Below are 72089 nucleotides of genomic sequence, written 5' to 3'. Positions count from 1 at the left end.
ACTGAGGAGTTGGTTCTCATGATATCTCAAAGAAGGGGGAATAACAAACACTTAGAAAGAAAAATCCAAGTCTTCATTATTACCAAGGACAGGCAACCTAGAAAAAATTGATAGCTACTGAGCCATATATCTCATCTCAGATCTCTACAAAATCTTTGTGAGGATAATCAGACATGTATTGGAAGCATCCCTGCTGAATGTTTGAGAAGGGAACACAATTGACTGAAGGGTGTGGAGAGCACAATTTCCCACTGTACTTCTTTATCAAACATATATGTATGTGTATGCATATATGTGTGCATGTGTATAAAATCTGTTGTTTCAGGAGAGGATTAAAGTCTCTCTTAAAATCTTAAAGTCTCTCTTCCAACAATTTGTCTCCCATGAAGAGTTCCAAAATCATACCAAATTTCTTAAATAGTGTAACAAAAGAAATAACATTGTTCAATGACCATTTGTCATTGGGTTAATAATAATCAATCATTGTTTAATTAATACCAATTATTAATAGCAACAATTATTCATTTAAATTTATTGTTATCAATATAAAGTGAAGTATGAAACAGGGAAATTTGTGTTCACCAAAGGTCATCACTGTCATGGAAGATATCCATAATACAAATGCAAGTGGTATTTCCTATAGTAGATGGTTTTTACCGGATATTCCTGTTTGCGAATGGCCTTGTTCTGATTGTGGAACATTGCAGAACTTTCTAGAGTGCATGTATGTGTGTGTATATGTGTGTATATGCATATGTTGATCTATGCATATGTATATGCATGGACATATATATATACGTGTACATGTCTATGTATAGGCATGTATCTGCACATATGCTTGTGTACATGCCTGTGGGTATGTGCATAGGTATGCATATGTGTATATATATGTACACATACACATATGCATATACATATAAACACACATATATGTCTATATAAATAACACATACACCCTTTGTTTTAAGTCACATTCTTTTCTGAATATAACACTCACCTTTCCCCTACTCTTGCCATAAAGATTAAAAAATAATAGAAAAAAAGACATTTCAGCAAAAGCAACTCAACGCACAAACCAGTATATACAACATTTCACACCAATACCTCTCATCCCTCATCTTGACAGTAGAAGGAGGCAGATACATTTTCTCAGCCCTTCTCTGATTCAAAGCTTATTCATAGTAACTGCCTTGGTCACTTTCATTTTATTGTTGTCTCCATTTACATTTTTGTAGTTATTCTCATATTATTTTTCTGGTGCTGTTTACCTAGTGTCATATAATTCCCCCATTTCTCTAAAGTCTTCCAAAAATTTCCTGAAAGACCATCAAACACTTTTTTTCATATAGCAAAACATTATTTCATGAAATTCATAGACCACAATTTGCTTAGCCATTCCCCAATCAATAGGCATTGATTTTGCTGCTAATTCTCTGCTACCATTCAGTGAATAGGCCTCTTTAAAGTGTTACTGTGAATATTTTGGCATATACAGGGGCTTTTTTTCTGACTTCAAGCTCCCTGGGTAGTATGTCTGGCTGTAAGCTCTCTGGACCAAAGACTATGGATATTTTAGTAAAAAAAAACATAATTCTAAATTGCTTTCCAAAATAATTGGAATTCTATCAACCATTGGTTGAGCTACCACAGCTCTACCAACAGGGTATTCATGGGCCTGTTTTCTCCTAGCCCTTTTAATATTTCTGGTTTTGTCATTTTTGTTGTTTGATGAATGTCAAATGAAATGAAACCTTAGAGTCATCTTGACTTACATTTGTATTTTTAGGAATTTGGAACAATCTTTCAAATTTTTTTTTTGGAGGGGAGTGTGTTGACACCAAGAAGACTTTTTTAAACATACATTTTTATTTTCAGCTCTTAATTCTCTTCCTCTCTCCAGCCCAGGGTTAGGCCTTGAGGTCGCATGCGGCCCTCTAGGTCCTCAAGTGTGGCCCTTTGACTGAATCCAAACTTTATAGAACAAATTGGGATCAGGTTCCACAACCTCTGCTCCAGTTCCTTCCCCACGCATTGAGAAGGCGAGCAATAATTCATGCCATTTTTAATAATTTGCCATTCTTTTGACAGCTGTTATCCTTTGACCTTATAGATTGTGGAATGATTCTTATATATTTGTGTCGATACTCCACATATCTTGGTATCAGATCCTTATTAGAGATGTTTGATGCAATCCTCCCCACCCTGCCAATCAACAGTTGTTCTTCTTTTCCTAGGTACATTAATTTCTATTTGCACAAAACTTTTGATTTCAAATAATCAAAATGATCCATTTTTTCTTTTGTCCTTTTTCTCTGTACTTTGCTTAAGAATTCTTCTCCTATCCGTAGTTGTGAAAGATATTCACATCTATTTTATTCCAGCTTTTTAGATAGTTCTTGTAAAATTGGGAGCTCTTCCCCAAATAGTTTATATGCCCAAGTTTATTGGATACTGGGTTATTGAGTTAGATTGCATCTGATTTGTGTTTATCCAGCCTGTTCCACTGATTTACTTTTCTATTATAAAACCAATAACAAATAGTTTAGATGATTACTGCTTTATAATCTAATTTGAGGCCTGGAAATACTATTCCTCTTTCATTGCATTTTTTCTCCTTCATTATTTTTCTTGAGATTCAAGATCTTTTGTTCTTCCAGAAGACTTTTGTAATTATTTTATCTAGTTCTGTGAAGAACTCTCTTGGTATTTTTATCGCTATGGCACTGAATCTGTAATGTAATTTAGGTAATATTAGTGTTTTTCTTTTACTGGTAAAGCCCAACCATGAGCAGTGAATATCTCTAAAATTATTTGTCATTATTTCTTTGAAGAGTGTTTTGTCATTGTATTTATGTCTTGATTGTGTCTTGTCAGGTTGACTCCCAAATATTTTGTGTATTTTGTAGCTATTTTGAATAGTATTTCCCTTTTTACTATTTCTTCTTAGATTTTGTCATTGCTATACAGCATGTTGAGTTTATCCCATTGCTTTAGTGAAGGTATAGTCATAATTTCTTTGTTGATTCTCTGAAATTTTCTAAGTAGACCATAGTGTTGTCTGTAAACAGGGATGATTGTGTATCTTCTCTTCCAATATTTCTGCCTTTAATATCTTTCTCTTTTCTTAGTGCTATGGTTAGTATTTCTGGAACTATATATAACAAATAGTAGTGAGGGAGGGAGAACCTTGCTTCACCCATATATTTAGTGATTTTTATGGGAAAGTGTTAGCATTTCCTTACTGAAAATAAAGCTAATTTTGGGTTTTGTGTGTGAGTGTATGTGTGTGTGTGTATGCATGTGTATATTCCAATGCAAGTCTTATACACACAAATATATTTATACACACACAGAAATGAGGTGTGTGCTGGGGAGAATAGGGATTTTTTTTTTATTAGATGAGCTCATAGATACAGAAACTCTACTAAAGGAGGTCTGTACCTTCTGTGCAATTAATAATCTTAAAGACAGATTAGAGGCAGAAAACAGAACACTAAGATGTTACGTGACTTGTTCAGGGTCACACCACCAGTACGTGTCAGAAGAAGGATTGGAATCCAGATTTTCCTGGCCATAAGACCATCCCTTTGTCCATTGTACCATGCTGCCTCTTGATTTTATTTATCACATTAAAATGGTCTATTTAGGACTATGTTTTTTAGGTTTTTAAAAGTCTTTGTCAAACACATTTTTTCTGGGCTGATCATGTGTTTTTGGTTGTTTTGTTCTTAATATGATTATTTCTGTTGTTTTCATAATGCTGATATAATTATGCAGATTTGGCCATTTTTGTTTTTAATATGATTAATTATGCTAATTGTTCCACAATATTCACCATTCTTGCATCCTTGGTATAAATCCAAGTAAGTCATAGTAAATAATTTGGGGGGGCATTCCACTTTTCTTACTAGAATCTCATTTAAAGTGTTTATATCCCTCTTCATTAGTGATATTGGTCCATTGTTCTCATTCTTTGTTTTATCCTTCTCTGGTTTAGCTATAAGATCCATGTTATAACTCATAAAAGGAGTTTAGAAGGTTGTTTTATTCCTCAGTTTCTGCAACCAATTTTTGTAGCATTGGTATAAATTGTTCTTTAAACATTTAATAGACTTCACCTGTAAATCTGTTGAGACCAGAATTTTTTTTCCATTATGGCTCATTCAATTTCTTTTCCTGAAATTGAATTGGTTAAGATTTCTATTTCATATTCTGTTGTTTTTAATATTTCATATTTTTCTGGGCTGTCATTCATTTCTTTTGCATTTTCAATTTTATTAGAATGTAATTATGGATAGTTTCCTCTGCTTGCTGTGATTTTTTTGTCCTGTTCATGTTTTTAAAAATGTTTTGTTATTTGATTACCTTTAGTCTCTTTTTGGATCAGTTTAATTAAAGAGTTATCTATTTTATTCAAAATTCATAATTATTCAGCTAGAGTTCATCCTAACCCCTGTGGATACACAGGAAAAAACTGGTGAGTGTCAGTCTATGCTATGAAATTGAGTGGTATTTAAAACTGGTACATAAAGATTTCTATCTCAGATGATTACTGAACTTGGAAAAAACAAGAAATTGAGAGGAAGGCTTGTAGCACACTGTGTAGACTCCATGATGGAGCACTCTGGGAGGGCATGAACAAAAATGATTTACGATGAGGAGGTGAGGCTAAACTGAGATCTACTCCACTGGGAAGAATATTTTCACTAAGGAGATCACTGAGTCATCAAAATAAAGAAGTAAACAATGGCAATAATTGATGTTATTTGTAACAAAGTGAGTTACATACATCGTTTCATTTTGTACTGTTTTGTATTATGGTTATCTGTTCATTTAGTTATTGATGCAGCAAGCAAAAACAAAACAAGTGTTTTGTCAAGGAGTTTATGGTTACTGGTGTATCAGCAATATACACACAGGTAAATGGTGGCAGGATAGGGGCACTAACAACTGGGGAAATCAAGAAGAGCCTTGAAGGAAGCCTGAAAGTACATGTTAAGCACAGGAAACAGTAAGTTAGACAGGAATCTAGAGTGTGGTAGGGGAAGTATTGGGAAATAAGTCTGGCTTCAGATTAAAGTCAGGCTTTAAATTCAAAACAAAGGGATTCCTATTTTATTTAGTAGGGAGCCACAGAAGTTTCTTGATGAGTGGAGGAGTTACATGGTCAGATTCTGCTTTAGGAATATAATTTTGTTATCTGTGTGGAAGATGGAATGGAGAACGGAAAGGCTGGATGCAGGGAGATAAATTGAAGAGGCTATTGCAATAGTCCAGGTGATAGGTAATTAGGGCTTGTACTATTGTGTTGGCTTTCTTGGTGGAAAGATGGGGGTGGAAATCAGAGGTGTGGGAGAGACAGATGTGTTGTGGAGGCTTCCTATGCAGGGGATTTGTAAAGAGGGATATGTCTAAAAAAATGATCATAAGTTCTGGTTTGGGCCTATAATATTTGAGAACTCTATGATGCATGTAGTTGGAGATGTACGACCAGAACCCAGGAGAGATTGGAGTTAGGACTGATAGTTATTGGCTTAGAAATATCTGAGCCCATGGAAACACATGAGTGTTCTTAATAGCAAGGCTAGGATTTGAACCCAGGTCCTCTCAATTCAGATGAAGAATGAGCATGTAGAAACAACAGAAGAGTACACAGGACAAAACCTTAGGATATATTCAGGTTTAATGGGGAGGGGTATGGATGAAAATCCTCAATGAGACTGAGAAAGAGTAGTCTGACAGATAGGAGAACCAAGAGTGAGCAGTGTCCCCAAAACTTGGAGTTTGTTGTTATTCAGTCATTTCGGTCGTGTTCATTTCACTGTGATTCCTTTTGGGGTTTACTTGGCAAAGATATTGGAGTGGTTTGCCATTTCCCTCCTCAGCTCTTTTTATAAATGAGGAAACTGAGGCAAACAGGGTGAAGTGATTTGCCTAGGGACACACAGCAAATAAGTGTCTGAGGCTGGATTTGAACTCAGAAAGAGGAGTCTTCTTAACTCCATGCTCAGTGTTCTATCCACAGAAGTGCCATCTAGCTGCCCAAAACGTAGGGTGGATAGAGTATCTGGAAGGAAAGGAGAGACAGCAGTATCAAATGCTGCAGAAAGGTCAGGGAGGACGAAGATTGGAACTCTTTGTATTGAGAGTAAGTGCCATGAGAGTTGGAATCCCATCTTTTCTAATCTGTGTCACTCCTCTGATGCCCAGCATAGTCTTTTGTACAGAGTAAGCCTTAAATCAATATTTACTGAATGAATTTTGTGTGGAGCCAAAGTTCATCACCCTGTCATTTTGCCTTCATGGTCCTCGGTTGCCCTCTGAAAGTGCACAAAGTAAGTCAGTGTCCATCTCCAGCACTTCACACAGGTGCCATCCCTGTATCCAGCCCTGGGAAGGTTTCACAGTGTGCTAGACCTCTTACCAAACTAGAAACCAGCAAACTAATTCTAGTCCTGGATCCACTACTCAGGTCTCCCTGACTCTAGGCCCAAAGCTCTTTGTAATGTATCGCCTAGCTGTCTTAGGACAAATCCTTCTCTGTATAAAGGCATTTGTTTAGGTGCCAGGAGACCTGGGTTCTAGTCTAGCTCTGCCATTGGTTTGCTCTGTGACCTTAGGCAAATTACTTTCCCTCTCTGGGCTTCAGCTTTCCCACTTTTAAATTGAGGCCATAGGACTAGGTGAAATCAAAGGTCCATAAACTCACCTCTCTATAGTTTGCGCCTGAATCCTTCCAATGAGTAGGAGTTTCCTACCTCAAGAGGCCATATACTAGAGTATTCTGAGTCAGTTTGGGCAACACCAATCTCACCTCCTTTCAGTCATTTGAAGCCAGATCTCATCGTCCTCTTGAAACCTGTTCCCTCTGCCTGGGAGATGGCTTCATAAATGCTTGTTGAGAGTAGAGTACATGGCTTGAGGAGAGAAGAGAAGCTGTTCATCCAGACATTTTGTAGGCTGTGATAGAGAATTAGGGAGTGAGACGGTCTGCACGCAGTCATGATGGATTTGTTGAGATAATGTATTATAAATGTAATATAAAAATAAATGTGATGACAGTCAATATGGAGAATTTCTCTAATGTAATTTGGCACATACTTAGTAATGGAGAAAGTGAATGGTTGAGAGAATCCAGGGTTGGTTTTACAAAGCATGAGTAATAATAGGATGAGAGGACAAAGGATTCAAGGTTAGAGAACAGAGAACAATGTAGATTTGATGAAGATTGAGGTTACGAAAGAAGGAAACTGAGGTCAGGGCCGAGCTGATGCCACAGAAAACAAGGCAGGATAAGAGTTACCAGAAGTTATAATGAAGATGAAAAACAAGTTTTGGAGGAGCAAGTCAGTGGGAAAGATGGAAGGACAATAGGTTGTGACCTGAGAGAGGAATTACAGCATTCTGAATCAGGGAGACCACACAGTTATTCTTGATAGGGAGCTAAAAGGTCTGTAACTCTTGGCCTCAGATAGGGGCCCTTTGATCAGATGGCTCAAGTGCTCTTTTGGTCTTGAAATTGTTGATTCAACTGTTGTTCAGTTGTTTTTCATTCGTGTCTGATTCTTCATGACCCCATTTGGTGTTTTCTTGGCAGAGATACTGGGATGGTTTGCCATTTTCTTCTTCAACTCATTTTACAGATGAGGAAACTGAGACCAACAGGGTTAAGTGACTAGTCCAGGGTCACACAGCTAGTCAGTGTCTGAGGCCACACTTGAACTCAGGAAAATGAATTTTCTTGACTCCAGGTCCAGCACTCTATCTACTGCAGTGCCCAAAGGAAAACAAAAAATAGCATGTCACTATGTTAATTATCCAGCAAGGGAGCTAAATTAGAGTAATGTAATATCTGAATTGACCACCAGGTCAGGCCTCCTCCATTGCTCATGATTATGAGAAGTGTTGAACCTGCAAATGCCTAAGCCAAAGCCTGCTTCCCACTCCTCCCGTCAAGCTCACAATGCAACTGAATCAAAGTGCTTTTGATTCTCTCTCACTATTAAGGTATCAATTGAATCTAGGGTGAAGAATGGTCAAAATATGAAAATTTGAAATTTGTTATATATATGCACATGTGACTGTGTATGTATATGTGTAAAAATTTCATCAGATCCCCACCCTCCACTTTGTAGTGAATTCCATTCTCATTTCACTTCTCAAGGCAATCATACATTCATAGACTTAGCGTTCTGTGATCACATAGTTTATCATTCATAGAAATCGATAAAAAGGAAACTACACCAAATACTTCTGTACAGAAATCTTCACTTTCAGATGTCTCTTAGCCTTGCTACTAGTTCAATTTCAGCTGTTCAGGTACAGAGGGGAGGGATATCAATATCGTACACCTACTGCTTACCTATCGTATACCTCCAATGGGGGACATACAAGGGGTTTTCTTATCTCACAAACAGGAATTAGCAGCAACTTCCACCAGCTGAACCAGGCTTAAAGTATCAGGTAGTTTCAAGCAATTTGGGATCTAATTCCTGGTCATCATATCTAAGGAGGATATAAACTGATGTAAGCTGCCATGGCTTTCCCCATTAGTTTCCCTCCTCTTGGTTCCTGAAGGAACCTATGAGCCATGGTTGCTGCTGGATTTCCACTGTTGGTCAAGGTGTCTGCACCTCTACAAATAGTTCCAAGTCACATTGTTTATTCCCCTCTCTCCTACCCTGGAAGTCTAGATCTCAAATTCAGAGGAAGGAAGACAGGAATTAAAAAGAACCCCCAAAATACAGATAGCAGCCCTTTATCCTATCACATGTTCAGTGGTCCCTTCTAGCTCTGGCGTTCTGTGTTCTAAGTTTTCTCCCAGTTCTGACTTTCTATTTTCTAGATTCCCTCTAGATCTGATCCCTTCCAGATCTGATATTCTGTGATGTCCAGAGACCTGTAGTCTTGACCTTCATCTGAACAGGGCCAGAAACCAGGGCACTTGCTTGTAACCTGAGGATACTTGGAAAACCTGTAATGTACAGCCAAGTAATGGTTATTCATGTTAATGATTCACATAGAATGACTCCAGAGGCTTGCTGCACCGAAAGGGAAACATGAACTTGACCCCCCCCCCCAATCTGTACACTACCCCCTTCAAAGGCCTTGACATAGGGACCAGGGCAGTTGGGCGGATAGTACCGAAATCTGACACTACCCTTATAGTTGCTTGGTGAAGGTTAGTTATACCTCAGGAGCAGAGTTGTACATCAGGGACAGAGTGCAAAGTCCCTGAAAAGGAAAACTGGGGGCAAGAAGTCACTGACTCCTCACATGGCCAATCCTCATGATGAGGACAGGATGAAAACTAACTTATAAAGAACAATATTATATTCTCCCCTCTCTGCCTTAACATATGTATACACATTTTCACATATTTACAGATGCATACACACACATACACACACACAGTACAAAGTAATGGAGTGGTTGCATGTCTCCCTGGGTGAGATATAGGGCTCTGGGGAACTCATTTGCCCTTGGTAGTAGCAAGGATACTCCCAGGGCTATAAGCATCAGAGACCTGATGGCTAGCACTGGGATATGGGGGATGTTTTCAGTTGATGATAGAAATATCTTATTTACCTGCCACCTTCTCTCAGACATCAAGGTAACCTTATTTCTAATTGAAATATATGAGCGTTTCCATGGCATGATTAGGTGGAAGAGAATAGATCCTGTGGTACTTTGCTAAGCCCTTGATATCTTCACCTATGGAAAGAGAAAAGAATTTTAGACTTCCATTCTAGATCAAACAGTGTATGTTCAAGGGCCTCTTGTAACTTTAATATTCTATGCTTGAAGGCCCCTCCCAGCTCTAACACACCCTATTCTAAGTTCCCTCCTATCTCTGGCATTGGATGTTCTAAGGTTCACCTCAGCTCTTACAATCTATGTTCTAAGTTCCTTTCCATCTATACCACTCTCTGTTCTGTCTTCCAAGGATCCTTCCATCTCTGACATTCTATGTTCTAAATTTACCTCCCACTTGGCAATTCTATTAGTCTATATGTTGTAACAAAGCTGTATTGTATTGTAGTCTTGGCAGATCTGGGTTGGAATCATGGCTCAGCTACTTATGAATTAATTATGTGACCCTGGATGAGTTATTTCATGTCTCTGGGCCACAGTTTTCCTCATCTGTTAAAGGACGGTATTGTGAGCTCCAAGATTCTAGTTATTTGATTGTATTCTGTTTTTATATCATATTAGATATATTTTTTTCATAAGCGGATCTGTGAATTTACTAATGTAGACACTCACTCTTCCATTAGAGATCCCAGACTCTGTACTTCTCATTTTAGCCTCTACATGGTGTTGATAGTCCGGTTTGACTCTGAAGATCTGGGTTTTGGGGAGTTCTCCAATAACCCTGGTAGTACATGCTTAGTTAGGTGGAAGTTAAGGGCCATGCTCTTTATGATTTTCAAAGAGTTAACAACAGTCTATCCTTCAAGTGATATCAACTCACTTCCAGAGGGTATGTGGATTTAACAAATCAAAATTCAGCTCTGCATTATATTTCACTCAGCCCTAATTATGTGACCCTGGCATAATTGGAGTCAACTTTCTATAGAACCGGATAAACATGCTTGGAAACCATATGCAGTATTTACTTGGCATAGAATTGATAAGCAGATAGAACCAGAAATTCTCAAAGTGGGCAATACCATCCCCTAGGGGGTGCTGGAACATCCAGGGGGGGTGATAGTAGCCTTCAGTGCAATTGGGGACATTGAATAAAAATAAGGGTGTGGTGGAAGTATAAGGAAAGAAGAGAAGAGAAGAAAATTTTGAAAAACTGTATGTTTCCTCTGTTGTACAACAGAGTTAAAGTCATAGTGATTACCTTATTTTCCAAATAAACGCACAAAATGAAAGTTATAACCAATCAGTGGTCAAGTTCGCCAATAAGACTTAACAAGCAAGTGTTGGCAGGTGAGCGTGTCTCACATTGTCAGAAAGTCTAGCTCGTATCAGCAAGAATATGTGAATGTAATGACCTGTTTACAGTATGATACTATATGGGCATATGACATAATATCACATCATCAAAATTGTATTGTGTGGAAAAAACCCCACAAATTTACAGCAAATTATTAAATTTAAAATGTATCATTTTAAAAAATTATATTTTTGAAATGATGCAAATTTCAAAAAAAAAAACATTAAAGGGTTAAAGAAGGTAGATTTCCAGGGGGTCATTGAGTAATTATTTATTTAAAGGGGACAGTAGGCCAAATAAGTCCAGGACCCTCTGATAATAGACAATGCAGACTGCCAATAAAGTAATTAATAAGATATCTTAAGCAGCTGCTAGCAGTCCACTCTTCCAGGCTGAAGAAGTCCTTCAGATTCTATGAAAACAGTTTCAAACACAGAAATTCTAGGAAATCTACAGAATCTGAGTTTGTTTTGTTTCTCCCAGCTGTACCCGCTGCGAGCAGGAAAAGAACGGACATAACTCTGATTCTACAGGCTTGTATAAATCAGGCATCTGATAAACCTGGTCAGCAAATGAGGAGACAGAAACTGTGGTTTCATTATCTCTGCTCAGCCTGCAACATAGAACTGAGGACTGAGGATATGGTGGGAACTGGGACTCTGAAGGCTCATGATTATATCAGTCCTTATTGTCTCATGAGTGGACTTGAGTCCAGACGAGACAAGGACAAACCTCTTACCACCTTTGCCATCCTGTTGAGGTTTGAGGTCCTGGCGTCCCCAAAATACCAACATACTGGGTCCTGCCAAATGAATTCGACTCCAGCCTTCCTTCAGTCAAAGTAAAACAAAGTTTATTAAAAATTCGCCATATTGGGTTGACTCTTAAGGAGCCTAAGCATTTGTAACACTTGTATGAACAAGCGGGCCAGATACAATCTGAGCAAGATTGAGTCTGAGCACCTTCATGGAGGCAAGATAGAACTTAGATAAAGAAAAGACTGAGGGAAGAATCCAACTGTCACCAAGTAGTCTGGGGCTCCAGGTATGGTCTCCTCAAAGCCGCAGTTTCCCCAACCCTGGGCTAGGTATTCATTCTGGGAGGGCAAGTGATTTGTAGAGTGGAGAGTACTTCCCATGGAGCTGGGTATGCACATTCCCACATAATCCTTTAATTACATAGTATTATGTTATATTATTCTCAAGCTTCAACTGTAAGGCAAAAGGTTGTCCATCAACACATTTTTATTAAGCTCTTATTGTATGCCAGGCACTAAGGGATAAGTCCTGGGGCTACAGTGAAAGAAATGAAACATCATCTGCCTTCAAGGAGCTTATATTCTAGAGGGGAAGAAACCATATAAAATATGTAAAATGTGTACAAATTACAGATATGGGGTCACTAAGGAGAAAGCATTGGCAGCTGGAGGATCAGGCGAGGCCTCCCACAATAGGAGAGGACTTGGGAGTTGAGCTTTGGAGGAAACTTACTACTGGGATTCTGGGAAGCAGAAGGGGAACCATTTTTCATTTTGTTTTTGTTATTCCCCCAACATTAGGTTATTAAAATGTGCTTGACCTTTGAAAGTTACCAGGTATGATGGAAAAAAGGTGGATTGTTAAGGACTTAAAATGCAAAAGAGAAGAGTCTTCTTTTGATTTTCTTGAGCCGGGAAGTAGCACTTTAAGAATATCAGTTTGGTAGCTTGAGGAAAAAGAATAGATTCTGCCCATGAAGTGAAAACAGCGCTGAAAAACAATGTAGAAGATAAATGTGTGCTCTCTCTCCCTCTCTCCCTCCCTTCCCTCTCTCCTCTCTTCTCCTCTCTTTGTCTCCCTCCCTGTGTCTCTCTCCTCTCTCTCCTTTTCCTCTCTCCCTTCGTTCTTCCTTCCCCCATCCTCTCTCCTTTTTCTCTCTCCCTCACTTCTGTTTCTATCTCTACTTCCCTATTTCCTTTTCTTCTTCCCCTTCTCACTTAGTCTCTCTCCCCACCTCTTTCTCTCCCTCTCCCTCCCTTCCCCCTCCCTCTCTCTTCTTTCTCCCTTTCTTTGTCTCCTGCTCTTTCTCCTTCTTCCTCACTTTTTGTCTTTGTCTCTCTCCCTCTATCTCTCCCTCTCTCTCTTCCTCTCCCCTCCTCCTCTTCCCCCTTCTCTCCCTCTCTGTCCATCTGTCTGTGTCTCCCTTTTTGTCTCTGTCTCTCCTAAAAATCTTATGTCAACTGCTTACTGCCAGATGGAAAATACCAGGCACTGTAATGGAAGCTTCCCCTTACTAAGGATTTGATACTGAGCAGTAAATCTGCAAACCAAACAAACAGGCCAACATCTGCTAAGCCCAGTTTGGGTTTGCCACTTAGGGATAAGGGGCTAGGAAAACAATTTAGTCATTATTCTGCCTATTAACATACAGCTTTGTAAAAAGACAAAAGCAAGGAGTTTAGATGGGAGGTCATGTTGAGGGGAGAAGCCAAGTGGCTGAACTAATGCCTGGCTTCTTTTTAAGCCCTTTAGATCAAAAAGAGAGACCTCCCTGGTGCCCCTTCCCCCTCCCCACCATAGATGACTGTTTGTATAAAAACCTCAGACTTGAAAGTTTGAAGTCCAACTGGCTAACTAGAAAAGCCACTACATTAACCCAATGATGTCCTCTGAGAGTCAACTACAACATGGCTCTCTAGGACTGTATATTTTATTTTAGACCCTGTCAACTTAAACTCCAATTTTAAAAACCCTGAGGTAGCCCATTTATACTTAAAGAGCAGAGGTTTCTATGAAGTAACATTAATGCTAATAGGCAAGGAATAAATAACTCTCCATTTTTCATTTAGGTCAGCTTAGCCTCTAACACTTTGGAAAGCAGGACCTTAACAATCAAAGGGAATTAGAGAAGGATAATCACATCGTTTGTATCACTGCCTTTATAAAGGTCTTTTCTTTTTTTACAACAGGCATGGATTTTCCAAAGGGGGAGGGGGAAACCAGCCCTGTGATTTCAGTGGTACAATGAATTCTCAAAGAGGAAATTCATAGAATCATAGCTTTAGTGCCAGAAGGGATCAGAGAGGTCGTTGAGTTCAACCACTTCATTGTACAGAAGAGGAAACTGAGGCCAGGGAAGGGAAGTGACTTGCTCAGAGTCATAAAGCTATGAAGTGTGAGGCAAAATTTGAACCTAGGTCTGACTACAAATCCAGTGCCCTATGCACTGTGTTAGGCTACCTGCCCCCTTCCCAATTCCCTCTGGCAATGTAGGTCTTCACCTGCTCTAAAATTATAGTCTCAGAGAGTTGACTGATAGATTGTAGCTTGCCCAGCACTATATACTCAATATGTATCACAAGCAGGACTTGAACTCAGGTCTTCTTGGTTCCAAGTCCAGAAATCTCTCCACTCTACTACATTGCCTCTAATAACATTTTTTTTCTGCCAGATCTATTATTTCACAGATATAAGAATTCCTCTCATGAAGAAACTCCCTTTATTAATCCAGATCTTTATGTGTTTTGCCCCTAAGTTTCAGAGTGGTCTAGGGCCCCAAAAGGCTCAGTTACTTGTCCAGGATTACATAGTCAGGATACATGAGAGATGGAACTTGAACTCAGATCTTTCTGACTACAAGGTCAGCTCTTGACCCACTATGCCCACCTGGACTTTAAGGCATTGAAGTGAATTAGAGAAAATAATTAAATAATAAATGTGCATTTAATAAAAGTCCTTCGTAGCACAAGTATAGCTATAAAAGAACTTCTTCAAATAATTTCCTGGGAGTCATTCAAAAATACTATCATAACTACTCTCTGTTACATGAACACAGAGAATTGACATCTTTCAAATCAAGTTATCCGTCAATTATATGTATATACCTGCTGTGTGTGTGTGAGTGATGCTTTTGCCAGTGTGTTGAATTACTGAGTTTTTCTGTTATAGGATAATAAGTCAAAAGAGGATGCCAAAAGGTCCATAAACATGATAATAGGAACAAAGGAAAATGATTTCGAATGTCAATTTCAATCCTTTCTCATATTTGAAGCAAGTCCATCGGGATGAGGTCTCAGAGATAAGTAGCTGCTAATTTTTGATTCCAACATAAAGAAAGGCAGCGGGGCACCAGAGGTTCTCCTTGTCCCATGGTGCCTAGGAGTTGAGCCATAATATGCATCACACCCATGCAGATGGTTAATAAACTTGGTCTTGACAGGGCATGACCCCAAGCTGAGTCCTTTGTCTCTTGGCCCAGGAGAGTTTTGTCTAGGGTGCCCTGGAAAACCTCCCCTTGAACGCTCCTTGGATTCCCCTTATTTGATCTGGCATTCTCTTGAGGTCCATGGAGATACTCCCCACCCTTGATTCTATTAAAATTCCTTTTCTCCTGGCTACTGGCCACTCCCATCAAGATCCTCCCTCTGACCTCCCCTATCAACACCATCCCTGGAGTCCCAGACTGCTTGGCGACATTTGGATTTTTCTCTCTGTCTTTCTGTATGTAAGATCCTTCTCGTCCCCATGAAGGTGCTCAGCTTCAATCTAGCTCAGATTGTATCTGATCAGCTGGTTAATACAAGCATTACAAATGCTTAGGCTCTTTAAGAGTCAACCCAATATGGCAAATCTTTAACAAAATTTGTTTTACTTTTGGCTGAAAGAAGGCTTGGGTCGAGTTCATTTGGCAGGACCTGGAGTGTTGGTATTTCGGGGTCCCCAGCACCCCAAACCTCAACAATACTACATTCTGTTGGACACAGAGCAGACAGCATCTGCTCTAAAGGGACACTTTCTGCTAAATGTTCCCTTTTTCTTCTCTTCCTTTCTCAGTTTTCTGGCAGATGGAAGAAGGGTAACAAAAATTTCCTTCTATCCTACAGTCTTCCTCTGGCTTTGCTTAGAATCTCAAAGATGGAATTTGTCAATGTCATGGTAGTGAGTGTGCTGAATATCTCTGTGATGAAAGCCAACATTCACACAACAGAGATGGTTTTCTTGCACCTGCTGTGACAACAGTAACGTGCTTATTGGGAGCAGGGTATAAAACTTTCAATATTAAAGCAAACTCATAGGGATTATAGTGTCAGAACCTGCTTGTGTAGAGACTGGTCATCTGTATGAAATCTAAATTCTGTAGGTAACACAAAAACAGCAACATTCCCTCCTAATTTGGATAGTCTTTTTTTCGTTTCTGTATTGGCACTGAATTTCTCTTATCAATATCAAGTCCCTACACTTGTGCTTTTGATCTCATATCACCCCTTTACTGTTGCTTCTCTCAGTCTCAGTTCTATTCTGTATTTCTTTCTTTGATTTGGTTATAAACCCCAAAACAATTTTATGATATTGTAATAGTTGAGTACAAAGTTCCCTGGTCTTCTGTATCGTTATGTTGAGTTCCTTGGTGTCATACTAGAGCCCCTGTTTGAGTGGGCAACCCATGTCTCTTTCTAAGAAACATAAGGCTCAGGAAAGTCCCTCTTTTAGGGTAGAAGGCTCAATCCCCTAACTCACAAATTCAGAATAGTCCCCAATGCAGTGCATGAGGCTAGCATTTCCCAGGAGATCTTAGATTTTTTTCTTTTTGCCAGAAGGCTGGATTCTGGCATCCTGGTGGGTAGGAAGCTGTCCTCTCTTGGCTAGAAAGGCAGATTCCAGGCCTCTCAGATTTAGGATTACCCATGAGGTAATTCCCAAGGTTGACACTGCCAGGGAATTTGCCTTCTCTCGGTAGAATATCAGCATTCAGGACTCAACAGGAACGCCGAATATTAGGCTACATATATAACATATGTAAGCCTAGCCATGTGCTTCTGCAGCCATTAAACCCACCCCTACTGCTGTCCTCTTGGAATCCCCCCAAAGGAAAAGAAAAGTCAAAACTTAAAAAGAAGCCACATCTTGCCTGATTGGAGAGAAGCGATGTTGTGCATTTTAGGAAGAGGTTTATTTTTTTTAATCAAAGTTCATTTATTTTTATGCTTTTTAGTATTTTTAGAATACATGAGCACTGGATTTCATCAAAAGACCTTTCCACATCTATTAACACAGTTATGTTATTTTAATTGTCCTACTTATAAATATCAGTTAACACAGGAGCATTTATCAGAAGCCTTCTCTATACCAAGTATTATTCTAAGTATCCCTGAATACAGAAGCAAAAAATGGGACAGGCCCTGCCTTCCAGGAGCTAACTTTCTCCTACAGGGACAACATGTGTTCCCAGATAAATAAATACAAGATATATGCAAGTTAAAGACACGGTGACTAAAGGATGAAGGAATCAGGAATGACGTCTGACATTTGAAATGAGCTTGGAAGGGACCTAGGGTTCTTCAAGAGGCCAAGGTGAGGGAGAGAGATATCTTGCACAGACAATATCAATGGAGTCCAGTCTGGAAGGTAGGGTACATGAGAGGAAGGGGGAAACAAGCATTATTAACCACCTGCCTACTATGCACCAAGCACTGTGTGAAGCACTTTACAAATAGCTCATTTTATTGTGAGGTTAAAGAATTAGCCTGAAGAGTTAGGCTAAGCTAGAGATGGATTGTAAATTGTTTTAAATAGCAGAAGAGTTTGTAATTTTAACCTAGAGGCAATAGGGAGCCCCTGAGACTTCTTGAGCAGAGGAGTAGTATGGTCAGACCTGGGTTTGAGGAATGTCAATTTGGCAGCTGTGTGGAGGATAGATGAGAGAGAAAACTGAAGGCAGGGAGATGAGTTAGGGAACTATTTCATTAGATCACATAAGAAATGATACACCCTGGGAAGAGAGAAAGAGACAAACAGGAGAGACCTGGAGGATATGGAATCAATAAGAATTGAAAACTGATTCTAGGGTAGGGAGAGAGTCAGAAGATCTGAGGTTATGAAAATGGGTGACTGGAAGGATGGGAGGGAGGCTCATAGGGAGAAATCAAATGAGTTCTGTTTTGGATGGACTGAACTGAAGAGAAATATGGACCAGACGGTTGGAGGTGCAGGACTGGAGCTCAAGGGAGATATGATATATAGATCTGGAAGTCATTTGTATGGTGATAACAGTAGAATCCATGGGAGACAATGAAGTCACTATTGGACAGAATCCAAGGGGAGAAGAAAGGAGAAGGCCTCGGACACAATTCTGGTAGACTTCCACATATCCTGGGGGAGATCTGCATGATAATCCTGGAAGAATGACTAAAAAGGATTGGCCAGAGAGGTAGGAAGAGAATAGGGCAGAGAAGGGTCATGGAAACACAGGGAGAAAAGTGCATACAGAAGGAAGGGGATGTTGGTCAATGTCAAACATCACAGAGGTCAAGAAACATGAGGACTGAGCAAAGGCCTTATATTTAGCAATAAGAATATCATTGATGACTTTGAAATGAACTATTTCTGTCAAATGGTACAGATGGAGGCCAGAATTTTGGGGTTTGATGGGAAAGAGAAATTCAGGACAACAACTTGAGGAAATGGCAAAGTCAAGTGAAGGTTTTGAAAGAGATGAGGATGATGGGTGAGGTCTAGGCATGTTTGAAGGGGACAAGGTAGGTATTAGTGGATAAGGAGAGATTGAGAAATAAGGAGATATTTGGAAATGTTCAAAATGACTATGAGGTCTATGTCCTTTGACCCAGAGACACTACTGCTAGGTGTATGTCCCAATGACCAAAAGAAAGGTACTATATAGAGCAAAAAGATTTGTAGAAGTACTTTTTCATAGAAGTGAAGCTGAAGGGGGAGGGGTATCCATCTGTAATGCTTAAGGGAGGACCCTCACCAGCAGTTCTTTAGACAAATGAAATTCCAGTATGGTTCCCTTCCCTGCTCAAAAGAAAATTCACTATTTTTGTAAATATTCATCTACTTTGTTTAACTTTTCAAGTTTGTTGCCATTTAATTGAGAATAATCATTCCTATCAATTTCCTATATTTGTTATGAATTCTCTCTCTTCACTTTTGATTTTGATAATTTGGTTTTTATCTCTTTAAAAAATTCAACTTAAGTTATATTTTTTTTCTATTTTCATCACTTTTTCAAAGAACCAGCTCTGAGCCTAACTTACATTTCAAAGCTTCCCTCCTTATTTATTTTCAGTTTTGTTTATCTCTTCTTCGATTTTTAGAATGTCTGTTTTTGTTAATGTGGGGGGCTTTAATTTGTGGGTTTCTTTTTTTTTTTAAAGCTTTTGTTTTTAGGTTTCCTCTTCAGTGTCAGTTTATTCTGAGCCTTACTTATGACACTGTTCTCTTAAGACCATTCCAACGCTTTGTCTTCATACTTGATTACCTATTTTTTTCTTCCATTTTCTGAGAGATGGAGAGAAAGAGAGAGAGAGAGAGAGAGAGAGAGAGAGAGAATGAATACATATTCTAACAGATATGCAGATAATTGAATTACATCATTATTATAAGATGACTGTGCCAAGCTTGTAGTCTGTTTCCTGAACTCATCTATGTCTTCTTTTTGTCTAGGTGGTCTGTAGTATAATTTGATGACAGTATCACTTTGTTTCTGCCTCCACTGATCATTACCTAAACTCTCTCCTTCAGGCTGTCTGCTTCTGGTTTCTGGATTTCCTCATTTAAAAATTAATCTTATTTTCATTTTAATAATTATTTTAATCTGATTATTAATAATCATTGTGTTATATATAACTAATTATTGATTTAATTTTGATTATTAATATGTAGTGTTACCTTGTTCCTACTTTACCTATATAGTTTCTTTTAGTTAATCAATAAGCTTTTATTAAAACACTGATCTTGTGCCATGTATGGTGCTAAATATTGTTAATACAAAGAAAAGCAAAGACATGGAACCTGCCTTCAAGGAGCTCACATGATAAATGCTAATGAGGGTGACAATAGGCAAATAATTATCCATATACAAATTATACCCTCAGTAGATGGAAGGTAATCTCAGAGAGAAGAAATTTTGGCAGGGGTGGGGGGGAAGGGTGTGTGGGAAAGGTCTCTTGAAAGAAAAAGGATTTGAGCTAAGACTTGTAGAAAGTCAAGGAAGTCATGAGGTGAAAGTGAAGACAGCCAGTACCCCCAGTATGGGTGGATGGTAGGTGGGTAGAGGGTACAGTTACACAAATTCAGGAGATGAAGGAACAATGAGAAAATCAGTGTTATTCTATCACAGAGTGTGTGGAAGGGAGTGAGGTATAACAAGACTCTACCCTTCCAGGTTTATGTTTTATTTATGGATCTTGACCAGCCAAGTCTCAGAGACGCTTATAAGGCCAAATTTGTCTCCTTATGTTAAGTTTTTTGTTGTTTTTTTTTTTAGTTCATCTAGCTGGTAGCTGGTTTTGGCAACTGTTGTACAGCATACAGCTTTAATTAATAAAGAACTTTCTATAGGTGGGACCTGCGACACAGCTATGGACTTCCAGGACAGCCCTCCTCTAGTAGGCAGCAGCCTTTCAAGGAGTATACAGGGGACAGTTTAGCACCTGCTCATCATCAGATGCGAAGACATCAGGAGACCATTCCTTCCATATGGGCCACTTGTACCTAGAGGTCACCAACCACATAGTTATTCACAGGTCAATAGAGAGACCCAAGGAAGCTGGGCTTATACTGCTTGCTTAAGAATCCTATCTAAGGATATTCTAGTTAATGTTTAACAACCAAATCTGTGGGGAAGAAAATGTGCCATGACACATTTTTCAGTATCACCCGGCATCAACATTTTCTCCATCCCTTTCTTAAGTCAGTAGTCAACAAAACAATCCATTAAGTTCTAAATGCTTTACAAATATGATCTCATTTCATCCTAGCAGAATGTTTGAATTCAAAGCAACTGATCTAGCAGATAGGCTGGGCAGAGAAAATTTAAGGCACATACATCTCTTAGGGAAAACAACAAAAAAAATGTAGAAGTTCGAATATCATACTTAGGAAAATAATCCAAAAACTTTCCCCCAAAGAGTGAAAGCAGACGGTAAAGTACTGATTAATAGAATTCACAAGTTACTGATAAAATGAAACAGCATGTTTAAAATACCAAGACATTTGGTCATCAAATTTTAGGATTTCATTACCAACTAATCAACAAGAATTTATTAAATACTGACCCCTTGATCTCCTCCCTCCCAGGCTATCTCTCCCATGGACGTTTGACGTTTTGCTTTCCTGTTTCACTGTAGGGAGTCTCTATTGAAACTTCTCCTAAATTGCTTCTCAGATAAGAGGCTTATTAGGGGCTCTTTGTGTTTGTCTCTGGGATCTACCACCTGGAGTGGGAGCTGGGGAATAGAGCCAGCAGCAGACAGCTACAGGAGATGTCTGGGATAAGGAGAAGGTAGGACTGGTCCTCAACTCAGCATACAGAGAGCTACAGCAACCATACCACACTGCCTTCTGCCTTCTGCTTCCTTGCTGAAGGAGTCCCTGCAAAAAGAAACAACATTAAGTAATTGAAGAAAAAGAGAGGGCAAGAAAGAGTTAGGCAACATCTCGTAGAGGGATGGGTTAGAGCAAGGAGCAAAGCCTTTATACTGTATTCTAGAAGCTGTACTTTGAATGAAGTTCTTAGAGAGGAAAATGAATGACCATATGAATAGCTAGACCATGAATGGCACCCTAGAGTTCTGAATGGTCTAGATTGGGGGGCAGAAATAAAGAGGAAGGATTTCCTTTGGCTGGTGGTGCAGTAGATAGAGTGCAGGCCTGGAGTCAGGAAGACCTGAGTTCAAATCCAGCCTCAGACACTTACTAGCTATGTGACCCTGGGAAACTCACTTTCCTTGTGTGTAAAATGAGCTGGAGAAGGAAATGGCGAACCACTTCAGTGTCTTTGACCAAAAAATCCCAAATGGGGTCATAGAGAGTCAGATACAACTGAATAACAACAAATTCCTTTTGGGAAGGGTGCCAGTAAATCACAAATCTTCCTCTCAGCACCTCAAAAAGAATAAACAACAACAAATGTAGACCTCTGATGTGCATGGTTCAGGGAACTCCGGTATGAGGGAACTCTTTCTACTCTGCCACTCACTTGTAGTTACCTAGAACACTTTAAGTGACTTGCCCCAGCTCACATAACCTAATTCTGGTTAGCAGGCTGGTTCAGTTTACCTTACCACACCGTTTCTCAAATGAAGTAAAAGAGGGAAAAGGAAGAGAAGAAAGGAAATATCCACAACTTAATACCCACAGGAAATAAAAAGGGGAAATGACAGCATGAGGAGGTCCTTCTCCTCCCTGAGTAAATCTAAACTCCAGGCAGTGGTTCTGGAAGTAGTAGAGATTTGGAGGTTCTTTGGCTCTGATGGGCAGGGATCCCTGACAGCTCTACCACCACGGGCACAGAATCACCTGCAGTGCCAAAATATATCTGGCACTAGGATAATCATGATAGATGATCACCAGGAACCTTTGCATCTCCCACTCTCTCCCACCCTCTTCCCCCAGTTGTCTGCTGCTGACTCTATTTCCCAGCTTCCACTCCAGGTGGTAGATCTGGGACTCAAACATCAAGAGTCCCCAGTAACATTCTCTGAGACTCCACTCAGGAGCATTTCCAATAGAGGCCTCCTACAGTGAAACTGGGAGAAGGTAAGAGTCAAATAAATATCCATGGGGTAAATAAATCCTGGGAGGGAAAAGACCAAGGAGTCAGGTTTTCTGAGGAAAAAAAAACAATACCCCAAACAAAACAAAAACATAAAAGGGAAGAGATAAAGAAAGCAAACAAAGAAAAACACTAAATAAAATAAAGAAATACTATAGGTGTAAATGATCCCCAAGGCAAAACCTGAGAAGAAAAGAATAATTCTGTGGTTAGTGCAACTAGAACTCTTGAATAAAATATAGAATGGCCTCCAGGTCTGCATGGGTGGTTAGAGGACCTGGTAAGAGGACTGAAGGAAGAGGTAAGGAGTCAAGTAATTCAGAATAGGCATTGAGAAACTTTAATAAAACAATGGATACTCTGGAAAAAAATATATAATAGAGCAAACAAAATTCAAATCAACATATTTTGTTTGTATAGTAAAAAATAGCAGCATAAAGTCAAAAGAGAGAAAAATTAGAAGACATGAGATGAATTCTCTAAAAAATAAATGGCATCAGAAATAGTATGTGAAGAGATGATATAAGAACCCCAGGGCTTCCAGAAAAGCATAATGAGGCAAAAAACCTGAGTATCCTATTTCACCTTATACCTAAACCATTGTGCCTTCTGGAATTCCGGTTCCATGATTAACAAACTTTTCTCCAATTCAGACTTCTTCTTCTCATGTTCCTTCTATCTTCTGGCATTTACAGAGACTACCCCAAATGGACAACACATTCTTTAGCACTTCTATCATACCCTGTGTTCTGCTCCCTCAACACAATCTTCCTGGTGGGGGAGTTAGAACTTATTGCACCCCACTGCCACTCCCAGAATCTCTCTTTGCCACCATTATCCAGCAAGCTTTCTTCCTTTGAAGCACATCTTAGCCAAATTTATCACCCAGTCCAAATCCTAGTAGCAGTACAAGGCCCCAAATCACTCTCCTTCCTGTCTCAAAACTATCTGTGCCTGGATCATAGGTATACTGTGATCACTGGATCCTGCCTTGTACCAGGAGACTTCAACATGCATGTTGTTCCCTCAAAGACCTGAACTCATCAATTCCTTACCATACTTCTCCATTCTATATGTGGGGATGAACATACTCTTGATCTTGTTGAATCCATAAAAACTATGAAATCATTTTATTGGATCATAATGTCTTATAATTCTTTCTCTCCATGTTTCTTACCCAAAGAAATGCTAGAGGCAATTTGTGCCAACTTAGGAGAGCAGGTTGTTAAATTTTCAGTGTGAATATTTATACCTCATAAATTGGCCAACACTGTAAGTCAGGCCTTGATTTATTCTTTTATTGATTTTTCTAGACCTACAAAAGTGATAAGTGAAAATGTTTTAAAAAAATGATGATGAAATTTAAAACCGTGTTGTGCATTGTTGGAGTGCTAGTTCTTAAACATTTTATTGCATATCCCTAATCTTTCCCTACCTAGTCTCCTTCTTCATCTTCACTACAGGGTCTGCTCTCAGGTCAGCCCCTTTATTCTAACATGACTTTGTTGCCTTCCTAAACCTGATCTTCTTAGTTAATAACAGGTCAACTCCATAGTACTCGACACTCCAATACCTTGCACCTTCAATATAGTCTTATGTCTTACAAAGGGGCAGCAGTACATAGAGCACCAGTGCAGGAGTCAGGAGGACCTGAGTTCAAATCTCACCTCAGACACTTGCCACTTACTAGCTGTGTGACCTTGGGCAAGTCACTTAACCCCAATTGCCTCATCCTGGGTCATTCCCAGTCATCCTGATGGATATCTGGTCACTGAATTCAGATGGTTCTGGAGGAGAAGTGAGGCTGGTGACCTGCACAGCCCTCCCTCACTCAAAACAAAGTCAAGTGCAAGTCATGCCATTATTTCTCTGATGGCATGGTCTTCTTTGACAATGAAAGATGAACACATGTCTTACCAAACCCCAACTCTGGATAATTCCCATCATTTACCTCTTATCCCTATTCATGTGTGACTGGATAAAGCTGGAAGAAGTTATTCAACTGAGCTGACAAGATACACTATAAACATGTCATCAACTGGTTTCCCATCCCAGCAAAGCAATTCTTTTTCTATTTCATAAGTGATTTTCTATCCCACTCTTCATACTTCCATTCCATTTAAAGTCCTTTACAATCTATGGTTTACCTTTATAGACTTATTACTATCCATTCATGCACTCCATGACAGCCAGATTGACATTTTGTTATTCATAAAGAACAGTTCATTTTCCACCTTTGTGCCTTTATGCCTGAAATGAACTCTTTCCTCCCCTCTACTTCTTAGAATCTCTGGTTCCCTTCAAGCCTTAGTTCAGGCACCACCTGCTGTATAAAACCTTTCCTAATCCCTATAGCTGCTAATGCTTGGCCCTGCCCCAAATTACCTTGCCTTTATCTTGCATATACTTATGTGAACACATATCATTTTCCCCTCCTTACATACCTATTATTTAATTGAATATGAGCTCCTTGAGAGCAGAGGTTATTTCATTTTTATCTTTGTATCTCTCCAGCCTAGAATAATGCCCATCACATAGTAGACACTTTATAAATGTTCTTCAGTTGAGTGATCATGAGCATTATCACCATCGCAATGCTGCCATTATCATTATCAGGACACTTAAAATACCACCACCATTACAGCCACCATGAACACCATCATACTGTTACCATTAGTCTTGTCTTATCACTATCATTATCACTGTACATCATGATATCACCATTACTATCACAGCACTCTCACCATTAGCATTGTCCCATTGCCAACAGCATCACTCTAACATCAATAACATCTTCAACTTGACGTAAGAAGCCCTAATCACTGTCACATTAACACCATTGTGGGGACAATGGGTACTGTTAACACCATCATTGCTACCACATCACCATGACCATCATGATCACCACGGGAAGATCCACCATTATTTTCTCATTGCTTCCATCAATATTGTTACCAAAATACCAGTAAGACTGTCAAATCCCAACACCCTCAGATCACTGCCATCACTGTCAAATATTCACCATCATTCCTGTCACATCCCTACCATAGGACCTATGATTTCATCCATTTAAAGAATTCCTAGTGAGGAAACTCCCTTTTCTGAAAGACACCTGAATCTTCTCTGCAATTCAATCTAGAGAGTTGTCTAGGTGCACTGGTAGGTGTCCAGGGTCATATGGCTAAAGTGTGGCAGAGTTAGGAGGTGAACCAAAGTCATCCTGACTCCAAGTCCAGCTTGCCACCTACCATGCCACAGCAGCAACAAGAACAACTCCCTTAAAGCCCACCCCCATCATCCACTTTGTGATGGAAGGGCAAAGTAAGGGAATGCCAGCCAGGATGATGTACAGCAAGGACTCTGTGTACCCTGAGATCATTATGATAGCTGTAAAAGCCTGGCAGGCACCCTGAAATGCTAGCCAATTGAGCTCTGTTAATGTTACTGATTAGGTTATCACCATAGCCATTATGATGGAATAGCTCCTATGAATCTCGGAAATAGGCAGGGCAGCATAGGGTTCCTACTGGAACCATCGTGATGATCAGCTCAACATGGAGGATCACATGTTCTTATGCCATAAGAAAGCAAGTTATAGTGGAACACTGATACTCCACCCACTGGAAATACTTCAGGGTTGATAGAGGTGACCACTAGAAAATCCAAGCCACAACTGTGCACGAAATGGACTGAGGATAGCAATGCTTTTATTATGTGCTGCTACAACATCACTGAACAAACACATTCCTCCATTTGCGGAGAGTTAAAAACCATTTCAGGACTTTCATTTGATAGCTTATGCTGTTACTGTTGCCATGGCAAGAATCATGATATAAGAGGCAGAATTCTTTTGGACAGGTGTCAAGTATTACTATGACAGATGTGACTTGACAAAGCCATTGAAGATTTGCAAAAATCAGTGAAAGATTACATCAATATCTAGCCAGTGTACACAGTGGAAAACTCGAATGTCATATCGACCAATGAAAGGCAACAAAAAAGGGAACACATGAAAATATGGGAATCTGGAAGGGAAAAAAATATATCAGACATTATCTATACCCTTGATCAACAATTAAGAGCAAAAGCCCCAAAGTTAAGATGCAATGCAAAGAAAAAAACCAGACAACAATTTAGTATGGATCAAAAATTGTATTTACTTGAGGTTCCAAGAAACCAGAAACAAGATTCAGAGAAATGAAAGCTGGATCAAACACACAACACAAAGTTTGGATCTTGTTAAGGGTTAGATCAAGGTGATTGAAACTGGCTTCTCTGTAAGACTGAACAGTAGTGAGTCAAGATAAGATCCCTAACTATTAACTCAAATGCTTTACAGAGGTGTACAGATTACACACAAAGTCATTTACCAGCTTCTTCTCTGATGTGAATCTGATCCCATCTTTCTGAAATCAAATCATAACATATTTATTACCATGAGATAAGAACAGTAATGACTCTTCTAAACATGAGCCAATTATGTGTTTCTATATTTTATGCAAAAGTTTGCATTGCTCAAAAAAAATCTACACTCACATAGGAGAAGATAAAATATTAAATGAGGAACAAAAATTCAAGTTATGTCAGTAAACATTTGCTAACTTATCAGGCCCATTACTGTGTGCCAGGCACTACACTGAGCACTAGGGATAGGGATAAAGGCAAAAGCAGCCCCTGTCCTCTAGAAGTTCCCATTCTAACAGGGGTAACAACATGCAAAGAGCTAGTACATACAGAAGAGATACGGAATGGATGGAAGGAATTAGAACATAGAGGATAGCACAGTAAATGGAAGGCAATCTGAGAGGAAAAGGGACTAGCAACTGGAGGGACTGGGAAGGGTCTCCAGAAGAGGGTGTTGTTGTTTACATCCTTCGTTGCCAAAGAAGACCATGCCCTCTGAGAAATGATGACAGGACTTTATTGTGAGGGAGGCCTGTGCAAGGTCACCAGACTCACTTCTTCTCCAGAGTCATCTGAATCCAGTGATTCATCAAGATGACTGAAGATGACCCAGGATGCACTAGGAGATCTTGGCCCCTTTAGGCCAAGGTATATTCAGGTATTCACTTAGGGTGAGGTAACACCCATTCATTGAATGGGCCTGTCTAAGAAGTAGCCAGAAGAAGGTGAAGTTTGAGCTGAGTGTTAAAGGAAGCTTGTAATTAGAGGCAAGCAGGGAGAATGCCCCAGGCATAGCTCACAGTCTGTGAAAAGGCAAAGAAAAGGGAGATGAAGTCATTGAGAAGCAACTGAATCACAGAATGTGGAGAAGACTAGAAAGATTAAGGGAGGGGCAGAAAGGTTATGCCAACATGCAAAGAGAAATTCATTATCTACTGATCTGGTGATTGTTTGACAAGGCACTAGAAAAGCACCATTTTACTTCACTAATTGACTATTACAATGCCTTTGACTCACCTCAACACTTGTAGCTTGGTCATACTGTAAATATCCAGTGTCCTGAAAGTCTATTAAAGAGGACAATTGAACTAGGGCTTTTGAGGCACCTTTTATAAATAGACCCAAGCATGGTAAGACCACTCAAGTACTTGCTATCCATATGGAAAACTGTCATTTATTTACACCAACCCAATAGTGTCAAGAGGTCACCTAGGTGGCACAATGAATAGAGCCTCTGGTCTGGAGTCAGGAAGACCTGAGTTCAAATCCAGTCTAAGTCACTTCACTCTGTTTGCCTCAATTTCCTCCTCTGTAAAATGAGCTGGAAAAGGAAAAGGCAAACCACTCCAGTATCATTGCTAAGAAAACCCCAAATGGGGTCACGAAGAGTCATACACAACTGAAACTACTGAACAACAACTGAAATGACAAACAACAACAATAACATCAAGAACAATGGATATAAAATGTAGCATTTTTCAGGGAGAAGGGTTAAAGCCAGCATGGTTCTGTCTAGTCTTAATATATTATTGCCACTCCTTGATAGAACGGAATATGACTTAAGTAAAAGAGAGAGTTATAGCAAAACATCATCTTAATCATCTCACATGCATATATAGCATCATTAAACGAGGCCTCAGAGAAGCACATTAAAGAGCTTCTTCACTTCCTTGGAACTTTCTCTAATCATATAAAAACATAATTTGGACTCAGGAAGGGCAAAATCTTAATGCATTTCAAGGAAGAATGGAGCCTGACGGTTTTTAGCTTAAGCCTAGATGTCAATTTAAACCAGTCAAGAAAGGTGAAACTTACAAATATCTTAGTCTTCTCCAGCAAGACACACTAACCCCGAGACTATCTGGGAAAAGACAATGCCGTGCATACTGAGATTGAGGGACATCCGAAAATCAAACTTTTAGAACAGTAAACACCTGCTCAATGCCAGTCTTAACATACTGAGGTGGACAACATTACTCATACAATGCTAATGAAACCTAGCTCATTCCCTCAAGGCAGCCATATAAATGCCACTACTTCTTCATCAGAAAGGAAGAAGAGGATAAATCAGATGTATTGAGTGCACAATAACCAGGTATATTTAAAGAAATATTTGGGAACAACCAGTCCTTACTGCACAAAGTAGTTGGTAAGGCTATAAAAATAGTGGCAACTAGGTGCTATAAGTGTTGATCTGGAGTAAGATCTGAGTTCAAATTCAGCCTTAGACAAGGAAGTGTAACTATGTGATACTGGGTAAATCACTTAACCTCTGTCTGCCTCAGTTTCCTCAACTGCAAAATGGAAATTACAATACCATCTACCTCCCAAGGTTGATATGAGAGACAAAAGAGATACTTGGAAAGCAGTTGGCACAATGCCTGGCACACAGTAGGCACTTAATAAATGCTTGTTTTCTTCCTCTTCCCCTATATGCTAATGGATTTGTTGAACATAACTGAAAATGTTTTGGTTTTTTCCTTCATTGGTAGAGTCTATGCTCTACCTATGGGCTAAGAACCAAGAATCATGACACCCATATGAACTCAATCAAAAATATGTCGATGAAGAAAACCATCAAACAAATGGCCTAATTGGGCACATTTGTTAATAGAATCTGGTGTGTTTATGATAGAGATTCTGGAATGAGTCATTGCCATGAGAAATTACAGGAGACTGGACATATTGATCAATGCAGATTATACATGGTAGAAACTGTCGCATAAAATAAAAGGTTGTAAAAAAATTTTTTTCTCTCCTGGAGAGCTAGAAAGACATGATCAGATGGTTAGAATCATGCACCAGAAGCTCATTATCCTTTAGAAACAAACAGGTCACAAATCCTCATATTACTGATATATAGCCAAAAATATGCTTGAGAATACAACAAAAAAATAATTTGGGAATTAGAGCATCATTATAGATAGAACTGTTGACCACACTGCCCAGATATAACAGTGACACATGAAAATTTAAGACCAATGTTTTGAATTGATATCACTATACCAAATACTCAAAACTGACAAAGTACATGGAATGCAAAGCATTAAAAACATAGAGTCCTACTATGGGAAATGGGAAGAAGTACATGTGGTCTCTGTGATCTTGCTTTCTATTGGACTTGTCCCAAGATGCTTTCAGTGAGCCTAGAGACAATGACATCTCAACGCTTGTACTCCTTCATCACAAAAAAGATTTTTTTTTTGTATGTAGCAATAGCCTGTAGGGAAAGAAGAAAATCAAGTAGGTAGGGCCCTGGGCTGAAACAGGAAGGGTTAGCAGGAGAGCTTGAGGGATAGAATAGTTTAAAGAACAAATCATGAAAAGAAAAAAAAAGGAGACAAAACGTAAGATACAGGGACATGTAGAAAAATAATAGCAAAATTTATTTGGGTAAACAAAAAGTCAAGAACTTTAAAGGATCATAGCTTTAGAGCTTGAAGGGGCCTCAGAAGTCCCATGTAATCCAGCTCCCTTATTTTACACATGAGGAAACTGAGGCCTTGGGAGATCAAATTATTTCTCCAAGATAAGACAGCTTCAGAGGCAAAATCTGAACCCAGATCATTTCACTACAGTGGCAGTGCTCATTCTATTGTACTATATTAGGCCAATGCTACCAGCTCTCAGATTACTGAACAAAGCAGTTTTCTTTGCTTTAGGAGCAGGTAGGTAACATGGTGGATAGAGTGCCAGACTTAGAGTAAGTAAAACCTGAGTTCATTATCTATTCTTAGACACTTACTAGCTGTGTGACTAATCACTTAACCTCTGTCTGCCTCAGTTTCCAGAACTGTAAAATGGGGATAATAGTAGTACCTATTTACCATGGTTGTTGTGAGGATCAAATGAGATAATTATTACAAAGTACTTAGCACAGTGCCTGGCACAGAATAAATGCAATATAAATGCTATTTATAATTTACTTATAAATTGCATAGTATAAATATATATATATACTTATGTATAATTTGTAATATTTATAATGCTATTATTATTTAAAATTATTTGATGCTGGTTAAAACCAGCATCAAATGCATTTGATACTAGTTGAACAGTAGAACTAACTATACAAGTACAACCTAAAAGCAAATGAACATAGTAGTACTGTGTCTAATAAACTTAAGAATGTGGACAAATTACTCTCTATTCAAGATGAACTACTTAGAAAAATGGAAAGCAATTTGGCAGAAAATGTGTTTAGATTAGCATTTATACCATATAGCTTCAAATGAATGCTAAGATTAAACAAAGATACACAATTTGTTCTTTGAAAACAGCAAATAAAAGAAAGGATCTTCCAAATCTCTAGCTAGGGGGAGAATTCCTCATACAATGAGAGATGAGAGGTAAAATACAGATTTTTGAACATATAAAATTAAAGTGTTTTGCAGCAAAAAAATCAATATTGTCAGAATAAGAAAATCATGTGTAGTGGGGAAAAATATAATTGATAAATTACTGATTTCCAAGATATATTGGGTATTGGCATAAGTATATAGAAGAGGTAGCGCTATCCTCCAGTGGAATAGTCAAAGGATATGGAAACAACAGCAATGACAGCAAAAACACAAACTACCATTAACCATATGCAAAAATTGCTAATGATAAAATAAACGCAGATCAAAACAAATCTGAGGTTTCAACTTATGCCCATCAAATTGCTTGAGATGATAAAAGATGGATATCTTTGGATATCCATGGATCTACAGATTTTATATACATATATACATATATATATATATATGAATATCTATGTGTGTGCATGCATGGGTGTGTGTATACCCACATGTATATCATATCCATTGGGATTAATGCCATCTTAGTGTTTGAGGGGCTGTGGGAAGACATACATGCTAATACAGACTTTTGTTAGAGCTAGGAATTGATCCTAGCTCTGGAGAGAAAATATGGAATTATGAGAGAAAAATTGTTAGACTTTTCTAAGGAAGTATATGGCAAAAGAGAGGTCCTAGTCCTACCAAGATATCCATGTATTGGGATTCCCTAATGGTGGGAAAAGTTATCAATAACAATGCATAATGAATGCTCTACCAGATTTTCATGGCACTTTTCACTTTGAAGATTAAAGGGTTAATTCTGGAAACATATTCAGTGTAGATTGCAACGATGTTATCAATCTCTAATGTATTTACTTTTTATGCAAAACTCATGTTGCAGCCTGTGAATGAAAGAAAGTGGGGTATGTCTTGGCAAAATCTTTGTATCTGCATGTTAGCAGAGAAATATGACTAAAGAAACTGAAAACAAGAAAAAGAAAAAGAGATTTTTTTTTCCATTTAATTATGAGGCTGTGCTCTGGGCAAAGATGACCCGGACATTTCACTCTAAGTATTATCAAAATTAATAGAAGCACTCTGACTGTTGATCTGCAGAAGCAACAGTAGATACTGTTCCTGGTAATTTAGTTTTTTTCCTTAATGTCTGTAATAATGAGCCCAATTCACATTTTTCAATTGTGGCCTGGTTTTCTTATAACTGTCCTTTTTGCTGGTTCCTTTCTTTTCCTTCCCACCTTTTCCATTTTGTCTTTTGCCATCTTTCTTTGATGTGTGGGTGTCACAAACTGCTGGGTCACTTGCTATGTAACCCACTAGGAGACGGGTTAATGTTTCCCAGCAGGGATGACCCTTCTTCACCTCATAGATCATGCATTTGAAAGCCTAATCAATGTTTCAGAAGATGAAGATGGTACAATTCCCATATTCTTCATCAAAGGATGGTTTCAGCCTGGTGGGGCACTTTTACTCTCCCATGGCTTGACTAAAAATATACTCCAGAACTTGTTCCGCTCCTTTTGTGTTTGTCAATTAGAATCCTACTAAGATGTAGCTATCCCTTCCACATCACTACTCTCCCCAATGTGGTTTTGATATATCGTGGGTCAGCATAGGAAATTAAATGGGAATTTTGGGGGGAGTTTTATGGACAGGACATGAAGGCCACCATATGACAGAGAAAAAAGTTTAGAAACTCAGAAATGCATAAGATATATGTACAGCATTGCAAAATATCAACATATTTTATCTTTTAGTACCATAATAATTCAGAATTCTTCTCTGGTATAGAGGGAAAGCCAAAAAATTTTTTGCATGAATTTTTCCAGATCACAAAGGACACCATGCCCCCAACCCCCATGATGTGGAAGGGATAACTGTATTCACAACAGCACTTTTATGGTAGCAAAACATTGGAAAGAAAGTGAGTATCCATTGCTCATGTGATGGCTGAGCAAAACTGAGGTACGAGGTAATACAATGTAAGGAAAGATTGCTATGAGGAAATGCAAGAACTTTGGGAAAAATTAGATGAACTAATGCACAGTAAAGAAAACAGAAGCAAAAGAACTTGATATCTATCATATGTGTGTGTGTATACAGTAAATAATGGAAATTGTAAGCTATCACACAAAAAAGAAAGTAGGACTATGAGTAAATAGAATGGCTGATCTTGCTCCCAGAGAACAGGTGATAAGATACCCCTCCCTTCTCACAGTTGAGAAGTAGTTAACTGCATTTGTGAAATGTTGTATACACTGCCAGATCTGTCTCCATATCAAATGGCTTTTGCCTGTTTTATTTTGTTAGAAGTGAGGGCTGAAAGTCTGAAAGGGGAGAGGAAGCGGGGTCCTTATCCAGAAATTGATCTTAATGTACCAACAGAAGGTCTTATTTTTTAAATCTAATTTTTTAAAAAGGTAGACAGAGAAGGAGACAGTTGACCAAGTGACAAGGCATGGCCATCACCATCATTCTTCCTGATCTTTTTAAGCCTCACTCTTAGATTGTCCCAGTCTCATTCCATTCTCCTCAGACATCTACTCTTCATGGCCTTTGACTCCTGATGTTAAGTCCTTCAGAGAACACTGAGGCCTCAGTTCTCTAGCTTCAAACCTCCCTTTGGGTCACAACCTTGTACTATTTATTCCTAGACATAATTTGAGCCTGTTCCTACACTTTCCTGCCCATCTCCAGTCCCACCCATGGTTGACAACCCCATTTGACAGTGGAAAGAGTAGAAGCTGTGGCACACTGGAAGGAGTACTGGATTGAGCGTCAAAAGACCAAGATTCAAGTCCACCTCTGTTGCTTTGTGACCTTTGGTAAGTACCTTCCTCTTCCTCAGCCTCAGATTCCTCATCTATAAAATCAGGGGGTTAAACTACTTAGGCTCTGAAGTCCCTTCCATCCAAATCTAAGAGCCTGTGAACATTTAAAGTCAAGAGGACCTGAGTTTGAATTCTGATTCTGCCGCTTGCTGCTACCAGTATAAAAACTTCCATGAACCTCAGTTTTCTCCTCTGTGAAATGAGAAAGTTGGCCCAGTTGGCCTCTGAGGTTCCTTACAGCTTAAAATTGAGGAACTTCTGCTTGACTTTGGACAAGTCATTTCCCTTCCATAAGCATCAGTTTCCTCATCTGTTAAATTGAGGGAGTGGGACTCAGTGACCTCTGAGGTTTCTTCTAACTCCACATTTGGGATCCTTTGAACAAGTCACTTAACCTCTGTGGGACTCAGTTTCCTAGTTGTATATCCTCAGTCCCATGAGTCTGTTTCACCATGTGTAAAAAGACTGATTTGAGCTAATTAGTCTTTAAGATCCCTTCTACCTATGCTCCTGAAGCAGAGGGATATGGGAACATGGAAAGTGGGGGAAGGACTTGGGAAAACATTACTTCTTTCCAAGCTGGGGACTAGTCCTAGCCTTGGTTGTCATTTCCTCAAGGTCACATTAGCAATCAGTTGCAGAAACCTGCTTGTTTCTTGATGGGAAAATACAATTAAAAATAATGCTGTTGGCCTGTGTGTTTTTTGTTTTGCCCTACTCTAAAACAGACTGTATACAAACAGAATAGAAAGGCAAGAAACTCTATGCTTTTGAATAAGCCAACACTATTTAAATAACACAAGGTAATCATCTCATTAAACCATAGCCAAGGGCTGCTACACACTGACCTTTCCTGGTGGATGCCCTCCTCTTCCTGAGGCTGCCAGACACTAAAAGCAAACGACCCTCCACAAAGTAGCATCCTCCAAGGATCAGAAGGCTGGTCTTTCCTGTAGGTGTTAATAAATCATCAGATTCTGTGCCCATTGGAAGGAAGAGAGGGAAAGGGGGAGGGGTGGAGGAAGGCGAGCTCCCAACCAAAAGACTATGGTTTGAAATGAAGAGGAGATCTAAGGAGAATTCTGGGACCTCAAGATAAACCTAGCTCTCATTCCTCTCATACTTTAAAGTTACAGAATATTTCCTCAGATGATCTGTGAATAAGAAAGGGAAGTATTATCTATTATCCTCATTTTAGAGATAAAGCCCAACAACTGGCTTATAGTCACAGAGCTAGGAAAGGTAAAATCTAAGGATTTTTTTTTTAGTATAAATAGACTATTGAAATCACAGCCTCTGTACTGAGATCAAAAATTGTGTTTACATAAACACAAGTTTTAACATTTCACAGCTTCTAAAAGAAATGTCAACATTTACAATGATCATGAATACCATGGTTGATAATCATAGTTCAGAAACATTTTAATTTTTTATGTAAATGGTATTTATTTTTTTCCAATTATATGTAAAGATAGTTGTCATCATTTAATTTTTATAAGATTTTGAGTTTCAAATTTTTCTTCCTCCTTCCCTCCCTCCCTTCCCCCTTCGCCACGATGGTAAAAAATCTGATATAGGTTATACATATGTAATCATGTTAAACATATTTCCACATTAGTTATGTTGTAAAAGAAGGTGGAGATTAAAAAACCCTCAAGAAAAACAAAGAAAAGTAAAAAAAAAAAGTGAAAAAAAGTATGCTTTAATCGGTATTCAGACACCGTCAATTCTTTCTCTGGTTATAGAGAGCATTTTTCATCATAAATCCTTCAGAGTTGTCTTAGCTAAGTCATTCACAGCTGCTGCTACTTTCTACACAGTACATTTTGCTTTGCATCAGCTTCTGTAAGTCTCTTCAGGTTTTTCTGAGAGCATCTCACTTGTCATTGCCCATAGCACAATAATATTCCATCACAATCACATGTTCAACCATTCCCGAAGTGATTGGCATTCCCTTAGTTTCCAATTCTTTGCCATGAGAAAAGACATGCTATAAATATTTTTGTACATATAGGTCCTTTTCCTTTTTGTTTTTTATCCCTTTTGGAATAGAGACCTAGAAGTGATATTACTAAGTCAAAGAGTATGCATGGTTTTATAACCCTTTGAGCACAATTCAATATTGCTCTGTAGAATGTTTGAATTAGTTCACAACTTCACCAACAATGCATTAATGCCCCCTTTCCCTCCACATCCTCTCCACCATTTATCATTTTCCTTGTCTGTCCTATTAGCCAATCTAATAGGTATGAGGTAGTACCTCAGAATTGTTTTAATCTGCATTTCTCTAGTCAATAGTGAGTTAGAGTATTTTTTCATATATAGATAGCTTTTGTTACTTTATCTGAAAACTTCATATATTTTGAATATTTATCAGTTGGGGAATGGCTCCTACTTTTATTAATTTGACTCAGTTTGCTATGTTTGATAAAGATCAGAGAAAGTTGTTCAAAATTTTTTTCACAGTTACTATTGGTAACTGTATTTCTCTCCATCCTATTTTCCCCCTGTTTATTCTATTCTCTCTCTCCTTTCACCCTGTCCTTCCTGCTTTACTTCTAACTACCCCCTCCCCCAATATTCCTTCCCTTCTATCACCCCCCCCTTTATCCCCTTTCCTTCCTACTTTCTTATAAGGTAAGATTTCTATACACAATTAACTATGTATGTCCTTTTTTGAGCCAATTCTGATGGGAGTAAGGTTCACTCATTCCCCCTCCCCTTTTGCCCTTTCCCTCCACTGTCAAAGCTTTTTCATGCCTCTTTTACGTGAGATAATTTACCCCATTCTGCCTCTGCTTTTCCCTTTCTCCCATTACATTCCTTTTTCACCCCTTAATTTTACTTTTTTAAAGATATCATCCCTTCATATTCAACTCACACCCATCACCTCTATCTATATATATACTCCTTCTAGCTGCCCTAATAATGAGAAAGTTCTTGAGTTACAACCTTATTAAGTCTCTTATGATTTCCCTTTCCTGTATACCTTTTCATGTTTCTCTTGAGTCTTGTATTTGAAAATCAAATTTTCTATTCAGTACTGTTCTTTTCATCAAGAATGCTTGAAAAATACACTATTTCATTGAATGTCTATTTTTCCCCAGAAGGATTATACTTGGTTTTGCTGGGTAGGTGATTCTTGATTGTAATCCTAATCCTGTTGCCCTCCAGAATATCATATTCCAAGCCCTCTGATCCTTTAATGTAGAAGGTTCTAAATCTTGTGTTATACTAACCGTGACTCCATGATACTTGAATAGTTTTTTTCTGAGTGCTTGCAATATTTTCTCCTTGATCTGGGAGATCTGGAACTTGACTACAATATTCCTAGGAGTTTTCATTTTGGGATCTCTTGCAAGAGGTGATGAGTGGATTCTTTCCATTTCTATTTTACTCTCTGCTTCTAGAATATCAGGGCAGTTTTCCTTGATAATTTCTTGAAAGATGATGTCTGGGCTTTTTTGATAGTAGCTTTCAAGTAGCCCAATAATTTTTTAATTATCTCTCCTGGATCTATTTTCCAGTTCCGTTGTTTTTCCAATAAGATATTTCACACTGTCTTCTATTTTTTATTCTTTTGGTTTTGTTTTATTGTTTCTTGATTTCTCATGAAGTCATTTGGCTTCCATTTGTTCCATTCTAATTTTTGAGGACATTTTCTTCAGTGAGCTTTTGTACCTTCTTTTCCATTTGGCTCATTCTATTTTTTAAGGAGGTTTCTCCTTCAGTGAATTTTTGTGCCTCTTTTTCCATTTAACCAGGTCTTCTTTTTAAAACATTCTTCTCCTGATTGACTTCTTCTATTTCTTTTACCATTTGGGTTAGTCTGTTCTTAAGGTGGTTTTTTTTTCAGTAGTTTTTGTGTTTTCTTTATTGACTCATTTTTCATGATTTTCTTGCATCAATCTCATTTCTCTTCCCGATTTTCCCTTTACCTCTCTTACTTGATTTGCAAAATCCCTTTTGAGCGCTTTCATGACCAGAGGCCAATTCATATTTTTCTTGGAGACTTTGGATGTAGGAGCTTTGACTTGTCTTCTTCTGAGTGTGTTTTGATCTTCCTTGCCACCATAGTAAACTTTCTATGGTCAGAATTTTGTTCTGTTGTTTGCTCATATTCCCAACCTATTAGTTGATTTTAACTCTGTTAAGGTAGGACTCTGCTTCCAGCATGGAGGGTGTACTGACCTAAGCTTCAGAGGTTTTGTGTAACCATTTTCTGAGATACTTCTAGGGACCTGTAAGTTTTCAATTCTTCCAGGATGGTATGATCTAAGGAGAGATATTTACTCTCCTCCTGGCCTATGCTCTGGTCTGTGAGTGACCACAAGCACTCTTTTCTGCTCTGGATCTGTGATGAGGGTGCCTCCTCCACTGTGGCCACAAGCTCTGGTGTGCTGGTGCTCCTCCTCACCCTGGGACTGCCACCCAGGATGACAACCCAGATCTAAGTATGGGCGAAGCAAGAGAGTCCTGCCCCTGATAGAAACAAAGAGACCCCTGTAATCTCCTTCTGACCAGTTGTTCGACCCCCTTACTGTCTATGGGCTGAGAGCTCCAGAAACCTCCACTGCTGATTAAGTGGCTCCCAAGGCATGCTTCTGGTTTCCTGAGGCTAAGGCTATGCAGGCACAGTCTGTGCTGGACTGTGCTCCACTCTCACCCTGATGCAACAGACCTTTACTTTTGATCTTCTAAGTAGTCTTTGGAGCTGTGGGCTGAGAGGTCTGGCAACTACCACTGCTGCCACTGATTCAGTCACCCTGAAGCCTGCTTTTGTTTTGCTGGGGCCTGTTTGATACTGGTGCAGTCTGCTCTAGACTACACTCCTCTCTCACCCCAGTGTGACAGACCTTTCTTGCTCACCTTCTAAGTTGTCTTGGTCTGGAAAATTGTTTCATTCCATTTTTTTATGGGTTTTGCTGCTCTAGAATTAGTTTAGAGTCATTATTTAAAGGTATTTGGAGAGGTTTGGGAGAGAGTTCAGGTGAGTCCCTGCCTTTACTCTGCCATCTTGATTCTGTCTGTCTAGAACTATTTTCAATAAACCGCAAAACACTGATTGATTTTTCCTGTACAAAGTACAGTGCCAGCACAAAAGGGAGGTATAAATATTTAATTTATGAAATCAGGATAGAATATTTAGTATAAAGAAAAAATTCAAATGCTTTCAAATAAAGGCCATTATTGAACCAAGGTAAAGAACACAACTTGAACTTTTAATTCATCTTTTAGAGCTGTCCTCTGAATAACTTCAGTTCAAAACACTTAATTCAGTAGTGTGAATATTCCTTGAACTAAAAGATTGGCAATAACATAGTCCAACTGTCTCTTTGCTTCACTATGTGGGAGATCTCTTATACCATAATATTGAGGGGCAATTTTTGCCAACCATTCTGGTTTGATATCTGTCCATGTCCAAATAGAATTCTTTGCTATGAGGACAAATTCATTGTAAAGTGTCCATTGTGACTTGTGGTCCAGAACAGTTGAAGGATCCAACCATAGTCCTTGGTTGTCCTTTATAGTTAAGTAATGTCCTGTTCCTTCCAAATGCACCACCTGCAAAAAATTCCCAGTTACCCAAGCTTTTCTTATGTTAATGTAGTAGTTTCTGTTTGTGAAGTGTGTACTTCTACAAGGCAAATTAAATCTGCCCATGATTCATGACAGCTGCTTGTGTACGTTGTCTGCAGACATCAGAGACCTGTAGTTAATGAAGTTGTCATAACACGACTGAACCGACTCATGATTTTGTTTAAAAGTGTGGTAAACGTTCGGCAGTGTCGGATGATCTCTATCTATGTGGGCAAACCTAATCTTGGCTTCATCTACTGCCTTCTTGGCCTCTATCGGGTGAATAAAACACTGTGGATATAGCAGTAATAGAAAGGACCTCATTAGAATAGCTGCAGTCACAATTTGCAATAATCATTTTATTGAGCTATGGATCCAATAGAAATTCTGCCATCATGCATCCCAATTTAGTCAAGTCTCCATCATCATTTAAAGCAGCTAGATAATTCAAAAGCTCATCAGGACATGGTGGATCCACAAAATCAAAGCCATTTATACCAAATTTTTTCAACTACGACACCACTGAACCCAAATTAGACCTCAAAATTTCAGGCTAAGTATTGTCCTACATTTCATTTTTATAGTCTTTCTCTGTACAAAGCCTGGAATATTTTCCAGATCAGATATGATCAGCTCTTTCAGAAGCTTTGCTGATTACTCTCACCAAGAGAGACTCCATTTTAATTCAAGGATTATGCACTTTTTGTTTTGCAAATCCAAAGTCAATGACAAACACAACACCATCTCTCGTTAAGGAAGTCTCTGCAATATTGGTAGACAGAACTACTGGTCTTATTGTTCCATCTTGGTTTTCTGGAGGGACAGGTTCAAAAATTTTGTTGTTGTTGACATGTAAGAGTAGAATACAGAGAACTGATGCTAATATCACCAGCTTCTGGATCTAAATCATCAACCTCACATTTTATTCTCTTACAAGCTTCATCAAGTTCCTCTTGTCCAGTAAAAAAAAGATCTCCTTCCTTTTCTTCACATATGTGAATTTGCATCATAGTTTGAATCACTGCTTTGAGGTTATTTCTCTCTGGTTCCAGAGTATAAAAAAGGAAAACATCTCAATATGGTGCATATGGGCCAATATGGATAAATATGGGCCAGGGATAGTTAAAATGGGACAGTTATGGAAGTAAATCTGAAACTTCCCTGAATCTAAAGTAGCACTCATAACAATAACTTTTAAGCATGAGCTTTACCTCACAGCTTCTTTTAGAACTCCCATTAGAATATCTCTGGCCAAAGTCCTTTCATCAGCCTCATCAAGGATTATAACACTATAGCACTCTAGAAGAAGAATCATTCATAGCTTCTCCAAGTAACATTCCATTTGTCAGATATTTGAGGATAGTGTTTGCACTACTACAGTCTTTACATCTAATGGAGTACCTAACTTGCTGGTCTGACATTACATTCATATCTGAGTCACACTCAGTACAGCAACTCTCCTGTCCTGTGTGTAGGTCACCCTTTGCTCCTGGTAAGGAGTGAGTGGACTCAACACGCTAGTGGGGGAATCTGTGGTTTTACCAGAACTGGTCTCAACAACTAGTACAAAGGACTGATGCCTAACCGGGATATCTGTAAACCTATCCTTATATTCCCAGACAGGAAGTTGAAACACTTCTTTAGAATGTCATAGTATGGCATAGATTAGTGAATGGATTACTACACCATGGAAAGGATGTGAGTCTTGCATGTCCTGTGTGTATTAAATGAGCAGAATGTGTTGAGTATGCTGAATGTGATGCTTTTAAAGGTGGCAATCCAGTACTACTAACCATAGCATTAGTAGAGGTACCTTTTTCTTCTCTTTTTCTCTTTCTTGTTCATTATTTCCTCTGTCATATTTTGTGTCACAATTTTTGAAATGATCTTCATGATCTGGGGATCACTGTCCACCATCAAGGAGTCCAGAATTTATGAGCCAGATAAGGGCCCAGTGGAGAGGAGGAAGGACCTTTGCTAAGCCCTGCTGGGGGATAGTGACGGATACTGAGACTGGCCCCAGACGTGCCTGGATTTGAACCTGTGGTTTTGGGGGATCCCAGAGCTCTAGGGGAGACCTCAGCAGCTCCAATGCAGCCCTGACTTCAGAAAGTAGGGAGCCCAGGTGTTGTCCTCTGCCTTTCCATAGAGTATCATCCCTCTCTGAGCATCCTGTGAAGTTTTGCAGTGCTATCTAATGGGTAAAGTGCTGGACTTGGAATTCATAAGTCTTGACTTCTAATCCTGTCTCTGACACTCACTAGCTGTGTGACCCTGGGTAAGTCACAAAACCTCACCAGACTCAATTTCCTCATCCATTAAATAGCAACATACACAATAGTATCAACAGTGTTGTTAGGATGATCACAATATTTGTAAAATTGAAAACATTATGTAAATGCAAGCTATCGTTATGCCCTTGGTGCCTAGAAAATAATATCACTCTCTTCAATAATAACATTGAAGATCATTACAAAATCTGTTCCTAGAGCTTAGCACATTTCCTGCTGTATAGTACATGCTCAATACATGCTTCCTGATAAATTGATTGATGGAAATAGCATCTTAAAGTTTAACATATATTTAACAACCTCTGAGACAGAGTATAAGTATTTAACAAATGAGGAAACTGAGGTCAAGAGAGGGACTGTGATTTGCCTAAGACCACACATATAGGAAAGAGTGGAACCAGGAACAAAATTCAGATCCCCACACTCTAGGTCAAACACATTCTATCACGATACCTTTCTTGCACTTGAGCTGGTGAGCTGGTGCCCTATACTTTGATGCCCCTAGGCTCCATGAGGGTAAGGAAAATATTTCTACCACCTATCATGGTACCTTCTCAACTTTTCCCTCACCAACACTCCCATTTCTCTACAACAAGGGAGCACCGATGGCATCCTTGAAGAGACTTCTTGGGGTATTTTACAAATGAGGAGAGATCTACATGTAGAAAGTGGGAAGTCCAAGGTTACACAATAGTGTACCCTGCTTCTGTAACAGTAAATCTGACCTAAATTTTAGCAAATCATTTGATCAAAGCTCTCATGTTATTTGTGTGAAAGGGTGTGCGTGAGTGTGTGTGTATGTGTGTGTGTTTGTATGTAAAGGATGGAGACATGTGAACTAATATGATTATGTGGAATTGCTAGACCCAAAAAGCAACCATTAATGATTCAGTGTTGACTTGGAAGGAAGTCTTTAATGGAATACCCCAGGGAACTGTGTCTAACATTGTACTACTTAATTTCATTTTTAATCATTTACTTGGATAAAGATATATGACATCCTTATCAAATTTTCAGCTACGTAATACAATAATACATAACACATTGGATGGCAGTTTCTGGATTCTAAAAGAACTCAGTAGTGTAGACCATAGGGCCAAATTTAAAAAAAAAGATGAAATTCAATGAGTATAAATGGAAATTCTTGGGTACACTTGTACACTTGGGCACAAAAAAATCTATAAGCACACAGGAAGGGGGAAGAATATTGAGAGAGAAGTTTGGGTAGAAAAAGATATGTGGGTGTTAGGGGAGTGCAAGTTCAATGTGAGTTGATAGTGTGATATGACAGATAAGAAAATTAATGCAATCTCAGGTTGTGTCATGAGGCAAAGTCTTCAGAAATAAGTAGGCAGTGGTCCCACTGCACTTTGCTCTGTTTGGAGCCTATCTGGGAGATTATGTTCCATTTTGGTCACCAGGATTTAGGAAGGAGAGGCAAATGGACCTTTCTCAAAAGAGTCCTAGGGGAATTGAAGGTCACATTGTTGTTGGGGGCTTCTAGAATTAGAAGAATCCTCTGTCCTTTGGCCTTTGCTTCCATTTTCTCTTGAATCAAATTCAAATTTCTACTCCTCCTTTAAAGACCAGCCCAAGTACTACTTCTTCAGTCAAGCTTCCCCTCATATCCACCAGGAGTAAGTGACCTGCCTTGGAATTCACATTTACTAATCTCAGATGGGCTTACATCTCTTACATCTCTCATGAACTCTATGTCCCAGTCAAGGTGGCTTACATACCGTTCCCCATTCAGAACTCTTCATCTTCCTCCTCTGTGTCTTCAACCCTCATGACCTCTAGAACTATTCTAAAACTTAGCTCCAGGACATCTTCTGGCAAAAGGCTTTTTTTTGATCCCCCTACAACCCACCCTAAGTGGTAGTGTTCTCATGACCCCCATCACTTTGTTTTTGCTTTTTGCATGCATGTTTGGTGTTTATTCAAATCCTGCCTACTTGAGGAGGCTTTTCCCAGTTGGCCAAACAGCTAATGGCTTCCCTTCCGAGACAATCTTCCATCTACTCTCTTTTTGTCTTGTATGTGCCTAGTTATTTACTTAATGTCTCCTTAATTAGAATGAAAGTTTCTTGGGAGCAGTGATTGTTGAGGCAGCTTGGTGGTGTAGGACTGGGCCTGTAAAGAGGAAAATCTGAGTTCAGATCTGGGCTTGGACATTTGTATAACCCTGAGCAGGTCACTTAGCTTCTCTGCCCACCTCAGTTTCCTCAACTGTAAAATGGGAATAATAACAACACCTACCTGGCAATGTTGTTGTGAAGATCAAATGAAGTAAGATTTATAAAGTGCTCAGCACAAGATCTGGCACAGAGCAGGCATAATATAAATGTTAACTCACTCCCCTTCACATCTCCAGTTTTAAAAATGAATGTTAAAATTGTTTTTACATTTAACTGTAGAAAAATAAAATACTAAATTAAAAATATCTGCTCTATCTCTAAAAAAAGAAGTGCTTAATAAATTCTTGTTGATTGATTATTTGACACATACAAGTCAACAAGCACCCTTTAGATGCTGTTTCCACAGTACACTGTAAGCATCATGAGGGCAAGCCCTCTTCATTGTTTCATTGAGGAACAATGTGGTTTTGTGGAGAGGATGCTGGACTTTGAGTGCAGAAAACTTGACTCAAATCTTTGATCTTAACTTACTAGTTATGTGATCCTGAGTCAGTTCCTTAGCCTCTTTCTGCCTCAGTTTCCTTCTCTGCAAGAAAGGATTAAATTTTCTGACCTTGAACCTCTAAATTTAAGATCTCATGGTCTCCAGTGCCCAGAACAATGCCTGACATATTATAGGCGAACCAAAAGTGATTGTTGAATGGGATTAAATAAAGTCTAGGAACTGAGTCTATATGTAGACTGGGTTAGGGTACAACCAGCTCATCAGAGCATGCTAGATCAAGGAACATAGTTTCTTCATGGTAGGGGCAAAGTCCTTAGATGGCTGCCAAAGTCTCTTCCAACTCACAAATTCTCTAATTCTGTGAATGGTCACAACACCACATTCCAGGTGATATCTTCGCATCCTTTCTGACTCTCAGTTTTCACACTTGTAAAATGGGGCCTATTAGTCTTATGCTGTCTAATTCATGGGGCTGTTGGGAGGCTCAGATGAGTTGAGTGTTAAATATTATACCATCCTACAGTAATGTCACTTTACATCTATGTGCCTCAGTTTCCTCTTCTGTAAAATGAGAATGTCAGACTAGAAGGCTTCTGAGGTCCCTTCCTGATCTAAATCTAAGATCCTATGTGAGACCTTAGGTGAATCAATATTTTCCCTGGACCTCAGTTTCCTCAACAAGTCAACTCAACAGGCAAATCAACAAGCACCTTCTATATACCAAACACTGTGCTAAACCCTGGGGATACAAAGAAAACCAAAAGCAGTCTCTTCTTTCAAGGAGCTCATAGTCTAATGAGAAGCCCTCCCTCACTTCAAATCAAAGTTAACTGCAAGTCATGTCATCATCTTGATGCCATGGTCCTCTTCGAGAAATGAAGGGCAAACACAACAAGTCTAATGGGAGAGATAAGAGATAAACAACTATGTACAAAGAGGACATATACAGGGTAAGCTGGAGATAATCATAGAGAGAAGGCACTAAATGAAGGAGGACTAGGAAAGGCTTCATATAGAGAGGACTGTGGCCAAGACTCAGAGGAAACCAGGAGGCCATGAGACAGAGGTGAGGAGGGAGAGAATTCCAGACATGGGAGACAAGACAGTGAAAATGCTCAGTGAGGGAGTGTCTGGTATGAGGGACAGAAGGGAGATCAATGTCACTGGATCATAGTATATGTGGTGGTTAGGGTTGGAGAGAGAGATGCCAGAAGTCTAGAAAGGTAGGAAGGGGGCAGGTCATGGAGGGCTTTGAAAGATAAACAGAGGATCTGACGTTTGATTCTGTATGTATTAGTAAGCCACTGGAGTTGATTGAATGGTGTGGGGGGGTTGGAAGGTGGGGTATGTGTGACATGATTAGATCTGTTTTATTTGGATGATCAATTTCACAGCTGAGTTATGGATGGACTAGAGTGGGAAGAGATTTGGGGCAAGGAGATCCCCAGCAGGGTGCTGGAATAGTTCAAGGGTGAGGGGATGAGGGCTAGAACCAAGCTAGTGACAGTGTCAGAAGGAAGAAAGGGGAGCATGTGAGAGATGTTGTGAAGGGAAAAATGGTAGAACTTGGTAACGAATTTGAGATAGGGGGTGAGAGAGTGAAGAATTGAGGATGTCACCTACATTGTGAGTCTAGGGGACTGGAAAAATGGTCATACTCTCTATAGTAAAAGGGAATTTAGGAAGAGGGGAATGTTTGAGAAGAAAGACAATGAGCTCAGTTTTGGACATGCTGAATTTAGGACAAGACATCGAGTCTGAGACATCCAATGGGCAGACGTTAAACTGGAAGGCAAGAAAGAGGGGTAGGGTTGGACAAATGCATCCAACAATGATCTGCGTAAAAATGAATCTATGGGAGATGATGAGATTACAAATGGAATAATTTAGAAGGAAACAAGAAGAGGGCTCAGGAGGCCCAGGACAGAACTCTGGGGCATGCCAACAGTGAGCAGGCATGACCTGAATGAAAATCCAGCAAAGGAGACTAAGAATGAACCATCAGGCTAAGGGAGAACCAGGAAAGAACAGTGTCACAAAAACTTAGAGAGAAAAGAAGGTTGAGATGAAAATGGACAGTGCCAAAGACTGCAGAGAGGTCAAAAAGGATGAAGACTGAGAAAAGGTCATTAGATTTGATAATTAAAAGAGCATCGAGAACAACAGAGAAAGTAATTTTGGTTGAAGAATGAAGCAGGAAATCAGTCTGCAGTAAGTTAAAAAGAGACTAGGAGAAAAGGAGATTGAGGCATCGATTGTAGATGGCCTTCTCAAAGAGATAGATAGTATATGGTAGGTACTTAATAGATGTTCATTGCATTGAACTTGTGCATGTACAGAGATTTGCTTGGCAGGGAGAGGAGTCATCTCTTCTCATGATACAGGGCTGAAGGAGAAGGTATATGAGTGCTGTGAGGTGAAAAACAGGACAGAGGAGGAAGATGTCAGAAAAAGGCCTGGAATTTTTTTCAATGAAATATGAGGCAAGGTTCTCAGTTGAGAGGTGCAGGGAGGGGTAGCCATGGGAGGCCTATTAGGTCTCTTCTAGCTCTCCAGAAATAATCTATGAACTTGGCTCTAGGGAGCAGAACTAGGAGCAATGACAAGAAGGAATAGATAATTAGATTTAGGTTCAATAGAAGGAACCATTTCCTTATAGTCTCAGGGTGGAATGGACTGCCAGTGTGTTCCCTCTCTCTGAAAGTCTTCCACCTTTAGTTCTTAGGGATGAATGTTTTTGGGGGGAGGTTGTAAACAGGATTTCTGCTTAGGCACAGTTGAACTATCTGCCCTCTGAAATCCCTCCCAGCTCTGAGATTCTAGAATTCTAAGATCAATCAATCAATTAACAAGTATTTATTAAGTGTTTACTAGATGCCAGGAATTGAGGGAATGCTGGGATACGTAGAAAGAGGGGAAACATTCTCTCCAGGAGATTTTATTCTAAGGAGGCCAATTGCAGATGTGTAGTAACACGACAATGATTCCCTTATTTTTATGTATTCTTCATATATACATATGTATATATACACACGAACATACACAAATATGTGTATATGCTTATAATATATACATACGCATATACATGCATGCGTGTGTATGTATCTATACATGCATATATATACATGGGCATATGTACATATATACACATATATACACACACATACACACACACACACACACACACACATATATATATACGTATACACATACACACTCTTAAGTTTATTATTGCTTTTATTTTCCCAAACAAGAAAAAAGGAGATGTGGCAGGGTCTCTAGTCAACCTTATTGTCCAAGTCTTATTGTACTCCCAGGTATGCCCCATTCTACCCAAATAAAATGGACTTGATAACAGGAATCCAAAACTATTTTAGAGGCCATCTGGTCATTAATCAGCTAATTACTTCATTCAATTTACTGATTTGTTTGCTGTTAAACAGATCTAGAAAGGGCGTTAATAATGTCCTTGTATTACAGAAAGGGATGTTGAGGTTCAAAGTGATCAGGTAGCACACATTCAACAATGGCATCAGAGTTGGTACTTGAACCCAGGTCCAAAGTTCCTCTCCTTGTGGTATGGTATTCATTATAAGTGCAGTAGAAATACAGTGGAGAATAGTGGGAGATATGGATGGATAAATAAAAGTGGCACCAGACTAGAGAGGTCCTTGAATGCCAGACTAAGAAGTTTGGACTTGATATAGTATACAATAGGGAATGATGATAAGCCAAAGCTTGACATGAAATTAGCAGAAAGGGACCTTGAGTCAAAAGGCCTAGGTTCAAGTCTTGACTACATGGCAACTGAGCTTCATGACCTTGGGCAAGTCATTTCACTATTTTGAGTCTTTATTCCCTCATCTGATCACTGGGGATAATTCCACCTTCATTATCTACTTCTTAAGTTTTTGGCCATGAAAGTACTTTGCAAACATGAAAGAAATGAATAATGATAACAGGAATACTAAAAATGAAAGCAGAGTTTTAAGAAGGGAGATTGACCTGGTAAATTTTGTAAAGCACAGGAGACAGTGGAGTTTGGAAGGACAGAGAAGTAGGAAAAAATAATTAGAAGTCGCTGGAACAATCCAAGTGATGAAGGCTTGGAGGGGTGGGTGGGAATGGAGAAGATGAAATGAGTACGAGAGACATTTTGAATAGTAAATTAGCAGTTTGTAGTGGCTGATATGGGATACCAGCTACCTCATGGTGTTCTTGGAAAGGGAAGAAGGGAGGAAATATTTTGTGAACTTGGTAGAAAATATAAGGGATCACTAATAATTCTATGGGGTCTAAAAGTGGGATAGGAATTAAAAGTTCAACTCTACCACTTAACTAGCTCTGTGACCATAGTCAAACCCCTTCCCTGGGCCTCAGTTTGATCATCTGCAAAATGAGCTGATTAGATGATTTCTGGGGTTTCTTCCAGCTTTAAATACTACGATACTATGATTCTAGGGTTGTCAGCCCATCATCAGTTCAACTTTAAGAAACCATCATGAGGTTCACATGCTTTCCTGTCAGTGAGCTAGGGATGCTTTGCAGGTAATTATCTATGCAGTATAGCCATGGAGTAGGTCAGAAACTTTGACTTAAGCCTACTGGGGCTTCTCCATTGGTGAACTGACTGAAGAGCAGTTTCCATTCCTAGGTGCTCCTGGGCCTGTTGGAAGGAAGGCCTTTCCTTTGTCTGAATGGTAGGCTGGGGCCCTCCTATCTCTCTCATGTTTACATATCCTCCTCAGACACTCCAAGGCAATTGGGACTGCTGTATCATCTCATAAATGGAAAAGCTCAAATGATATATTTTATTTATTTATCACTAGCACCCTGAAGACAGGCCTGAGTCCCAAAGACTGCAGCAAATAAATAGAAAAAAATGATGAACTACTCAGTCCTCTCCCATTAAATAAGTACTTGCTCAAGGAAATTAGTGTTTGATGAACATTAGATGGAAATGATGTCTCACTGAAGATTTGCACAACTCAGTCAAGGTTATTGGATTCCAAGCTGGAAAAGATTCTAGAGATCTTATAGTCTAACCCCTTCATTTTATATGGGAGGAAACTGAGGACTAGGAAAGGAAGCAACTTGCCCAAGGTCACACATAAGATCCTAGATCTAGTGCTGAAAGGGATTTCAAAGGTCATCTAGTCGATTCCCTTCATTTCACAAAGAAGGAAACTGAGGCCCAGGGGGAGAGAAGGAGAACTTCTAAAATACTAACATTTCCCTAAATATTAATGTGCAGCCTTTATTTGACCTTCTAAATATATCACTCTCCCCTGGAGATCCTGAACAACTGGATTGCCCCTATCCTCAAAATTAGGATATGTGAATAAGAGGATTCTTTAGAATTTCCTATTTGGACACCAGTTTGTAAGTCATGTCTCTTAGTGTTCCAGTCAGTGTCATGGAGTCAGGGTGAACAAGAGGTCTACTGGTTAGGAGGGGTTGATGCTTCCCAGGAGACATGCCCCCAAGTCATATCCTTGGGAAATCATCTAGGATTCAAACAGGGCGTGCTCTTACTTCAAATCAATGGTTCTTTTCACTGTACCACAGTGGTGATTTTGGAAATTTCATCGTTCCTTTCATTTGCGGATTTCATATTTCCACGTTGGTCTTTGTCAGATAAGTGGCACCCATAGCCCAGGGTATGCCACTCGACATGCTACCCAGAGTATACAGATAGCGCTTCCCCTTCCTTTTCCCCAATAAGGACACAGCACGTGACTCAGTCCCACCAGGGTGCAAAGTTCCATCAGGCCACTGGAGAGTTTCACACCTGCCTCTGCTTGGGATGGAACCTTCCTTCCTCCATGTATATTTTCACAAGTATACCTGTCCATTCATCTGTTCAACATATATTTACAAATCTCCTACTTGATAAATGTTGAGCATTGAAGGAGATGCAACCTTTAGGTGACAGTGGCAAATATCCTATTGGTAAGCTTTTTCTTTCCTTATAATAATTCTGTAAAGTGGGCAGAACAAGAAGTATTATTCCCACTTATATTATTTACATATTTATATTATATTATTTGTATATTTATATTATATGAGGAACTAAGGCATGAGATGGAGGGTAATGTGTCTATAAAGACACTAGTAGTGCTATGGACATTATTTCCCTCTCCCCATTTTACATATTAGCAATTTAATGGAGGTTCGATGATGTGTCCTTGGTCATATGGCTAAGAAACAACTGAGTTTGACCCCCAGTTTCCTTACTCCAAATACACACTTGTCACCCTAACCACATTTCCAGGTATGCCCTGAGATGGAACACAGTATTCTTTGAGAACTTCCATTCTTTGTACTAATTTATCTTTCCAAACGCTGGATATGTTCCTATTTGAGGGTCTTGGGGACCTTTGAAAAAGCCATTCCCCCAAAGCCTCCAAGACAAGTAGTCCCTGGGGCCAGCGAGACAGTCTGAAGCCATCCATGGCAGCCCTTAGGAAGTTTCCCCACCCAGATTCAAGAGAAACAATGTAGTAGCATCTTGCTGGGCCAGCCCAGGTGCTTGGGAATGAGGAGACAAGGAATGAACTCCCAGGTGGAGCACTGACTAGCTGCTGTCTGAGCTCTCTACAGATTCCTGGGCAGCTGAGCATTTGCAGACTGCTAACCAGTCCTTTCACCATCCTTCAGTGCTCAGACATCCAGAGTTAACCCATGCATCAGCCATTATACCAATGAGAATCAATTAGTCAATCCATCAGCAAGAATTTATGAACCGTCCTCAGTGCTCCAGTCACTGTGCTAAACTCTGAAGAAAAAGTCAAAAAACAGCCCCTGCCCTTAGGGAGCTTATATTCTGATGAGAAAGTCAATATATTTTGATTCGTTACAAGCCAAGCACAGATCGGACAGAAAATAATGACAGAGGAAATTGTACTCACAGCTGGGGACCAGGAAAGATCTCCTGGAGGAGTTGATGCTTGAATTAAATCTAAAAAGAAGGCAGGAATTCTAAGACAAAGAGGTTAGGAAGGAGGGCATTTTAGGCATGGGGGATAGCCCATATGTAAAGACACAGAGATAGGAAATGGAGCATCATGTGCCATAAATAGCATGTAGACAAGTATAGCTGGACCGTAGAGAATATATGGAAGAGATTAATGTCTTAAAAAATTAGAAAGATAGGAAAGGGCCAGATAGGGAAGAGGCAGATCTGAATGACAGAGTAGTTTATATTTGGTCCCAGAGGTAATAGGGAGTCACTGACACTTAACTGAGTTGAAATATAGTATGATTGGTCAGATCTAAGCTTTAGGAAAACCACTTTTGTAGCTTAATGGAGGATGGATTGGAATGGGGAGAATTGAGACAGAGAGGCCAAGTAGGAGGTTATTGTCAGGATGAGCAATGATGAGAGCCTGAACTGTAAATGTGGGTGAGGCTATGTGATTAGAGAGAAGGGGAGATACACACAAATACATATAATACACATGTATGCCTCTCTCTCTCTCTCTGTATATATATATGTGTGTGTGTGTGTGTGTGTGTGTGTATGTGTGTGTGTGTGTGTGTGTGTGTGTGTGGAATATTAGAAAGAAATTATAGTATTTGTCAACTTATTGGATTGGAGTAGGTGAGATGGAGAGAGCATAGTCAAGGATGACATTAGGTTGTGTACCTCGATGCCTGCAGGGCATCTTCTTTACTTCTTAAGAGAAGTAAAAAAGCTGGGGGATAAGTTTGGGGGCAAAGATGATGAGTTCTATCTTGGGTCCACTGAATTTGAGATATCCCTAGAACATTCAGTTTGAAATGTCAACAGGGAGTTGGTGATGTGTGATTGGGTCTCAGGAGAGACTCAGGAGACTAGCTCAGGATGTATAGAGATCTGGGAATCATCTATATAGAGTTGATAATTGAACCCATGCAAATTCATGAGACCAACAAGTGAGAGTATAGAAAGAAAAGAGACAAAGCTTCTCTCTTGGGGACACCTACAGTTAGTGACTAGGACATGGGTGAAGATCTGAAATGAGACTGAGAGAGCTGTAGGACAGGTAAGAGAAGCACCATGAAAGCACAGAGTCATCAAAACCCAGAGAGGAGAGAGTATCCAAGAGTAGATGGTCAGCTGTGTGTGTGTGCTCATCCTTCGTTGCCAAAGAAGAACACGCCGTCAGAGAAATGGTGACATGACTTGCACTTGACTTTGTTTTGAGAGAGGGAGAGCTGTGCAGGTCACCAGTCTCACTTATCCTCCAGAGCTATCTGAATCCAGTGACCAGATACTCATCAGGATGACTGGAGATGACCCAGGATGAGGCAAGTGGGGTTAAGTGACTTGCCCAAGGTCACATAGCTAGTGAGTGTCAAGTGTCTGAGGTGAGATTTGAACTCAGGTCCTCCTGACTCCTGCACTGATGCTCTATCCACTGCACCACCTAGCTGCCCCTCAACTGTGTAATATACTGTTTGAGAAGGAAGAAAATCAAGAAGGGGCCAATAGAGTGATCAATGAAGAGCTCATTTGTACCTTTGGAGAGAGCAGTTTCAGTGAATAATGAGGTTAGACTATAAAAGGTTTTAAGAGAAGATGAGAGGAGAAAAAGTGGAGGCAATGAGTATAGAAAGCTTTTTATTTTTTTAAATTAATGAATTAATTTGTTTTCAGTTTTCAACAATCACTTCCATAAGTTTTAAATTTTCTCCCCTTCCCTATCTTCTCCCTCCCCAAGACAGCATGCAATCTTATATGGATTCTACACATACATTCTTGTTAAAACACATTTTCATATTAGTCATGTTGCATAGAAAAATTAAAACGAATGGGAGGAAGCATGAGAAAAACCAAAACAAAATAAAGCATAACACAAGAGAAAACAGTCTGCTTCATCCAGTGTTCTGATTCCATAGTTCATTCTCTGGATGTGGATGGCATTTTGCCTCAAAAGTGTATAGAAGTCTTTTTCAAGGAGGTTAGTTGAGAAGGGGAAAGAAATTTGTAGGATGGCTGTTGCCAGACTAGGTAGGATCTAGTGAGTGTTTTGTTTTTTAGGGATGGAGGAAACCTAGGTATGTTTGTATACACCAGGAAGTCCACCCACAATCTAGGAGAAATGGAAGGTTAGAGGGAGAGTAGGGATGATAATGGAAACATTCTGCTAGAGAAGATGGGGAGGGGACAAGATCAAGGCACGTGTGGAAAGGTTGGCTTTGACAAAGAGAAGGACCTCATAATCATCAGAGACTGAAGTGAAGGAGAAAATGGTGGGAGATGATATCAGGGAGATGTGAGAGGAGGAGGTAGAAAAGAGAGTTCTTGGTGAATGGTATTAATTTTTTTCAGTGAAGTATGGGAGGGGCGGGGAACGGAGCTAAGATGGCAGAGTGAAAAGAACTACTTACCTAAGCTCTTAGACAAACTCCTTCTAATACCTCTAAAAAGAGAATCTGACCAAATTTTGGAGGAACAGAGTCTAACAGGAGACAGACTATGGCAGATTCACAGACCAGGACACACTGGAAGGTCGAGGGGAAAGATCTGTTCCCCAGGGGTGGAGAAGCATACATCGCACAACACAGCATCCCTGCCATGGCTGGGCTGAGCAGGAAAGCCCTGTGGTGACCTGAGGCAGCAGCAGCACAGCAGAACTGTGGAGTGGCAGCCTAGGGTGAGAGATCAGCTGAGCCAAGTGAGTGACAGCCGCTGAGCCCCAGGTATCAGCCCTCAGATTAAATGTCTGTAAGTCACATACTTGAACTTCTGGGAGCCAAAATTGCAGAATGATCAATAAATGCTCTATCCCTCTCCCCTTTTTGACCTTGAAACAACCATAAAATATTTCCTCAGAAAAATCCTGAATCAGTGGGATGAGCAGAAGGGGCAAACAGTCTTGTAGCACCTGAGGCTAGAAAAATCACTAAAGAATATTCCTCTTACTTTGGTGGAGGAACGAAGTTGTCCCAGACAGCCAGAGCTCCAGGGGGGGTGGAGCCTCGCACTAGGACCCTGTTGTGCCTCAGAGCTCCAGGGGAAATGGGAAGACAATACAGCAGCAGGGATCACCAAGGGCTGAGCTTGCCTTTGCTCTAGCTCAGCTGAGGAGATCTTCCGTGACCACACCACCCCTCCCCCACACTTAACAAGCTAGCTCCAGGGCTAATCTGGGGAAACACAAACAGAATTCACCTGCCTTTGCTTTCTCACACTGGCCAGCTCAGCACCAAGTTCTTCAGGGTCTACCTGAAAGAACCAGAGGCCACAACGCACGAAACTTCACCATCATGAGCAAGAAGCAACGGAAGGAAAAGACCATAGAATCTTTCTATGGTGACAAGGACCAAAACACGAATACCAAAGAGGTCAGTATTGAGACTGCACTCCCATCTGAAATTTCAGAAGGGACTGTGAACTGCTCACATGCGCAAAGAGCTTTCCTGGAACAGCTGAAGAAGGAATTAGAAGAAAAACTGGCCAATGATTTTAAAAGTAAGAAAAAAGAATTCTATGAATAGAACAGCTCTTTAAAAAGGAAAATTGAACAAATGGAAAAGGAAGCACAAAACCTAACTGGAGAAAATAATTCCTTAAAAGGAATAATTGGACAGATGGAAAAGGAGATGCAAAAGTTAACTGAAGGAAACAATTTGATAAAAATTAGATTTGGGCAAGTAGAAACTAATGACTCTATGAGATGAAGCTTTGAGACATCAAGAATCAGTCAAAAATCTAAAGAATGAAAAGACAGAAGAAAATGTAAAATATCTAATTGGAGAAACAACTGACCTGGAAAATAGATCCAGGAGAGAAAATTTAAGAATTACTGGCCTACCAGAAATCCATGATGAACAAAAGAGTCTGGACATTATCTTCCAAGAAATCATCAAGGAAAACTGCCCAGAAGTGCTAGATCCAGAGGGCAAAATAGTCATCAAAAGAATCCACTGTCCACCTCCCGAAAGGGCTGCCATACTAAAAACACCAAGAAATATTGTTGCCAAATTCTAAAACTATCAAGTGAAGGAGAAAATACTACAGGCAGCCAGAAAGAAACCATTCAAAAATCGAGGAACTACAGTCAAGATCACACAAGACCTTGCAGCTTCTACATTAAAAGATTGAGGGAATTGGAATATGCTGTTCCATAGGGCAAAGGAGCTGGGTCTACAACCAAGGATCAATTACCCAGCAAAGTTCAGTATAACATTTCAGGTAAGGAGATGGACATTCAACGAAATAAAGGATTTCCAGACCTTCCTGATAAAAAAGTAAGAGCTCAATAGAAAATTTGATTTTCAAACACAAGTCTCAAGAGAGGCACAAAAAGGTAAACAGGGGAAAAGAAAACCTTGTTACTCAATTTGGGCAAACTGTTTACCTTCCTATAAGGGAAAATGATACTTGTTAATCTTGAGAATTGTACATCCATTATGAAATATAAAAGGGATATACATAGATAGAGGGAACAGGTATAAAGTAAATGATATAATGATAAAAATGTTATTTAAGCATGCAAAGGGATTATAACAGGAGATGTGAAAAGGAGGAAGCAGAAAATGGTAAATTACATCACAGGAAGAATTACAAAATTATATTATACTAGAGGGAAATAGGGGAGGGAGATGAACATTGTTTGAGAGGTACTCTCATCTGATTTGGTTCAAGGAGGGAACAACAAACTTAATTAAGTATATAAATCTAACTAGCTCTATAGGCAGTAGGAGGGGAAGGGGGAAGAAAGGGGAGGGGAAGCTAAAAGAGAGGGAAGAAGTAGTAATGATAAAGGGGAATAAAAGGGAGGGGGGCTGAAAGAAGGAGGGAAAAACTGCGGGAGGTAGTGGTCAAAAGTGAAAACTCTATTGAGGAGGGGAAGGGAGATGGGAGAACTAAAAGCATAAACACAGGGTAAAGTAAAAGGTTGGAGCAGAACATATTGTGCTTCATCTGATGTAACAAAGCAGAGGTAGAAATCCTAATCTCAGACAAAGCAAAAGCAGAAACAGATCTAATCAAAAGAGATAAGGAAGGAAACTACATCCTGCTAAAAGGCACCATAGACAATATCATTACTAAACATGTATGCTCCAAGTGGTATAGCATCCAGATTCTTAGAGGAGAGGTTGGGGGAGTTGCAGGAAGAAATTGACAGCAAAACTATACTAGTGGGGGACCTCAACCTCCCCCTCTCTGAACTTGATAAATCTAACCTTAAAATAAACAAGAAAGAAGTTAAGGAAGTGAATAAAACTTGGGACAAGGTAGATATGATAGATCTCTGGAGAAAATTGAATGAGGATAGAAAGGAATATGCCCTTTTCTCAGTGGTATATGGTACATATACAAAAATTGATCATATTCTAGGGCTTAAAAACCTCACAATCCAGTGCAGAAAGACAGAGATAGTCAATGCATCCTTCTCTGATCAAATGCAATAAAAATTATATGTGATAAAAGGCCATGGAAAAATAAACCAAAATTAATTGAAAACTAAGTAATCTAATCCTAAAGAAGAAGTGGGTTAAACAACAAATCATAGAAACAATCAAGAACTTCATTAAAGAGAATGATAATAATGAGACAACTTACCAAATCTTATGGGATACTGCAAAAGCAGCTCTTAAGGGAAGTGTTATATCTCTGAATGCCTGCAAGAATAAAATAGAGAAAGAAGAGATCAATGACTTGGGCATGCAGCTGAAAAAGCTAGAAAAAGAACAAATTGAAAATCCTGAAGTAAATACCAAATTAGAAATACAGAAAACCAAAGGAGAGATTAATAAAATTGAAATTAAAACAACTATTGAACTAATAAGTAAAACTAATAGCTGGTTTTATGAAAAAACTAATAAAATTGATAAAGCTTTGATCAATTTGATTTAAAAAAAAAGAAAGAAGGAAATGAAATTACCAGTACCAAAAATGAAAAGCATGAACTCACCTCCAAAGAGCAGAAAATTAAAATAATAATTAGAAATTACTTTGCCCAACTTTATGCCCATAAATTTGACAATCTAAATGAGATGGATGAGTATTTTAAAAAATATAAATTTCCTAGATGAACAGAAAAGGAATTTGAATACTTTAACAACCCCATCTCAGAAAAAGAAATTGAACAAGCCATCAGTGAACTCCCTAGGAAAAAATTTCCAGGGCTGGATGCATTTGCAAGTGAATTCTATCAAACACTTAAAGAACAGTTAATTCCAATACTATATAGACTATTTGAGAAAATTGGGGAAGAAGGAGTCTTCCCAAATTCTTTTTATGATACAAATATGGTTTTGATACCTAAACCAGGAAGAGACAAGACAGAGAAAAAAATTTATAGACCAGTTTCTCTAGCGAATATAGATACAAAAAATTTAAATAAGATTTTAGCAGAGAGAATACAGCATCTTATCATGAGAATAATACATTATGATCAAGTAAAATTCATACCAGGAATGCAGGGCTGGATTAATATTAGGAAACTATTAGGAAATTAGGAAAACTATTAGCATTGTTGATCATATCAGCAGCAAAACTAACAGAAACCACATGCTTATATCAATAGATGCAGCAATAGCTTATGACAAAATACAACACTCATTCCTATTAAAAACCCTGGAGAATATAGGAATAAAGGGGACTTTACATAAAATAATAAGCAGTATCTACCTAAAACCTTCAGCAAGAATTATATGCAATGGAGACAAGCTAGATGCATTTCCAATAAGATCAGGGGTGAAACAAGGATGTCCCTTATCACCACTGTTATTCAATATGGTACTAGAAAGAGATAGAAAGCATTATGAAGTGCAAGACTGATAATTTTGATTACATTAAACTGAAAAGTTTTTGCATAACCAAACCCAATGTAACCAGGATTCAGAGGGATACAGAAAACTTGGAAAGAAGTTTTGGAGCTAGTGTCTGTGATAATGGCCTCATTTCTAACATGTATAGAGAAATGAGTCAAATGTACAAAAATACAAGTCATTCCCCAATTGATAAATGGTCAAAGGGTATGAAAAGGCAGTTTTCAGAGGAAGAAATTAAAGATATCTATAGTCATATGAAAAAATGCTCTAAATCACTATTGACTAGAGAGATGCAAATCAAAACAACTCTGAGATACCACATTACAACTATCAGATTGTCAAACATGGCAGGGCAGAAAGATGATAAATGTTGGAGAGGATATGGGAGAGTTGGAACACTAATTCATTGTTGGCGGAGCTGTGAGCTCATGCAACCATTCTGGAGAGCAATTTGAAACTATGCCCAAAGGGCTACAAAAATATGCATATCCTTTGACCCAACAATACCGCTTCTAGGACTGTATCCCCAAGAGATCAGAAAAATGGAAAAGAGTCCCACATGTACAAAAATATTTATAGCAGCTCTTTGTGGTGGCCAAAAGCTGGAAATCAAGAGGATGCTCATCAATTGGGGAATGGCTGAATAAATTATGGTATATGAATGTAATGAAATACTATTGCGGCATAAGAAATAATGAACAGGAAGACTTCAGAGAGGCTTGGAAAGACTTATCTGATGCTGAGTGAAAGGAGCAGAACCAGGAGAACTTTGTGCACTGCAACGACCACAGTGTGCGAGAGGTTTTTCTGGTAGACTTGGAACTTCATTACAAGCAAGGACTTAAAAAAAATTCCCAATGGTCTTTTAAGGCAAAATGCCTTCCACATCCAGAGAAAAAACTAAGAAATTCAATCACAGAATGTAGCAAGCAAATCATTTTCTTTCGTATTACGTTTTGGTTTGTTATATGATTTCTCCCGTTCATTTTGTTTCTTCTACACAGCATGACTATAGTGAAAACGTATGTAATAAGAATGTATTAATAGAACCTATATAATATTGTATGCCGTCTCGGGTAGGGAACGGGGATGTAGGGGGTGAGAGGGGAAAAATATCTAAGTTATACGGTAACGATTGTAGAACACTGAAAATAAATAAAATTAATAAAAAAAAGAAGTATGTGGGGAGATTATCAACTAAGACAGTGGGAGAGGGGTGGTATGGGAGATGTGAGGTGAGAAGAAAGGATTTGAAACAGCCTTTGTGGTGAATAGAATAGGGAATTTATTGAGAGTGAATCATGAGATGGTTTCACCTCAGTGAGAATATAATTGAGATTGCGCAGGCTAGTTTTGTGGTGGGCCCAGTCAATCAATCAGTCAATTAATGAACATTTATTAAACGTCTAATATATGGCAAACACTGTGTTAAGTGCTAAGCCTGAAGGTTTTTGTGATTTCCTCTAGTTTTGTGAGTAAGAGTGGAGAAGGTGAATGGTAAAAATAATCCCAGGAGGGGCTTGAGAAGGTGCAAAAAACAATAGAACAAGAGAGCAAGGAAATGGAGTATGAACGATGGGGGAGAGTTGATCTGATTTGCTAAGGTGTTGGTATTAGGAAGGGAGGAGAGCCTTAGCAGAACAGGGCTGATGGCCCAGGTAAAGGAGTGAAGGGTGGAGTGGCTATAGTTCATAATAAGGACAAAGAGTAGGCTTCCATGGAGTAAGAAGAGATGGAGTGATAATAGATTGTGATCACATAAAGAAATTTCAAAAAGTTCTTAAACGTGGGAATGGAACCCTTGTGGGTGATAGCAAGTTCCAGAGTATGATGATCACTGAGTTATACATGTACATATGTGTGTGTGTGTGTGTATAAGTCCCCTAGAACCTAATGTACACTATAGTAAGACATCATAGTCATTATCAAGCTATGCTGTGAGGGTTTTAGGTTGATTAATTCATGAACATTCATGTTCTAACTGCCTACTCTATTCAGGTCCCAGTAACTGATGGCAAGGGACACAAAGATGTATCCAGTCCCCACTTTGCTGTCAAGGAGCTTTATAGTCTAATGGGAGGAGTGGGACAAGTACACACATAACTGTGATATGAGGGAAAATGAGATAAGTGTAAGGGGGAAACTAGACCAAGTTTCTTGGGACATTTGAAGAGACTTAGTTTTTTAGCTAAGTAAGGTGGGTGTAGTCAGGGAAGGCTTTCTGTTTATGGAACAGGTGACATTTGGGCTGGGCTTTGAAGCAAGAGTGGTCCTTCAGTTGGAGATGAGGCCATTCCAGGTATGGGAAAGATATAAACAAAGTCCTGGAGAAGGGAGGGACAGAAGGCATCCCCTCTCATCACTTGCTGGAAGTCCAAGTGATTCACCAAGAGGTCCACGCTATACGTTCCTCTCCAGGCTCTGTTCCTGATTTTTCAGACTTATATCTCCACCATGCCACATCACCTTCTCACCCCAGAAGATGACACAACTCCTATGGTTCCCTCTTGTGACTGGTCAGTTCCTCCTAAGGAAAGTGCTCCGGCCAACCATACTCACTCCTTCCTTCCTATCTAGGCTCCATGCCTGACTCTTCCAACTTCTTTATCCACTGTCCCCCCTTATGGGTACCTTCTCTGCCTTCCCCTCCACTCCCCTCCTCTTGCTTCCTTTTTTATGAGTAGCCTCTCCCACCTCCTGTTAGAATGTAGGTCTTTGAAGGCAGGGACTTGACTTTCTTTTGCTTGCATTTATAATCCTAGTGCTAAGTACAGTACTAGTATATAATAAGTGCTTTATAGCAGCCCATTGACTTGATTTGGAAAAGGGAGAGGACTATAAAAGGGATGAATAGAGTCAATTTCACAGCTCTTACAATTCCACAAGCCATTGGTGGTCAGGAGCTCCTGGTGTTATCCTTGGACAAGGAGTCAGAGTACATGTCCAGTTCCATGAGAAGTGCCCCCGTTCAGCAAATCAGGGCTTCCTCTGGCCCACTCCATTCTATATTTCCCTGTCTTGAAAGATGAGCACAAAACTTGGACCCCAGAAATTCATGGGGTTCCTAGCCCCTCCTCCAACCCAGGGGAAGGATGAGACAGATCTGTACTCCATTTTCAAGAGGGTGGAGACATCCTTATCACCTCTGTGACAATATTTACTATAGTTATTTTAATTGGTTATTATCAGCTACAATAAAGGACTTTTCTGTCAGCAATTTCTCTGACTAGCTAGAAGCCTTGTCCCTGGATAGTTGGAGGTGCAGTAGGTGGTTTGTCCTTCACCTGGGTCTCAATCATTTATGCAATTCACTGTCATATGCCACCCTAGCTCATGGACTTACCTATCCACGGCCAGCTGAGGATTCTAAGTTAAGTACATCTTCTCTATCCTTTTTCCTGTTCTTATGGTAGTGATTATTACAACGGGACCCCTGAAGACTCTCCAGGTTTTCCATCATAGGCACCTGATATTCCATCATGGGCCAATATCTTATGAGTCTGAATGTTGAGAATATTCCCCCTATATCTATCTGTGCTCTGGATATTGGCCTGAATTTAAAATTATCCAAATGCTGAGGGAAAAAAGCCAGACATCACCTCATTGGTGTCTCGTCAGAAGTGGTGCCAGTCGTTCTTTATTTCCAGGGAGGGATGAGTGGTGGCAATGGGACTAGGGAGGAGATGTGAACAGCAGAGTCAGAGTCTTCTTCCTCTTGTGCTCAGCTCCCCCTCTATTGGTCTGTGGATGTGAAACAAGGACCAGTGTCCTGGGATTGTCTTTATCTGATGTGGGCTTTCTGTATTACACTGCAACCACACAAAAGGTAGATGTCTTCTTTAGGGTAATAGAGACAGCTGTTGGGTTTGGTGTCAAGAAACCAGGGTTCATGTCTCTGATCTGCCCCCTTATAGCTGTGGGACCTTGGGTAAGTTATACTATTATATAGTTTCTGAGTTGGAAGGGATCTCAATGGACATCTTGTTCAAATGATACCTGAAGTAAGAAAATCCTCCATCCACCCTGAAAAATGGACATCCAGTTTCTGCTAAATAGGGAACTCACTGAGTACTGAGGCAATCCATTCCACTTTGGGATGGTTGCTATCATTAGAAAGTGTGCCCCAAATCCACCTCTGTCATGTCCCACTCGGTCTTTGTGTGCTCTGAAGGCAAGCAAAATAAGGCTGCCCTTAGACTAGATGACAGATCACAACCCTTCCACTATATGAAGACAATTATCATAGCCCCTCTACATCACCACAGACCACTAGACCACAGTTTCAGATGTAGAAGGAACCTTGGCCATCTACTTCAATGATCAGCCAAAATGCTCATAATAACATCAGACCAGTGATCACCCAGCCTTTGCCTGAAGATCCCCAAGGAGAGGGAAACCATCCCTTCCAGAGGTCATCCATTCTTTAGGAAGGTTTTTCTGACATAAAATTTAAATTTGCATTTTTTGCAACTTCTACTTCATCAGTCCTGAATCTGTCCACCAAGAGCAAGCTGAACAAGCATTATTATAAGCATTCCCAATACCTTCATACTTTCCCAACATGACATGGACTTAAGGCACTCTGTCTTCTAATATGATCTCTTCTGCATGTGCTCTAGCTTATCAATGTCCCTTTTAACCTGTAGTGTGCAGAATCAAATCCAGATGTGGTCAGGGAAGAGTGAAGGAAGACTATCATTGCCCTATTTCTGGGAACTTTGCCTCTAAGGAAGCCCAACATGGCCTTTGCTTTTTTGGCTACCATAGCACACTGCTGACTCATAGTGAACTTGCACTTCACTGAAACCCCTACATCTTTTTCAGCCAAATTTCTGACTAGGACTCCCTAATCCTCTTTTGTGAAGTTAATTTTTGAACCCAAGTGAAAGACTACATTTATTATTTTTTTTTTTTGGATTACATCTTAGTAAAACAAGTCTAATATTGTTTTAGCCTGTTAAGACTATTTGGGATCCTGTCTCTGTCATCCAGGGTACTTAGTTACCTCTCCAAAATTTGTGTTACTTGCAAAATTGATGAGCATACCATCTATACATTTATCTTAGTTACTGATTTAAATATGAAATAGCACAGGACCAAACAGATCCCTGGGGCACTCCACTGGAAATCTCCTGTCAAATGGACATTGAACCAATACCAATTAACTTTGACTCTTTAATTCAACCAATTCTATATCTACCTAATTTTACTATAATCTACTCCCACATCTCTCCATCCTTTCCACAAGAATCATTTGAAATACTTTATCCAATGCTTAGCTCAGATTTAAGTAAGCTGTAACTGGAACATTCACCTGACCTACCAGTTTAGTAATCCTCCAAAAAAAGGAAAGGAGGCTAGGATGGCGTGATTCATTCTTATTGAAGAATGTCAGCTCTTTGAAATCAGTGCTTCTATCCATATTCACTAACCATCACTTTAAGGACGCTTTCTAAAATTCACTAGGAACCAGAGTCAAGTTTGCTAGCCTAACATTTGCAGACTTGATTTTCTTCCCTTTTTTGAAAAGTGGAACAAAATTTTCCTTTCTCCAGCTCTGTTACCACTACCATTTTCCATGCTCATTCAGAAATCACAGAAAGTACATTAGTAGCCATATTGTCCATTCTTCAGTACTTGAGAATATAGTTTACTTGCACCAGGTGACTTGATTATCCCATTAGCATTTTTATTTTGTCATTTCTAGTGCCAAGGACATTCTCCTTTGCACAGAAAACAAAAACCAAAATAATAATTGAGTAGTTCTTCCTTCCTTCTGTTGTCAGTTGCTTTGTGTACCCCAAGACCCAGTCTTATCCTCTCTTTTATCCTCCTCTTCCTCCCAATATAATTTTGAAAAAAACTGCCCTATTTGTAGTCCTAAGCTCTCTAATCAACAACAGCTCATTTTAAGGGTTAGCCCTATTGACACTCTGCAAGACCATGTCACATCCTTATATTCCTTCTCTGTTACCTTCTCAGTTGCCCTTTTCCCCATCTTGTGTACATATCTTTTTTTTAGATCTACATAGGTTCATAAGTTCCCTGTGTATCCACACTGGTCTTTTCAGATCCATGTCCCACTTTCCCCATTAAAACTGTTTCCCTTTGTGTCCTCAGAATTTTAGTACTGAGGGTTTCCCATCCATCTTGAGCTGAAGTCCTCTGTAGAATTTTGGCTCTTTGGTAGTACCAATGCGTCTTCTGGACTTTTTGAAGTCTACCTTCCAAAAATCTAGGGTCGAAGTCAGACTCTGCCATGTATTTCCCTGATTTTCTATCATCAACTCAAGGAAAGAGCACCCAGTTTGCACCAAAGTTCCCATCCACAACACCAATCTCTCCCTGTTAGTGAGAACAAGATCCAATGTAATGTTTCCCCTTATTGAGTCTTCATCTTCTAAAAGCTGAAATAATCATCAAAGAACAACAAGTAATTATTAGCTGGTCTTCTTTTTGGGAAGGCAAGACAGGCAGATGCAGAGAAAGAGACAGAGAGACAAAGAGAGACAGAGACTGAGATAGAGACAGACAGAGAGAGAGAGAAAGAGAGAAAGAGAGAGAGAGTGAGAGTGTGTGTGTGTGAGAGAGAGAGAGAGAGAGAGAGAGAGAGAGAGAGAGAGAGAGAGAGAGAGAGAGAGAGAGAGAAAGCACTCCAGTGTATATCTGAATGATCTAAGTCTCCCATAACTTCTACATCGTGTCTCTGGGCCAGGTTTATGAGTTTCTCAAATTCGTCATCCAGTTCCTTTTCCTGTTCAGGTGTTCTATAGCATCCAAATTATATTGCTTCTGTTTCTGCCTCCATTGATCTTCACCTAAATGACTTCCACCATGCTTCCCCTTTCTGATTCCTGGATTTCTTCCCATAAAAATACATTGGCAAGTTACAATGTTGGTACAAGCACTAACAAATCTTCTTCTCTCCTGTTCCTTCCAAATAAGACGTACCCATCCAGAGTCCCATTCCATTGTGTATTTGACCTTACCATATCTCAGTGATACATATGAGGTCAAATTAGCTTTCTTTCATTAGGACCTCTAATTACTCTTGCTTGTTATCTAAATAGATTTCTGCCATTTGAGGATGGACATTTGAAGCTGTGGGTTTTGCCACATCCTCTCCTGTCCGACGCTGTCTATTCTGAACATTTTGGTATCTTACCTGCTGATCTTCTTTGCAACTGGTCTCTAAGGCATCTAGCTTGGTGGAGGTACAAAGCAGTTTTCTCCCTCCCCATTTTTTTTAGTTTAAGGATCAATTGAAGACAGTGGCTCTGGAAATGCTTTAGAGGAGGTTGGAGAACTTTGGAGTTAATTAGATGCATATTATTAGTAATATTATTTCTAAGAGGAAGTATAGTATAGTGGATAAGGAGATGACCTTGAAGTTAGGGCCTGAGTTCAAACCCTGACTCTAAAATATACTGGCTGTGTGACTTTTGTCAAATCATTCAACCTCTCTGTGCTTTAGGTAACTATCTAATCCTAAATGGTAGGGAAAGTCACGGTTTTAGTTACTAGTAATTAGTGCATTAGTAAAGGGAGTTTTCTCATCTCAGAGTTCCCAATACCAATGATATAACTGGTCCAGTACAAGTCCCAGCCCATTGTTCTGTAGCTCTGGTCACAGCACCTCACTAAAAAGTACCTCTCCATAGTTATCAGTATTCATTAAACTCTGTGCTAAATCTAAGACAAAATCTAAGACAGCCTCTACTCTCAAGACTCTTATTTGCTAATGGGGGAAGACGAGAACACAATGGAACCCAATAAAGTGGGACTGAGAAATATGGAGAAAAAGCCTTCCAAAGTCTCCAAAACCCATAGAAGATCATACATGTTGCCCAACCCTGGTAATCTGGCAAGAATAAGTTGCAGGGGTGAGGAATAAATGTAACAGTGGTAGACATATCTCAAAGTTATCCAGTAGAGAAGTGAAGGGGTTAGTTTTAAGAAACTTTATTACAGCAAAGTCACAAGAGAAAGGATAGTGAAGAGACTGATAAATACCAATGAAAGTTATTGAAAGAAAAAAAAAGGACCAAACAATCTAAAAAAAGAGCTTTACAAGAAACAAATAATCCACAGCAAAGGAAATAGTTTTAGAAAGCCTCTGGGAAAATTGAAAATATTAAAATGAATTATATGATGGTTAAGATATGACAGTGGAACAATTCCAGGAATCTCCAAAATGATTCAGAAGAGCAATAAAATAATTAAGTGAAGAGATCAAGAAATCAGAAGAGAAATTAGGGAATAAAGGGAAAATAAAAGGAAAAATAAGCAAGTCTAACAAGAGAGTAGGTAATTTAGAATAAATGACAAATATTCTCCACAATAGTTGATTTCATGAGAAAGAGAACTACAGAACTGGAAAGCAAAAAATCAGAGGTAAAAGAAACGGAATGAACAAAATTTTAAAAAGCAAAAAATTGGGAAGATGTGGGAGAGTGCTATGAAACATGAATACGGAAATTAGAATTGAACATGAAGAGACAATATAAGGATTATAGCTTTTCCAGAAAAACTAAACAGAAACCCCTCCACTGTACTTCAGGGAATCACAAGAGAACACTGCCCAGAAATTCTGGAAACAGATGGCAGACAACAGATCAAAGAGTACAAAGAACACCAACAGAAAGAAGTCCCAAACTTAACTCACCCAAAAACAATGTGGTGAAAATTCCTACAATACCAAATAAATCTTGCAGATTTGGGGGGTGAGTGGGTGAGTCTTTCATGAAAAAAAACAGGAGAATAAATCCAAATAATTCAGAATTATTTCTCATGTATGAGAAACCACAGGAATGGTTAAATTATTATTTTACTTCTAAAAGGTTTATTGATGCTTTTTAAAAATAAAATAATAAAACCTATTTCAAAATAAATAAAAGCTAAGTTGGTTGATGACTTCCCCCATGCATCCTCATTACTCTCTTGAGACAACTCTCTCTTTTTCTCCTCATTAATTGTTTTTCATTATGACTTCTTGAGAGCCTCCCATTCTTTCTGGTCTGGCTTCCCTTATGGAATGTTGGAACATGGAATCCTACCTATCTTTGGTTTTTGGAACGCTTTGAAACAAGATTCTCCAAAATCTAAAGTGGATATCAAGTTATGCCCAGATTTCCCCTCATCTATCACCAACTCCAAAATGGAGTGGTCAGTTTCCCCTAAGTTCCTCTAGTTTCTCCCTGTCACTTCTGTTCTAGTGACCAGTTCCTCTCTGTTAATGACAATTAGATCCAAAATAGAATTTTATTTTGTTCATACCTCTATCTTTTAAAGAAGGAAATTTTCATTAAAGCAATTGGCAAAATTATTAGCTGTTATGCTTCTGGCAAAGGAATGTGCTAGGAAATCTTTGAATAATTAAAGTCTAATTTAACTATATCATCCTCTTTCCCATATTTGTGATCTGTTTCCTGAATTCCTTATTCACTTTCTGTTCAGGTGGTCTGCATTGTATTTTGATGACAGTTTTTATTTCTGTCTACATGGATATTCACCCAAGTGTTCTCCACCATGTTTCATGCCTATGATTCCTGGATAAGGCAGTAAGTAGATAGAGTTTTGGATCTGGAGTCAAGAAGATGAGTTCAAATCTTGTCCCAGACACTTCCCAACTATGAGATCTAGCAAGTCACTTAATCTCTCAGTTGTGTCATCTGTAAAGTGCACATAATAATTGTGTCTCCCTCCCTGGATTATTGTGAGGATCAAAATTGCAATGTTCTAGCTATTATTAATTCATATGGGGCAGCTAGGTGGTGCAGTGGATATAGCACCAGTGCAAGAGTCAGGAGGATCTGAGTTCAAGTCTCACCTCAGACACTTGACACTCCCTAGCTGTGTGACCTTGGGCAAGTCACTTAACCCCAATTGCCTCATCCTGGGTCATCTCCAGTCATCCTGATGAATATCTGGTCACTGGATTCAGATGGCTCTGGAGGATAAGTGAGGCTGGTGACCTGCACAGCCCTCCCTCACTGAAAGCAAAGTCAAGTGCAAGTCATATCATCATTTCTCTGATGGCATGGTCTTCTTTGGTAAAGAAGGACGAACACACATTAATTCATACAATGAATACATATTCTTAATCTACAATGCAACCAACCCAGTATTTTTGGAATGAGGTCTACCTATCCAGTGCCACATACCAACCTTGAGTCTCATTCTGCCAAGTTTTAGTAATGTTGGTGAGATCAATCTTTTCTTATTGCATTAGGTTCTCTAGCTCATCTTGCTTGTTGCCCATTCTTTGTACATGCATGTATAGACAGCAGAGGCCACAGGTTTTAGCGCCTACTCCTTCCTAAGATTTTGTCTTCCATCAATAATTGCATGTACTGCTATTTTTCTACCTATGTGATAACTCCTCTCTATGGTATTTGTGTAAACAGTTTCTTCCCTCCATCTTTCTTTTAAGTTTATAGTCATTTTGTTCAGATTTGAATGACTCCAAAATAAATACATTCTTACCAGTCCTTGGCAGGTACACTGCAACCCTGGGCAAATTCAACATTCCTTTATATAAAACTGTGACTCCAAAATCCAAATGCTATTCCCAGCCTCCATCTTCTTAATCAGTCATTCAATACCCAATTTGCCTGCTGGCAGCAGTGATAACAACACCACCTGTGCTCCTAAAGTCTTCAGTTCCTTTCCCAAGAAGTCATAATTCCTGGCAATGCTTTCTAGCATCCTTCTAGCAGTAGGATTTGTCACTATATGCATCACCGGAGGCGGTTAGTCATCCAGTTTGACAGGTCTTAGTAGGTTTTCTGTTACATCTTGGATAGGTACCCTAGGAAGATAGTAAATTTCTCTGTTTTTATCATGCTGACTAATAGCTGTTTCAGGCTCCCAGGAAAGAGTTACCAACCACCAACACTTACCCATTTTCCTCTGTCTCTTACTGAATGGTTTCTCAATTGCCAAGATCCATGGATCTGCATCATTATTTCTTGAAGGCCAAGCCACTGCTTTCCTCTCAAAGCTATAAGGATGGTCCTCTTTAAGAAGAATTCATATCTTTTTTCTTTTTTTGCTTGTTCCCTCTTTATTTATTTAATATTTTCTTTTCCCCAGTTGCATGTAAAACAGTTTTCAACATTCACTTTTAAAATTTTGAGTTCTGAATTCTCTCCCTGTCTCCCCATCCCCTCCCACTGAGAAGCAAACAATTTGACATAGGTTTTAAAGCTGTAGTCATGCAAAAATATGTTTCTATACTAGTTATGTTACAAAAGAAAATTCAGAACAAAATAAAAGTCCAAGAAAAATAAAGTTAAAAAGGATGTTTCAATCTGCATTCATACTCCATCAGTTTTTTCTCTGGGAATGGATAGCATTTTTCATCCTTCAGAGTTGTATTGGATCATTGTATTGGTGAGTTGATCATCTCACAGTATTGTTACTATGTACAGTGTTCTCTTGGTTCTACTTATTTCACTTTGCATCCATTCATATAAGTCTTCATAGGCTCATGTCTTTTTCTTAGCCCCAAATGTTCAGCGTTTCTTCTTCTCTTACTCTTCTGGGTTATACTCTTCTCCCCCATCCCCCACCTTTTTGATACAGGCCAGGATTCCAGAATCACAGAACACAAGACTTGGAAGGGACTTTTGAAGCCATCTAGTTTAACCAATACGTGAAGGAAATCCCTGCAATAACATACTCAATAAGTAGCTGTTCAGCCTCTGCTTGAAGCCCTCCAGGGAAGGGGAACTCACCGTCTCCCAAAGCACAGTATTCCACTTGGGAACGGTTTTGTTATTAGGAAGCTTTTCCTTCCCTCAAGTCTAAATTTTCCTCTTTGCAAATTCCACTCATTGTTCCTAGTCAAACCCTCCAGGACCCAGTAGAATGAGTCTAATTTTTCTTCCACATAGAAGACCTTTAAACACTTGAACAGAGATATCATATCCCCTCCTATCCCCAAGTGTCCTCTTCTCCAGTTCCTTCAACGAATCCTTATATGTCACTGACTGGGAGACCTTCATTATCCATCTTGTCCTCCTCCAGACACTCTCTAAAACTGTAGTGCCCAGAACTAATCCAATACTCCAGGTAGGGTAGAGGACAGAAGGAGGATTATCTCTTTAGTCCTGGAAGCACTGGCTCTCTTAATGTAGCCCAAGATCACAGTAGCGTTTTGCCTGCCATGTAATAATGCTGAGTCAATATGAGTCCCCGGTTCACTAAAACATTGAGATATTTTTCGGAAAAATTTCTACTTGACCATAAAGATAATATTTTGGGCTAAAATATAAGACATGAGTTTGATCCCTATTGAATTTCATTCTGTTGGATTCAGCCCAACGTTCTATTCTGTCAAGTTCTTTGGGATTCTGACTGGGCTGGACATCTCAACTTCGTTTCTTCTGAAAATCTGATGAGTATGGCAATTATGCTTTTTTCCAAGTCACTGATAACACTAGCAACCAACCCAAAGGCAAACGTAGATAGCTACGTCCCTAGACTTCTTTTCTTCCTCTTCAGAATACTTTTATTCATTATTTTTCATTTTTTTTTTGTGAAGTTTGGATTCAGTCAAAGGACTGCACTTGAGGACCTAGTGGGCCACGTGTGGCCTTGAGGCTTCCAATTCCCCACCCCTCAAACTTCAATGACTTCTCTTATGTAATTCCTCATTGGTCAATTCACAAGTCTCTGTGTATCCGTCTTCCCACAGCCCCTGAAATTGTACCAGAGTTGATCCCAATGAGGATGACACACCAAATACAAAAGTATTGAAAGTCAACTACAAACTTCTTCAGCCAAAATATGTGGAAGGCACAACGTAAAGCAACCTAGTCTCATAGTAGCAGCACCCAAGGGAGGAGAGTCCCTAATTCTTAATAGGATAGCAACCTAGAGCAGCATATGTCGCACCTAGGAAGCAACAGAATGGCCCCTAAGATTCAAGTGACTCCCTCCCCTTCAACTTTTTTGAAGTATAAAAAATTATGAAACCATAAAAAATATGCCTGGGCCACTCCAGCAAACTTGCCCAACACACATGCATGGGCCTCCATGCATATGCACCCATGCATGGGCACCCACGCAACACATGTGCATGGGCCCCCATGCATATGCACCCATGCATGGGCACTCACGTAACACATGTGCATGGGCACCCATGCATGCGCATGGACACTCATGCATATGCGCCTGTGCATGGGCACCCATGCATGGGCACTCGCGCAACACATGCGCGTGGGCACCCATGCATATGCACCCATGCATGGGCGCTCGCGCAACACATGTGCATGGGCACCCATGCATGCACACCCGTGCATGGGTACCCACGCATGGCCGCTTTACGCAACACATGTGCATGGGCACCCATGCATGCGCATGGACACTCATGCATATGCGCCTGTGCATGGGCACTCGCGCAACACATGCGCGTGGGCACCCATGCATGGGCGCTCGCGCAACACATGCGCGTGGGCACCCATGCATGGGCGCTCGCGCAACACATGTGCATGGGCACCCATGCATGCACACCCGTGCATGGGTACCCACGCATGGGCGCTTTACGCAACACACGTGCATGGGCAGTCATGCATATGCACCCATGCATGGGCACTCGCGCAACACATGTGCATGGGCACCCATGCATATGCACCCATGCATGGGCACTCACCCAACACATGTGCATGGGCACCCATGCATATGCACCCATGCATGGGCACTCACCCAACACATGTGCATGGGCACCCACGCATGGGCACTTGCGCAACACACGCATATGGACACT

General features: G+C 39.5%; 1 pseudogene; it reads right to left on the bottom strand.

The window, feature by feature from the left end:
- Positions 1-39310: 39310 nt before the first annotated feature.
- Positions 39311-71467, bottom strand: LOC140516291 (ATP-dependent RNA helicase DHX15 pseudogene; annotated as a pseudogene).
- Between the last annotated feature and the right edge of the window lie 622 nt (positions 71468-72089).

This window comes from Notamacropus eugenii, chromosome X, assembly GCF_028372415.1.
Source record: "Notamacropus eugenii isolate mMacEug1 chromosome X, mMacEug1.pri_v2, whole genome shotgun sequence".
Classification (NCBI taxonomy): Eukaryota; Metazoa; Chordata; class Mammalia; order Diprotodontia; family Macropodidae; genus Notamacropus; species Notamacropus eugenii.
The sequence above is the reverse complement of the archived record's forward strand: the minus strand, read 5'-3'. Positions and strand labels throughout refer to the sequence as shown.